The sequence below is a fragment of the Phyllobates terribilis genome, unplaced genomic scaffold (assembly GCF_046119375.1).
Source record: "Phyllobates terribilis strain yellow unplaced genomic scaffold, ASM4611937v1 Scaffold_7__3_contigs__length_470593459, whole genome shotgun sequence".
Lineage (NCBI taxonomy): Eukaryota > Metazoa > Chordata > Amphibia > Anura > Dendrobatidae > Phyllobates > Phyllobates terribilis.
Genome location: NW_027362767.1, coordinates 152,098,465 through 152,170,553, shown reverse-complemented (window position 1 = coordinate 152,170,553; position 72,089 = coordinate 152,098,465).

Genomic DNA, 72,089 nt, shown 5'->3' with positions numbered 1-72,089 from the left:
TGACAGGGACAGTCTCTGGGTGGAAGGGCAGGTAGTCACGGCAAGTGACAGGGACAGTCTCTGGGTAGAAGGGCAGGTAGTCACGGCAAGTGACAGGGACAGTCTCTGAGTAGAAGGACGGGTACTCACGGCAAGTGACAGGGACAGTCTCTGGGTAGAAGGACAGCAGGCAGGTGGCTGGTGAGTGCTCCCAGGTGAGCGGGCAAGAGTCTCTGGATGGGCAGGTGGTCACGGCAAGTGACGGCAGAGCCTCCGGGTAGGCTAGCAGGCAGGTAGCAGGTGAGCGCTCCCAGGTGAGCGGGCAAGAGTCTCTGGACAGGCAGGTGGTCACGGCAAGTGACGGCAGAGCCTCCAGGTAGGCTAGCAGGCAGGTAGCAGGTGAGTGCTCCCAGGTGAGCGGGCAAGAGTCTCTGGACAGGCAGGTGGTCACGGCAAGTGACGGCAGAGCCTCCAGGTAGGCTAGCAGGCAGGTAGCAGGTGAGCGCTCCCAGGTGAGCGGGCAAGAGTCTCTGGACAGGCGGGTGGTCACGGCAAGTGACGGCAGAGCCTCCAGGTAGGCTAGCAGGCAGGTAGCAGGTGAGCGCTCCCAGGTGAGCGGGCAGGCTGGTCCATAGACAGACTGACAGGTGTAGGAAGGCAGACCGTCGGACCGCAGGCTTGCAAGCAGGTAAGCGGATATCAAGCAGGTATCAGGCAGGAATCTGGCAGGAGACTGACAGGTAACAGGCAGGATTCTGGCAGGTGACTGGCAGGTAACAAGCAGGAATCTGGCAGGTGACTGGCAGTTAACTGGTAACGGGACCTGAGAGCTGAAGCAGAGTGAAGGCTTTGCAACAACATTGCTCGGGCACCTCCATTTTGGAGGAGGTGCCTTATATATGGTGAAGTCCTCCGGCCATTGGCCGGGGACTCCTTAGGACGGCGCGCGCGGCCCCTTTGAGAGAGGGGGAGCATGCGCGCGCGCACCCTAAGCACCGTGGCCGGGAAGCAGCGCGCGCTGCCAGCATAGCGGGAGGAAGACGCCGGGCACGGAGCGGAAAGGTGAGGGGAACAGCGTCCCTGCCTAGCAGGAGGCAGGGACGCCGACGCTACACAGATCCTCTCCAGTTCCGTCAGGTTGGGTGGTGAACGTTGGTGGACAGCCATTTCCAGGTCTCTCCAGAGATACTCAATTGGATTGAGGTCAGGGCTCTGGCTGGGCCAGTCAAGAATGGTCACAGAGTTGTTCTGAAGCCACTCCTTTGTTATTTTAGCTGTGTGCTTAGGGTCATTGTCTTGTTGGAAGGTGAACCTTCGGCCAAGTCTGAGGTCCAGAGCACTCTGGAGGAGGTTTTCATACAGGATATCTCGGTACTTGGCCGCATTCATGTTTCCTTCAATTGTCCCTGCATCTGAACAACTCCCCCATAGCATGATGCTGCCACCACCATGTTTCACTGTTGGGATTGTATTGGGCAGGTGATGAGCAGTGCCTGGTTTTCTCCACACATACCTCTTAGAATTATCACCAAAAAGTTCTATCTTCGTCTCATCAGACCAGAGATCTTATTTCTCATAGTCTGGGAGTCCTTCATGTGTTTTTGAGCAAACTCTATGCGGGCTTTCATATGTCTTGCACTGAGGAGAGGCTTCCGTCGAGCCACTCTGCCATAAAGGCCCGACTGGTGGAGGGCTGCAGTGATAGTTGACTTTGTGGAACTTTCTCCCTTCTCCCTACTGCATCTCTGGAGCTCAGCCACAGTGATCTCAGGGTTCTTCTTTACCTCTCTCACCGAGGCTCTTCTCCCACGATTGCTCAGTTTGGCTGGACAGCCAGGTCTAGGAAGACTTCTGGTGATCCTAAACATCTTCCATTTAAGGATTATGTAGGCCACTGTGCTCTTAGGAACCTTGAGTAATGCAGAAATTGTCTTGTAACCTTGGTCAGATCTGTGCTTTGCCACAATTCTGTCTCTGAGCTCCTTGGGCAGTTTCTTTGAGCTCATGATTCTCATTTGGTCTGACATGCACTGTGAGCTGTGAGGTCTTATATAGACAGGTGTGTGCCTTTCCAAATCAAGTCCTATCAGTTTAATTAAACACAGCTGGACTCCAATGAAGGAGTAGAACCATCTCAAGGAGGATCACAAGGAAATGGACAGCATGTGACTTAAATATGAGCGTCTGAGCAAATGGTCTGAATACTTATGACCATGTGATATTTCAGTTTTTCTTTTTTAATAAATTTGCAAAAATGTCTACTTTTTTGTTTTTTTTTCAGTCAAGATGAGATGGGGTGCAGAGTGTACTTTAATGAGAAAAAAAATTATCTTTTAGAATTTACTAAATGGCTGCAATGAAACAAAGAGTGAAAATTTAAAGGGGTCTGAATACTTTCCGTACCCACTGTATGGGAGTTTGGCAAATTAGGACTGGGCAAAGTCACCAGGACCTACGATGATATCTGCTACTATTAGCTATGATGTCTACCTCAACTATTCGAGGGTATGTGCCTTTCAGTTTTCAGGTGACACGTAAGCAGACAGGAAGCAAAAATCAGTATACACCCCGAGAGGACAAGTCGCCCTATGTTCTCCCAGGTATAGTCCTCTCGGATTCTTCTGTGAGTTCTTTCTGCAATGAAAATTGCTGATATTACACATAATAAGTTAAGAAAATATGGATGTTATGAATTTGAACCTGGTATTATTACCTTTGTTACAGTAAGTCCAGGGGGTGACAGATTTAGAGGTGTTAGTGCCGGGGTTCCCTGCAGTACAGGTGTAGATGGTTTTTGCTGTGGGGTTCTGCACAGACACAAGGTTGCCGCTTACAATAATGTCCATGTCGGAGCGGTTCCAGGTAACCGTCAAATCTGATCTGTCTATTGTGCAGGTTAAATTCACAGTACAGTTCTCATGCATGGACACTGTGTGAACAATCCGCAATTCATCCTCGGTTACTTTATCTGTTGGAAATAAATTAATATCAAAATGTAAAACTTGGGCACAAAACAAAAAACAAAACAGTCACTATGCCGCTCATCTGTCTCTGTGCCACAGCCCACCGTCCTGTCCTCCTTTTATCAACATTTTATCAACATTGGCTCTTCCATCATCTTCCTTTGGGACAGGGACTAAGTTGACCTGACATGCGTGATCTAAGACCTTGTCATCTCCTTGGGTGATACACAATGTGACGTCTGAGGCCTTCTTGATGCCGAGTGAAAATAACAGAAGAGAATGCATGGTGCACTGGACAGTGTGCTGCGGGTGAATATTTTTTTTCCTACCTGTCAGGGATTCCACAGCGAGAAGAAACCGAGGAGATCACACAATATCTCACCGTTGCTGTCACTCTGTCAGGATTTTGTCAGGGATCCGCGAGCACATGGTCCCCACTACTCACTAGGTAGGTATAGGCAAAAGAACCAGTGAGCATATGGTCGTCACACCTCCGGATTTCAATGCATGGAATATATGTATACGCCCCCGTATGGTCACTGTCAGCTTCACGATAGCCCAATTATTAATATTCTCTGCCACCACCATCCAGATTTGAAATATAATACAGGCCTGGGTGGACGCCTGCGTTCTGGTAGCATATGGTTTCGGTGAAGGGAACGATTAGAGGATAAAAGAAACAGAACTATTAAATTGTATATTTAATCCAAAAGGGAGGCAGCCTTATGAAAAATATACAAGATTTTACAAAGGAGACATTACAATACATAGGCAGTTACACAAAATAATAATTAAAGAAGAAACTTACGCTATACACAGGGACGAATCAGCATATGTGGAGGAGGGACTTCCTGATTTGAGCGTTATCGAATGCAATCCGTTGCTTATAGTATCTATACCCTCCTGGCAAAGAATATGGATCAATCTCCAGCTGGCTCTTTTATGCCTAAGGGGAGATCTGCCCACACGCCCCCCGTGCTGACATCACGGGGCTGGTCTCCAGCCTGCACATTTTATTTCAGATACCTGGTTTTTGGGATAACTTATCGCTGGTTGATCCCAGAAGCCCAAAAGTGATACCATATTTTCTATTATGATTTTATTATCATTTAGAGACCACACATGGCGCAGTTGTGATCTGCTATTATGTTACCAGAGGGGCTTACGGTTACAGGAAAATATCACTATCGTTCCCTAGCTGACCCTGTCACTAAAGATATAGGTCAAATTATTATTGGGTTATGGAACTTCCAATATTCCATATTTCGTTTCGGCTCTAGACATCCTGGAGTTTGTGTTAGATCCCTTTTGACTAACTTCTGGTATCTTCCCCGCTGCCTTTAAACATGCCTCAATCACGCCCATCCACAAAAAGCCATCGACCTAACCGCCTTGTCCAGCTATTGCCCCATTTTGCTGCTCCCATTTGCCTCCAAACTCCTTGAGCAACACGTTCATGCTGAACTTTCCTCCCACTTCTCATCTAACTCTCTCTTTGACAGCCGACAATCCGGCTTCCGCCCCCACCATTCCAAGATCACACATGACTTGCTTACAGCCAAAGCTAACAGACAATTCTCTGTACTCCTTCTTCTTGACCTGTCCATTGCTTTCGATACAGTTGACCACTGCCTCCTACTACAGATCCTCTCTTCCTTTGGCGTCAAAGACCTTGCCCTATCTTGGATCTCCTCATACATTTCTAACCGCACATTTAGTGTCTCCCACTCCCACACTACCTCCTCACCCCGCCCCCTCTCTGTTGGAGTACCTTAAGGCTCTGTCCTAGGACCCCTACTCTTCTCAATCTATACCCTTGGCCTGGGACAGCTCATAAAATCCCATGGCTTCCAGTACCATCTGTACGCTGATGACACCCAGATCTACCTCTCTGGCCCAGACATCACCTCTCTGCTGTCCAGGATCCCAGCGTGTCTATCAGCCATATCCTCCTTCTTCTCCTCTCGCTTCCTCAAGCTCAATGTGGACAAAACTGAACTCATAATCTTTCCCCCATCTCGTATATCTTCGCCACCTGATCTTTCTATAACAATAAATGACCTCACTCTTTCCCCTGTACCCAATATCCGCTGCCTCGGAGTAACCCTTGACTCTGCCCTGTCCTTCAAACCCCACATCCAAGCTCTCGCCACCTCCTGTCGCCTCCAGCTCAAAAATATTTCCAGAATCCGTCCTTTCCTCAACCCTCAATCTACTAAACTGCTTGTACATGCCCTCATTATCTCCCACCTCGACTACTGCAACATCCTCCTCTGTGGCCTCCCTGCTAACACTCTCGCACCCCTCCAGTCCATCCTTAACTCTGCTGCGCGACTGGTCCATCTCTCGCCTCGCTACTCCTCTGCTTCTCCCCTCTGCAAATCCCTTCACTGGCTCCCAATTGCCCAGCGTATCCAATTCAAATTACTAACACTGACCTACAAAGCATCCATAACCTTTCTCCTCCATACATCTCTGAACTAACCTCCCGATATATTCCCTTATGTAATCTCCGGTCCTCCCAAGACCTCCTTCTCTCCTCCACACTTATTCGTTCCTCACGCAATCGCCTCCAAGATTTCTCCCGAATATCTCCCATCCTATGGAATTCTGTGCCTCAACAAGTCCGATTATCCCCCACACTCGGATCCTTCAGACGGAACCTGAAAACCCATCTCTTCAAACAAGCTTACAGCCTGCCATGACCCCGCTGCCTCCTCAACAACACTGGAGCTACTGCAACCCCCCAACCTACTGTCTCCTCCCCCATTCCTGTAGAATGTAAGCCTGCAAGGGCAGCGTCCTCCTCCCTCTGTACCCGTCTATCATTGTTTGTGATCTCTGTATTTGGTATGTAACCCTTCTTATGTACAGCGCCATGGAAACAATGACGCTATATAATTAAATAATAATAATAATAATAAACGAGCCATTTCCTCTTTCCTCCCATCTCTGCCCCTCTGCTGGAGGTGTCAATCTATCCCCGGTCTGTGCTAAGATGAGATGCTCTCGTATGTTTAGTAGAATAGGCTATTGAGCTTCTTGTACTGTGATTTGCATGCAGATAGCTGCGTGGAGTGTCAGCTCTTGTGTTGTGACAAATGGGGAATGAGGGAGTTGTGAGAGGGGTTTCAGGGACAGCGAGAAGTTGTTAATACTTTCTTGATACTTCCCTGACACTACCCTATACAATTCAACAAACAGTTCAGGTTTTGGGTTTTTGTACCATTTGATAGGACATAAAATGCCCTGTGAATTGGTGCGAGTCCAGGTCTTAAGAAAGTCCAAGAGCCCATACACCCCTCTCATTCATGCAGGAGCAGAGAGCTCGTGATAAGTGTGTTGAATGATCAGTAGGGTCTTAGGACTTTGACCACCACTAATTTTGTTCCCTATCACAAGTTAGAAAACCAAAGAAATTATAGATAAACCTTTAAGTTTCATATGAAACCAAACGTGAATACTATTAGTCAGTTACTTACTGTATACTTGGAGGACAAATTCCACGCACTGATGATTCTCTCGCACTCTCTGATTAGCTTTATACAGCCCCTGGTCAGATCTTGTCAGGTTCGTTATCCGTAAGGAGCCATCACTCTCGCCAAAAAGCTTCCCTTTATACTTATCACTAGAGATGAGCGGTGTTCGACAAGAACTGTTCGCCAATCAACACCCAGAATAAAGTCCTTTAATTGAAATAAAGACACAATTCTTTATTGTTCTAAATTAAACCATACTTACCGTCACGCCCATTCCAGCTGAAGCCAATGTCTTCTGCAATAAAAGTAAAATAATAAAGCAACCTCATCCTTACCTTTCCATGGTTCCCACGACAGCTCCAGCTCTGCTACATCGAGATGACAGGCTGGACCGCAGCAGAACGCTGCCATCCAGCCTGTCATCCCGCGGACACTGAGAAGCGCAGGCATGCTTGCGCTCCTCAGTGTCTCGCTGTGACGGCATAAAGATGAGCCGAGTTCATGTCCAATGAACTCAGCGCACCTCATGCACGTCACTGACAGCGTGGGAGAATTCTCCTGCACTCAGCGCTTCAGCGTGAGAATTCTCCCACGTTGTCAGTAACGTGCATGAGGTGAGCTCATTCATGTCCAATGAACTCAGCTGACCTCATGTACGTCACTGACAGCGTGGGAGAATTCTCACGCTGAAGTGCTGAGTGCAGGAGAATTCTCCCACGCTGTCAGTGACGTGCATGAGGTGAGCCGAGTTCATTGGACATGACCTCGGCTCATCTTTATGCCGTCACAGCGAGACACTGAGGAGCGCAAGCATTCCTGCACTTCTCAGTGTCCGCGGGATGACAGGCTGGATGGCAGCGTTCTGCTGCGGTCCAGCCTGTCATCTCCATGTAGCAGAGCTGAAGCTGTCGTGGGAACCATGGAAAGGTAAGGATGATATTGCTTTATTATTTTTCTTTTATTGCAGAAGACATTGGCTTCAGCTGGAATGGGCGTGATGGTAAGTATGGTTTAATTTAGAACAATAAAGAATTGTGTGTTTATTTCAATTAAAGGACTTTATTCTGGGTGTTTGTGGTTTTTTTTTTAACTTTGACTATGGGGTTAGTAATGGGGGTGTCTTATAGACGCCTCTCCATTACTAACCTGGGCTTGATGTCAGCTGGCATTATAAGCTGACATCAACCCCAACCCTATTACCCCACTGCCACCGCTACAGGGCAGTGGGAAGAGCGAGGCTAAGTGCCAGAATTGACGCATCCTATGGATGCGCCATTTCTGGGACAGCTGACGGCTGGTGTTTCTAGCCTGGGAGGGGGCCAATATTCATGGCACCCTTCCTGGGCTATTAATATCAGCCCCCAGCTGTCTGCCTAGCCTTTGCTAGCTATTAAAATAGGGGGGACCCCACGTCATTTTTTTTGGGGGGGGGTCCCCTATTTTAATAGCTAGTAAAGGCTAGGTATTCAGCTGGGGGCTGATATTAGTAGCCTGGGAAGCTCCGTGGGTATTACCCTCTTCCCAGGCTTCAAACATCAGCCCCAGCCGTCTGCTTAACCTCCGCTAGAGACTAAAATTACGGGGACCCCCACGCCAATTTTTTTTAATAAATCCTTTATTTTAACACTAAATGACAAGTACAGTAATCAACACTATCACTGTACTTATTATATATGTGACTGACATGTTTCTATCTATCTAATCTATGTGTGATGCTCTATTCTTTCTGTTATAAATTGTCGGGTACCGCTGCTGAATTGCCGGCCGGCTTTTTTAAAGAAAGCATCTTCTGAGCAGTTTGTCAGCTTTTGGACACCTTTGAAGGTGTTTTCTATGTGTTTCTATGTGTTTTTGTTTGCCTGTCATTGGTTTTAACGGTGTTCGACGGTGTTCTAAGGTGTTCGACGAACCGAACCGAACCCGAACACTACGGGGGTGGCTCAACACTACTTATCACCTCGTATATGAATCTTCCCACCCGGGGACGTCCTAGCAATGTTATAATTATCAGGACGGATGACCCAGGACACTTCTGTTACTGCCATTTGTTCCACCCTCAGAATGACTTCTCCTCCCTCTATTGAAGATAAATGTATCTTCCTGCAGAGTTCATCGGAAAGGACATCTAAAAGTAATAGAAATAAGAGCAGCCCACATCACTATGTACATCAGCTGTACATATAGAATTATACACAAAAGATGCCCAGGTTATACCAGCTGTATATATATATAATTATATACAAAAGATGCCCAGGTTATACCAGCTGTACATATAGAATTATACACAAAAGATGCCCAGGTTATACCAGCTGTATATATATATAATTAGATACAAAAGATGCCCAGGTTATACCAGCTGTACATATAGAATTATACACAAAAGATGTCCAGGTTATACCAGCTGTATATATATATAATTATATACAAAAGATGCCCAGGTTATACCAGCTGTACATATAGAATTATACACAAAAGATGCCCAGGTTATACCAGCTGTACATATAGAATTATATAGAGGAGATGTCCAGGTTACACCAGCTGTACATATATAATTATATAGAGGAGATGTCCAGGTTATACCAGCTGTACATATATAATTATATACAGGAGATGTCCAGGTTATACCAGCTGTACATATATAATTATATACAGGAGATGCCCGGGTTATATCAGCTGTACATATATAATTATATACAGGAGATGCCCAGGTTATACCAGCTGTACATATATAATTATATACAGGAGATGCCCAGGTTATACCAGCTGTACATATATAATTATATACAGGAGATGCCCGGGTTATATCAGCTGTACATATATAATTATATACAGGAGATGCCCGGGTTATACCAGCTGTACATATATAATTATATAGAGGAGATGTCCAGGTTATAGCAGCTGTACATATATAATTATATAGAGGAGATGTCCAGGTTATACCAGCTGTAAATACATAATTATATACAGGAGATGCCCAGGTTATACCAGCTGTACATATATAATTATATACAGGAGATGCCCGGGTTATACCAGCTGTACATATATAATTATATACAGGAGATGTCCAGGTTATAGCAGCTGTACATATATAATTATATAGAGGAGATGTCCAGGTTATACCAGCTGTACATATATAATTATATACAGGAGATGTCCAGGTTATACCAGCTGTACATATATAATTATATACAGGAGATGTCCAGGTTATACCAGTTGTACATATATAATTATATACAGGAGATGCCCAGGTTATACCAGCTGTACATATAGAATTATACACAAAAGATGCCCAGGTTATACCAGCTGTATATATATAATTATATACAGGAGATGTCCAGGTTATACCAGCTGTACATATATAATTATATACAGGAGATGTACAGGTTATACCAGCTGTACATATATAATTATATACAGAAGATGTCCAGGTTATACCAGCTATACATATATAATTATATACAGAAGATGCCCAGGTTATACCAGCTGTACATATATAATTATATACAGGAGATGCCCAGGTTATACCAGTTGTACATATAGAATTATATACAGGAGATGTCCAGGTTATACCAGTTGTACATATATAATTATATACAGGAGATGCCCAGGTTATACCAGCTGTACATATATAATTATACACAGGAGATGTCCAGGTTATACCAGCTGTACATATATAATTATATACAGGAGATGCCAGGTTATATCAGCTGTACATATATAATTATATACAGGAAATGCCAGGTTATATCAGCTGTACATATATAATTATATACAGGAGATGTCCAGGTTATACCAGCTGTACATATATAATTATATACAGGAGATGCCCAGGTTATACTAGCTGTACATACATATTATATATAGCAGATGCCCAGGTTATACCAGCTGTACATATATAATTATATACAGGAGATGCCCAGGGTATACCAGCTGTACATATATAATTATATACAGAAGATGCCCAAGTTATACCAGCTGTACATGTATAATTATATACAGGAGATGTTCAGGTTATACCAACTGTACATATATAATTATATACAGGAGATGTCCAGGTTATACCAGCTGTACATATATAATTATATACAGGAGATACCCAGGTTATACCAGCTGTACACATATGATTATATACATAACATGCCCAGGTTATACCAGCTATACATATATAATTATATACAGAAGATGCCCAGGTTATACCAGATGTACATATACAACTATATACAGGAGATGCCCAGGTTATACCAGCTGTACATATATAATTATATACAGGAGATGTCCAGGTTATACCAGTTGTACATATTTAATTATATACAGGAGATGTCCAGGTTATACCAGCTGTACATATATAATTATATACAGGAGATGCCCAGGTTATACCAGCTGTACATATATAATTATATACAGGAGATGCCCAGGTTATACCAGCTGTACATATATAATTATATACAGGAGATGCCCAGGTTATACCAGCTGTACATATATAATTATACACAAAAGATGCCCAGGTTATCCCAGCTGTACATATATAATTATATACAGGAGATGTCCAGGTTATACCCAGGTTATACCAGCTGTACATATATCATTATATACAGGAGATGCCCAGGTTATACCAGCTGTATATATATAATTATATACAGAAGATACCCAGGTTATACCAGCTGTACATACATAATTATATACAGGAGATGCCCAGGTTATACCAGCTGTACATATATAAATATATAGAGGAGATGCCCAGGTTATACCAGCTGTACATATATAATTATATACAGGAGATACCCAGGTTATACCAGCTGTACATATATATTATATACAGGAGATGCCCAGGTTATACTAGCTGTATATATATAATTATATACAGAAGATACCCAGGTTATACCAGCTGTACATATATAATTATGTACAGGAGATGCACAGGTTACACCAGCTGTATATATATAATTATATACAGAAGATACCCAGGTTATACCAGCTGTACATATATAATTATATACAGGAGATGTCCAGGTTGTATCCGCTGTACATATATAATTATATACATGAGATGTCCAGGTTATACCAGCTGTACATATATCATTATATACAGGAGATTGTAACGGGTCTGGGAGGCGGAACCTCTGAGCTACTATACAAGGGGGCGGTCCTTGTAAGGGAGCGGGTGGCGACCAGGGTAGACGGGCAGGCAGTCACAGCAGGTGAGCGGGACAGTCTCTGAATGAACGGGCAGGAGGTCACGGCAAGTGACCGGGGCAGTCTCTGGATGAACGGGCAGGAGGTCACGGCAAGTGACCGGGGCAGTCTCTGGGTAAAGGATTGGTACGACCTGTGGCGGCAGATGATAGACTTGAGCTCCCAGGTGAGCAGGCGAGAGTCTCTGGATGAACGGGTGGTCACAGCATGTGAAGGCGGAGCCTCCAGGAGAACCAACAGACAGGTAGCAGACGAGCGCTCCCAGGTGAGCGGGCAGGAGTCTCTGGACAGGCGGGTGGTCACAGCACGTGACGGCGGAGCCTCCAGGTAGGCTAGCAGGCAGATAGCAGATGTGCGCTCCCAGGTGAGCGGGCAAGCTGGTCCTTAGACAGACTGACAGGAGCTGGAAGGCAGACCGTCGGACCTCAGGCAAGCAGGCAGGTAGAAGATGTGCGCTCCCAGGTGAGCGGGCAAGCTGGTCCTTAGACAGACTGACAGGAGTTGGAAGGCAGACCGTCGGACCTCAGGCTAGCAGGCAGGTAGCAGGATATCAGGCAGGAATTAGACAGCAGACTGGCAGGTATCTGGCAGGTAACTGGCAACGGGACCTGAGGGCTGAAGCAGAGTAGTGAACAGTGCTACTGTGGCACCCCAGGGGTCTGGTTTTCCACAGTAATGTAATGTTATGTCTGAGAGCAGGTGGGAGGTCCTTTGGTCAGGGATCCTGTGCATGCCACACCTCCTGCCCAGTCTTGGGAGGGGAAGAACTTCCCCTGTATAAACCCTGGGCTGAGGCAGGGTTAGTCAGTCAAGGAGAGTAGAGACAGAGAAGCAGCATAGGAAGAAACAGCAGAAGCTCAGTGGGAGCAATGTTACTACGAGTCAGGGGCTGGCAGCTGCAGAGCTCGCCCTGACTGAGAAGCTTTCTTACCGGACCCGGCGTCCGAGGCTGTGGGGACTAACTCTTACCCAGCAGCAGAAGCCGACCGGCAGGGGATTTCAGGTCCTCAGGCCCAGAAACCCGAAGGCACGGTCACACGCGTGGGACCAGCACCGCCATCGTGGAGCGGAAGCCATTAGAAGGCCCCGAGTCACCGGCCATACGGGTGAGCACCACACGGTACACTCAGGGACGTGGGCTACTTATATCCGCTTCTAGCAAGGTAGCCAGAAGAGTACAGTCAGTTTGGGAGGCCTACAACTCCGCCTGGCCAGGGGAGATCCCATCTGCTCAAGGACTGACCAGGCCCTGTTCACTAGCAAGTACTCCGGGAGGGTCTATCGTTGTTACCAGTAAAGACCCTGAATTACACCACACCGTCTCTGAGTGGTTCCTGCTACCCCCATCATCCACATCTGCTGCCCTGAGGCCATACCCCTCCCGTTGGGGGTTATACCATCTACGCTGCACCATCCATCCACCGGCCTCAGCGGACTGTCCTGCAGCGGCAGCTCCATAGCTGTATTCAACGGGTGGCGTAGTCGTCCTACATCTACCGCTGTTACATCGCCGCTCAGTTTGACTCCCTGGGCACGGACCGGGTCACCGCCACGAGACTACAACCCTCAAGAGATCCGGCTCCGGGTAAGCTCCCGCGTGCGCAACGCAGCGCGACACAGGCCCAGGGGCGCGTCAACTTTGGCGTAGTCGGCAGGATTTCGTGCCCGCAACCACCGGGTACTGCGTGCCTGAAAAAGAGACTTTTCAAACTTACCTGTGGTGAAGATTCCCGCCATCCGGCGCCATCTTCAGCCTTCTTCCCGCCATCGGTGAAGTTTCCCGCCATCCGGCGCCATCTTCTGCCTTCTTCCCGCCATCCGTGGAGTTTTCCCGCCATTGGACGCCATCTTGAGGACGCCGCGCGGGAAGAAGAGGGGCGTGGACTCCGAAAGCGCGCGAGAACTGAAGCCCCGCCTCACGTCCGGACGTTGCGTAAGGTCCTGGAAGGAGCCCAGCAGACGCCGACGTCACAGGAGCGCGACGGAAGGTCCTCAACCCTGACGATCCACTGCGGAGCCGCGGCCTACGGAACAGGATCATCGCAAGGTAGGCCACGGTCCACTAGGGGGGAGGAAGATGTCGGATACGGAGGAGAGCTTCACTGCCTCAACCCCCGCCAACGCTACCGCTGCTGCAGTTATGCCCTTCACCATGCCCTATATCCCGGGAGCAGCTTGGCTACCCCAGTACTCAGGGGAGTCACATACCCTGCATGACTTTAGAGAAAAGCTGGATAGCCTCTTCCAGGTGTACCCCCTCACAGAAGAGCAAAAAGTGAGCATCCTGGTGGCCCAACTAACCGGGGCAGCCAAAAGGGAAGTAAAATCCTGGCCACATGGGAGGAAGACTGTCGCAGGGATACTAACCCGGCTGAAGGACACCTTTGATACCCGCACCTCAGCCGAGATTAAGCTTAGATTCTACGGGTGCAAGCAGCGAGCGCATGAGAGTATAAGGGACTATGCACTAAACCTACAAGAGGCCCTGAGAGCCATTAAGCAGACCGACCCTGACGGCGTGGGAAACGAGGACAGGCTGTTGACCGAACAGTTTATAGAGGGACTGTATTGTAATACCCACCGAACCCAGTTGCGGGCAATGGCCTTACAGGATCCCCATCTGGGCTTTGCACAGTTCAAGGACAGAGCCATCCGGGTGCTCCGAGAACCGGCACCGGGTGGCGTTGTGACCCACAAGCGCCCTGCTATCACTTACCATCAGGAGGCGGCGCCGTTGTCGGCAGGGCCTGTGGGAGCTGATGCGCAGGCTTTGGACAATGACCCGGCTCCAGACCTACACCATCAGGTCCAAGAGCTAGCTAAGAGCGTTGCTGCGCTAACCCGAACTGTGCAGTCTTTATAGGCTTCCACCCCAGGGAAGATCCAGCTGGCATCCGGACCGGAGGACATCCCGTGGCGTCGACCAAGGAGGACCCCACCGGCCAGAGGAAGACCCAGTGACCGATACAGCGAGGACGGACGACCCATCTGCCGCCGCTGCAATCAACCTGGACATATGGCAAGGTACTGTTCTTTAAACGGGCACAACCTGGGGTAGAGGGCCAACCCCCAGGAAAAAGATCACCAGGCCCATCGAACTGGCGCGACAGATATGTGGGAGGACGTCCAGTCTTGCCTGTGGTACTGGATGGCATTCCCATGAGTGCCCTACTGGACACCGGGTCACAGGTCACCACCATCCCGTACGTGCTCTTTAAGCAGTACTGGAATGACTCGGATATTACCCGCTACCCTGACGACGACTTGAGTATCATCGCCAGCAATGGCCAGCCCGTGCCACAGATCGGATTTAAAGAGGTGACCATCAAAATCGGTAGAGTCGAACTGGCAGCACAGGGACTGATCATTGTTGATATTGACAAACATGAGAGTCACCCAAAAATAACTCTAGGAACTAATGTAATTGAAAATTGTCTTGCAGAGGTGATTTTCCTTTTACAGCAGGTTGCCAAGAACGCCAGCTCCGGCGAGCAGCGGGTGCTCCAGAAAGAGATCCGGGCACTGATGCGACGGCAACAGGTGGAACTCTCCGGCGGTGAGATTGGTAGCGTAAGAATGTGTGACCCTTTTCCTATTGCCATGCCCCCAAAAAGTGAAATGATGATTTGGTGCCGGGCAGCTATTGGTCTGAGAGGTAGAGATTACCAGGCAATGGTAGAACCAGTTTACTCGGACAGTAGGCCCACCATTTTGACAGCACGGGGGGTGGTTGATGTACGCCATGGGAGGGTGCCCGTTCGCATAATAAATATCGGGGAGAGGGAAGTGTACCTGCCCCGGTATGCCACGCTAGCCAAATTATATACCATTAACCAAAATTCTATACAATCTGTGGAACCCTTGCCTCCATCTCACCTGGAGGAAGGTAACGGCTCTAAGAAAAACATGGAGGACTGGTGTCAGCAACTACATCTGGGTACTGACTCCACTCCCGCACACCAGAAACAAGGAGTCTATCGGGTGGTTCAGGAGTACGAGAGAGTGTTCAGTAAACACCCGTTAGACTTCGGGCGAGTCAAGGGGGTAGAACACCACATCCCCACGGGAGACCATCCTCCTATAAAAGAGAGGTATCGACCCGTACCCCCTGCCCACTACCAACACGCCAAGGGGATGCTTAGAGACATGAAGGAGGCTGGGGTGATCAGGGATAGCTGTAGCCCCTGGGCAGCTCCACTAGTCTTAGTCCGAAAGAAAGACAACACCATGAGGATGTGTGTAGATTACCGGAAAATCAATCGTATCACACACAAGGATGCGTACCCCTTACCAAGGATAGAGGAGTCATTGGCTGCTTTAAGATCTGCTAACTTCTTCTCTACCTTGGATCTCACTAGCGGGTACTGGCAGGTTCCTGTAGCAGAGGCGGACCGGGAGAAGACCGCATTCACCACCCCGATGGGACTTAGCGAGTTCACCTGCATGCCGTTCGGACTCTGCAACGCACCGGGAACCTTCCAACGACTAATGGAGTGTTGTCTGGGCCACAGAAACTTCGAGACGGTCCTGTTGTACCTGGACGATGTCATCGTATATTCCAAGACGTATGAGGACCACCTGAAACACCTGGCGGAAGTGTTCGAAGCTCTGGCAAGTTACGGCCTAAAGGTGAAACCCTCCAAGTGTCACCTCCTGAAACCAAAGGTGCAGTACCTGGGACATGTGGTGAGCGCTGACGGAGTGGCTCCCGACCCTGATAAGATCACCGCAATTAAGGAATGGCCAAGCCCCTCCAGCGTAAAAGAAGTGCGGCAGTTCCTCGGGTTGGTAGGCTACTACCGAAGGTTTATTCCCGGTTTCACCAAAAAGGCAGCACCTATGCAGGACCTCCTGATAGGCCAGTCCCGGAAGGCCAAGAACCAGAAGCCGCCCTTCAAATGGGAGGAGCTGGAAGAAGAGTCCTTCCGCCAGCTGAAGATGGCCCTCACGGGGGACGAAATCTTGGCGTACCCGGATTATAGCCAGCCCTTTATCCTCTACACCGACGCCAGTAACATCGGGCTAGGAGCCGTACTGTCCCAGATCCAGCAGGGGAAGGAACGAGTAATCGCCTACGCCAGCCGAAAACTGCGACCCACCGAAAGGAACCCCGAGAATTACAGCTCATTTAAGTTAGAGTTCCTGGCCGTAGTATGGGCAGTCACCGAGCGCTTTAAGCATTACCTCGCTTCTTCCCGGTTCACCGTGTACACGGATAACAACCCGTTGACACACCTGGACACGGCAAGACTCGGTGCCCTGGAGCAGAGGTGGATGGCCCGTCTGTCCAACTACGAGTTCACAATCAAATACCGGGCAGGACGCTCCAATACCAACGCGGACGCCCTGTCCAGGATGCCCAACCTGCCGGACGGAGGAGAAGATCCGGAGGGACTGGAAGAAGTTGAACTCCCTGCGTTCCACCGTCATGGGACTATCCAGTATTCCCACCGGGTAAGGAGTAAGCAAGCTGCTACGTTGAACCCCTTACCCCACTACAACTGGGCGGAAACGCAAGACAGCGACCCTGCCGTCCGACTGGTGAAGGAGATGCTGACTCGGCCGGAGGCTCGCCTTGAACCAGACGCTCCGGAGGAAGCCAAACAACTATGGGCAGAGAAGAGTCGACTGTTCCTTTACAAAGGGAAGTTGTGCCGCAGAATGGTTAACTCCCGGACGCATGAATTACTCTGGCAAGTAGTGGTGCCACGAAGAGACGCAGCCATGGTGATGGAGGCATACCACGACGGAGCTGGACACTTCGGGTGGAAGAAGCTGGAGTTCCTGCTGCGCGAGCGGTTCCACTGGGTAGGCATGAGGGGAACCATCGAGAAGTGGTGCAGAGACTGTGGCCCGTGCAACCTGAGAAGGAAGGACCGTGCCAGCCAGAAGACTCCCCTGCAGTCCATCGTCACCCGGCAACCGTTGGAACTGGTAGCCTTGGATCATGTAAAACTGACCCCAAGCAGAAGTGGCTACGTCTACGCGTTAACCATCGTGGATCATTACTCCCGGTTTCTGGTTGTCGTCCCTAGGGGGGAATGTGGCACCCCAGGGGTCTGGTTTTCCACAGTAATGTAATGTTATGTCTGAGAGCAGGTGGGAGGTCCTTTGGTCAGGGATCCTGTGCATGCCACACCTCCTGCCCAGTCTTGGGAGGGGAAGAACTTCCCCTGTATAAACCCTGGGCTGAGGCAGGGTTAGTCAGTCAAGGAGAGTAGAGACAGAGAAGCAGCATAGGAAGAAACAGCAGAAGCTCAGTGGGAGCAATATTACTATGAGTCAGGGGCTGGCAGCTGCAGAGCTCGCCCTGACTGAGAAGCTTTCTTACCGAACCCGGCGTCCGAGGCTGTGGGGACTAACTCTTACCCAGCAGCAGAAGCCGACCGGCAGGGGATTTCAGGTCCTCAGGCCCAGAAACCCGAAGGCACGGTCACACGCGTGGGACCAGCACCGCCATCGTGGAGCGGAAGCCATTAGAAGGCCCCGAGTCACCGGCCATACGGGTGAGCACCACACGGTACACTCAGGGACATGGGCTACTTATATCCGCTTCTAGCAAGGTAGCCAGAAGAGTACAGTCAGTTTGGGAGGCCTACAACTCCGCCTGGCCAGGGGAGATCCCATCTGCTCAAGGACTGACCAGGCCCCGTTCACTAGCAAGTACTCCGGGAGGGTCTATCGTTGTTACCAGTAAAGACCCTGAATTACACCACACCGTCTCTGAGTGGTTCCTGCTACCCCCATCATCCACATCTGCTGCCCTGAGGCCATACCCCTCCCGTTGGGGGTTATACCATCTACGCTGCACCATCCATCCACCGGCCTCAGCGGACTGTCCTGCAGCGGCAGCTCCATAGCTGCATTCAACGGGTGGCGTAGTCGTCCTACATCTACCGCTGTTACATCGCCGCTCAGTTTGACTCCCTGGGCACGGACCGGGTCACCGCCACGAGACTACAACCCTCAAGAGATCCGGCTCCGGGTAAGCTCCCGCGTGCGCAACGCAGCGCGACACAGGCCCAGGGGCGCGTCACTACAACATTGCTCGGGCACCTCCATTTTGGAGGAGGTGCCTTTTATATGGGAGGTCCTCCGGCAATTGGCCGGGGACTCCTTAGGACGGCGCGCGCGGTTCCTTTAAGAGAGGGGGAGCGCGCGCGCGCCCTAAGCACACTGCCGGGGAAGGAGCGCGTGCCGGAAGCAGCGGGGAGAGCAGCGCTGGAGGACGCCGCGCCAGGAGCGGGGAGGTGAGAGGGACGGCGTCTCTGCCTAGAACGGGGCAGAGACGCCGATGCTACAGTACCCCCCCCTTTAGGCCCCCTCTTTTTTTGGCCAGAAAGAAATTTCTCAAGGAGAAGCGGGGCGTTGATGTTCTCCCTGGGTTCCCAAGTTCTCTCCTCAGGACCAAACCCCTTCCAATCTACCAGAAAAAAGGTTTTTCCTCTTACCCTCTTGGAGGCCAGAATACTCTCTACCTCAAAGATGTCATCAGCGGAAACCGGAGCAGGAGGGGCACCTGGATTTTTGGAAAAAAAGTTAAAGACAACGGGTTTGAGGAGAGATACGTGGAAGGAGTTGGGAATCCGCAGGGTGGCCGGGAGTTTTAATTTGTAGGCCACAGGGTTAATTTGCCTGAGGACTTCGAAGGGGCCGATGAATCGAGGACCCAATTTGTAAGAGGGTACTTTGAGCCTCACATGTTTGGACGAGAGCCAAACCTTGTCTCCCGGACGGAATTGGGGCGGATCCAGACGTCTCTTATCAGCATATCTCTTCATCCGCTCAGAGGAGAGAAGAAGAGCGGACCTGGTGCTCTCCCAAATAGTAGAAAATTCGCTGACAAGAGACTCCGCAGCAGGGTTGTCCACAGAAACGGAGACAGGAAGTGGAATCCGGGGATGTTGGCCACCGACTATAAAGAACGGGGATTTGGAAGAGGACTCGCTCTCATGGTTGTTATAAGAGAACTCGGCCCATGGTAGGAGATCCACCCAGTCCGAGTGGTGAGCATCAATGAAGTGCCGGAGGTAGCTGGTCAAGATCTGATTGATCCGCTCCACTTGACCATTGGACTGAGGGTGGTAAGCGGAGGAGAAATCCAGAGTAATGTCCAGCAGCTTACATGTGGCTCTCCAGAAGCGTGAGGTGAACTGAACCCCACGATCCGACACGATGTGGAGGGGCAGACCATGGAGACGGAAGATGTGGCGGATAAAGTCTTTAGCCAGCTCGGGTGCAGACGGAAGACCAGGCAGGGGAATGAAGTGGGCCATCTTAGAAAAACGGTCAGCGACAACCCAAATGACAGTACAACCGGCAGAAACTGGAAGGTGGGTGATAAAGTCCATAGCGATGTGTTGCCAAGGAGCAGCAGGTACGGGAAGGGGCAGGTGATGGCCGGCGGGTAGATGTCGGGGAACTTTGTTACGGGCACAGGAAGAACAGGCCGCGACGAAGTCTACCACGTCCTTACGCAGGGTAGGCCACCAGTAATGCCGGGTAATAAGTTGGAAGGTCTTTTTTTGGCCAGCATGGCCAGCTAGTTTAGAAGAATGTCCCCAGCGAAGAACCCTCTCCCGATCTGGCACAGCTACGAACGTCTTACCGGGTGGAAGACGAGTCAGATCCAAGGGGGCCACATTCATCACCTTGGAGGAGTCGATGATGTGTGTAGGTTCCTCCTCTTGATCGGAGGACAGGAAGGACCGGGACAAGGCATCAGCTTTGACGTTCTTGTCCGCCGGACGGAAATGAAGAATGAAGTCGAAGCGGGCAAAAAACAACGACCACCGGGCCTGGCGAGGATTGAGTCTCTGGGCATTTTGGAGATATGCCAGGTTTTTGTGATCCGTGTAGATAATTACCGGGTAGAGAGCCCCTTCAAGCAGATAGCGCCACTCTCCCAGTGCCAATTTGATGGCTAGCAATTCCCGGTCTCCAATGGAGTAGTTGCGCTCCGACGAGGAGAAGATTTTGGAGAAGAAGCCGCACGTTACCATTCTCCCGGTAGAAGACTTCTGGGTGAGCACCGCTCCGGCTCCGGAGGAGGAGGCATCAACCTCCAGGTAGAATTGTTTATTACAGTCCGGACGGTGCAGGACGGGAGCAGAGGCGAAGGCTTTCTTTAGGGAAAGGAAGGCCTCCTCGGCTTCAGGCGACCATGTCCTGGGGTTAGCCCCCTTACGGGTAAGTGCAGATATGGGAGCAGTCCGAGACGAGAAGTGTGGGATGAAAAGACGATAATAATTAGCGAAGCCCAGGAATCGCTGTATCGCCTTCAAACCTTCAGGACGAGGCCATTTTAGAACGGAAGAGAGCTTCTCGGGATCCATTTGCAGACCTGTTTGGGAGATGACGTAGCCCAAGAATGGAAGGGAGGTCTGATCGAAGAGGCACTTCTCATATTTGGCGTAAAGGTGGTTCTGCCGAAGCCTAAGCAGGACCTGACGAACATCCCTCCGGTGTGTGGGGAGATCCGGAGAGAAGACCAAGATATCGTCCAGGTATACCACTACGCAGGAGTACAGGAGGTCACGGAAGATGTCGTTGACTAGTTCCTGAAAGACCGCGGGAGCATTACAGAGACCGAAGGGCATCACAAGGTACTCGTAGTGACCGTCCCGGGTATTGAATGCCGTCTTCCACTCGTCTCCTTGACGGATACGGACCAGATTATACGCTCCTCGTAGATCCAGCTTGGAGAAGATCCTGGCGCCCTTGAGACGGTCAAACAATTCGGAGATGAGTGGCAGGGGATATTTGTTTTTTACCTTGATGAGATTGAGTCCTCTGTAGTCAATACAGGGACGTAGCGAGCCGTCTTTCTTTTTGACAAAGAAGAATCCGGCTCCAGCCGGGGAGGTAGATTTTCGGATGAATCCCCTAGCCAGATTCTCCTCAATGTACTCAGACATGGCTCGGGTCTCGGCTGCAGACAACGGGTAGATACGCCCACGGGGAGGAGTGGTGCCAGGTACCAGGTCGATCGGGCAATCGTATGGCCTATGGGGTGGCAACGTCTCAGCTTCCTTCTTACCGAAGACGTCCGCATAGGGCCAGTAGGGAGCCGGGAGGCCAGTTAAGTTAGCTGGAGTAGGCTGAGGGCGAAGTGGACGGACCGGGACCAGGCAGGTCCTATGGCAGTCAGGGCCCCATCGGAGTACTTCACCGGACCGCCAGTTCAATACGGGTTCATGTGTCTGGAGCCAAGGTAGACCTAGCAACAGGGAGTGAGAAAGTCCGGACAGCACATGGAATGAGATCTCCTCAGAGTGCAGCATTCCCACCTGCAGGGTTATGGGTTCGGTGACGAGCAGGATGGTCTCCGAGAGAAGTCTTCCATCCACGGAGGCGACTGACAATGGTTCAGCCAGGGACTTGGTGGGAATATGGTATCTCTCTACCAGAGACTGGGAGATGAGGTTTCCAGCAGCTCCAGAATCCAGATGGGCGAGTTCAAAGAGACGGTTTTCTCCCCAAGCAATAGAGACCGGTAAGGTCGGAGACGGAGAGGGCTTACTTTTGTCTAGGACGACCTCTCCGAGTGGTCCTAGACACTGGCGTTTCCCGGCTTTTCCGGGCAGGAACGGATGAAGTGCTTCATACTGCCACAATAGAAACAGCTTCCCTCGGCTCGGCGAGATTCTTGGCGAGAACCGACCATCTTGGTCTGGTCGACCTGCATAGGATCAGGAGAGTGTAGCTGAGGAGAGACGGAGGGAGTGACGGGTTTCTGAAAAGTAGGAGCTAGACGTGGAAACCTCCTCTCACGGGTGACCTCTTTGGCACGCTCCTGGAACCGTAGGTCAATTCGGGTGGCAAGAGTAATTAGGTCATCGAGAGTGGTAGGAATGTCCCGACCGGCAAGTTCATCTTTAATACGGCCGGACAGACCCTCCCAGAAGACGGAAACCAGAGTGTCATTATCCCAGGCCAGCTCCGAGGCAAGGGTACGGAACCGTATGGCATATTGGCCCACGGTGAGACTTCCCTGACGGAGGCGTAGCAGAGATGATGCGGATGAGGTCTTCCGTCCGGGTTCGTCGAAGACTTTCCGGAAAGCCGTGAGAAAGGCAGGCAAGTCGGACACCAGGGGGTCTCCTCTCTCCCATAGAGGATTTAGCCAGGCCAGGGCCTCTCCGGTGAGATGGGACATGATGAAGGCAATTTTGGCCCGGTCGGAGTTAAACTGGTGAGACAGGAGTTCAAAGTGCAGGGTGCACTGATTTATGAAGCCCCGAGCCTGGGCGGAGTCGCCTCCGAAACGAGGAGGTGCAGAAAGCCGGGGTCCGGGGTAGGATACCATGTTATTAGTGGGCAGTGGAGCTGCCGGATTGCGAGTCATGGCACTGGCGGTGGTTGCAGGCAGAGCAGTCAGAGTGTCCAGACGAGAATTGACATTCCGCAGGTGACCCAGGATGGACTCCTGTTGGGACCTCTGACGGGACAGTTCATGACACAGGTCCGAGAGCGAGGGAGCTTGGGTGCCACCGGGTTCCATGGCCCGAGCAAACTGTAACGGGTCTGGGAGGCGGAACCTCTGAGCTACTATACAAGGGGGCGGTCCTTGTAAGGGAGCGGGTGGCGACCAGGGTAGACGGGCAGGCAGTCACAGCAGGTGAGCGGGACAGTCTCTAAATGAACGGGCAGGAGGTCACGGCAAGTGACCGGGGCAGTCTCTGGATGAACGGGCAGGAGGTCACGGCAAGTGACCGGGGCAGTCTCTGGATGAACGGGCAGGAGGTCACGGCAAGTGACCGGGGCAGTCTCTGGGTAAAGGATTGGTACGACCTGTGGCGGCAGATGATAGACTTGAGCTCCCAGGTGAGCAGGCGAGAGTCTCTGGATGAACGGGTGGTCACAGCATGTGACGGCGGAGCCTCCAGGAGAACCAACAGACAGGTAGCAGACGAGCGCTCCCAGGTGAGCGGGCAGGAGTCTCTGGACAGGCGGGTGGTCACAGCACGTGACGGCGGAGCCTCCAGGTAGGCTAGCAGGAGATAGCAGATGTGCGCTCCCAGGTGAGCGGGCAAGCTGGTCCTTAGACAGACTGACAGGAGCTGGAAGGCAGACCGTCGGACCTCAGGCAAGCAGGCAGGTAGAAGATGTGCGCTCCCAGGTGAGCGGGCAAGCTGGTCCTTAGACAGACTGACAGGAGTTGGAAGGCAGACCGTCGGACCTCAGGCTAGCAGGCAGGTAGCAGGATATCAGGCAGGAATTAGACAGCAGACTGGCAGGTATCTGGCAGGTAACTGGCAACGGGACCTGAGGGCTGAAGCAGAGTAGTGAACAGTGCTACAACATTGCTCGGGCACCTCCATTTTGGAGGAGGTGCCTTTTATATGGGAGGTCCTCCGGCAATTGGCCGGGGACTCCTTAGGACGGCGCGCGCGGTTCCTTTAAGAGAGGGGGAGCGCGCGCGCGCCCTAAGCACACTGCCGGGGAAGGAGCACGTGCCGGAAGCAGCGGGGAGAGCAGCGCTGGAGGACGCCGCGCCAGGAGCAGGGAGGTGAGAGGGACGGCGTCTCTGCCTAGAACGGGGCAGAGACGCCGATGCTACAGAGATGTCCAGGTTATACCAGCTGTACATATATAATTATATACAGGAGATGCCCAGGTTATACCAGCTGTACATATATAATTATACACAGGGGATGTCCAGGTTATACCAGCTGTACATATATAATTATATACAGGAGATGCCAGGTTATATCAGCTGTACATATATAATTATATACAGGAGATGCCAGGTTATATCAGCAGTACATATATAATTATATACAGGAGATGTCCAGGTTATACCAGCTGTACATATATAATTATATACAGGAGATGCCCAGGTTATACCAGCTGTACATATATATTATATATAGCAGATGCCCAGGTTATACCAGCTGTACATATATAATTATATACAGGAGATGCCCAGGTTATACTAGCTGTACATATATAATTATATACATGAGATGTCCAGGTTATACCAGCTGTACATATATCATTATATACAGGAGATGTCCAGGTTATACCAGCTGTACATATATAATTATATACAGGAGATGCCCAGGTTATACCAGCTGTACATATATAATTATATACAGGAGATGTCCAGGTTATACCAGCTGTACATATATAATTATATACAGGAGATGCCTGGTTATATCAGCTGTACATATATAATTATATACAGGAGATGCCAGGTTATATCAGCAGTACATATATAATTATATACAGGAGATGTCCAGGTTATACCAGCTGTACATATATAATTATATACAGGAGATGCCCAGGTTATACCAGCTGTACATATATATTATATATAGCAGATGCCCAGGTTATACCAGCTGTACATATATAATTATATACAGGAGATGCCCAGGTTATACCAGCTGTACATATATAATTATATACAGAAGATGCCCAAGTTATACCAGCTGTACATGTATAATTATATACAGGAGATGTCCAGGTTATACCAACTGTACATATATAATTATATACAGGAGATGTCCAGGTTATACCAGCTGTACATATATAATTATATAAAGGAGATACCCAGGTTATACCAGCTGTACACATATGATTATATACACAACATGCCCAGGTTATACCAGCTGTACATATATAATTATATACAGGAGATGCCCAGGTTATACCAGCTGTACATATATAATTATATACATGAGATGTCCAAGTTATACCAGCTGTACATATATCATTGTATACAGGAGATGTCCAGGTTATACCAGCTGTACATATATCATTATATACAGGAGATGCCCAGGTTATACCAGCTGTACATATATAATTATACACAGGAGATGTCCAGGTTATACCAGCTGTACATATATAATTATATACAGGAGATGCCAGGTTATATCAGCTGTACATATATAATTATATACAGGAGATGCCAGGTTATATCAGCAGTACATATATAATTATATACAGGAGATGTCCAGGTTATACCAGCTGTACATATATAATTATATACAGGAGATGCCCAGGTTATACCAGCTGTACATATATATTATATATAGCAGATGCCCAGGTTATACCAGCTGTACATATATAATTATATACAGGAGATGCCCAGGTTATACCAGCTGTACATATATAATTATATACAGAAGATGCCCAAGTTATACCAGCTGTACATGTATAATTATATACAGGAGATGTCCAGGTTATACCAACTGTACATATATAATTATATACAGGAGATGTCCAGGTTATACCAGCTGTACATATATAATTATATAAAGGAGATACCCAGGTTATACCAGCTGTACACATATGATTATATACACAACATGCCCAGGTTATACCAGCTGTACATATATAATTATATACAGAAGATGCCCAGGTTATACCAGATGTACATATATAATTATATGCAGCAGATGCCCAGGTTATACCAGCTGTACATATATAATTATATACAGGAGATGTCCAGGTTATACCAGCTGTACATATAGAATTATACACAAAAGATGCCCAGGTTATACCAGCTGTACATATATAATTATATACAGGAAATGCCCAGGTTATACCAGCTGTACATATATAATTATATACAGAAGATGCCCAGGTTATACCAGCTGTACATAAAGAATTATACACAAAAGATGTCCAGGTTATACCAGCTGTACATATATAATTATATAGAGGAGATGTCCAGGATATACCAGCTGTACATACATAATTATATACTGGAGATGCCCGGGTTATACCAACTGTACATATATAATTATATACAGGAGATTTCCAGGTTATAGCAGCTGTACATACATAATTATATACTGGAGATGCCCAGGTTATACCAGCTGTACATATATAATTATAAACAGAGGATGCCCAGGTTATACCAGCTGTACATACATAATTATATACAGGAGATGCGCAGGTTATACCAGCTGTATATATATAATTAAACACAGAAGATGCCCAAGTTATGCCAGCTGTACATATATATTATATATAGCAGATGCCCAGGTTATACCAGCTGTACATATATATTATATATAGCAGATTCCCAGGTTATACCAGCTGTACATATATAATTATATACAGGAGATGCCCAGGTTATACCAGCTGTACATATATAATTATATACAGGAGATGTCCAGGTTACACCAGCTGTACATATATAATTATATACAATAGATGCCCAGGTTATACCAGCTGTACATATATAATTATATACAAGAGATGCCCGGGTTATACCAGCTGTACATATATAATTATATACAGGAGATGCCCAGGTTATACCAGCTGTACATATATAATTATATACAGGAGATGCCCAGGTTACACCAGCTGTACATATAGAACTATATACAGGAGATGCCCAGGTTACACCAGCTGTACATATATAATTATATACAGGAGATGCCCAGGTTATACCAGCTGTACATATATAATTATATACAGGAGATGTCCAGGTTACACCAGCTGTACATATATAATTATATACAGGAGATGCCCAGGCTATACCAGCTGTACATATATAATTATATACAGGAGATGTCCAGTTATACCAGCTGTACATATATAATTATATATAGGAGATGTCCAGGTTATACCAGCTGTACATATATAATTATATACAGGAGATGCCCAGGTTATACCAGCTGTACATATATAATTATATACAGGAGATGCCCAGGTTATACCAGCTGTACATATATAATTATATACAGGAGATGTCCAGGTTATACCAGCTGTATATATATAATTATAGACAGAAGATGCCCAGGTTATACCAGCTGTACATATATAATTATATACATAAGATGCCCAGGTTATACCAGCTATACATATATAATTATATACAGGAGATGCCCAGGTTATACCAGCTGTACATATATAATTATATACATAAGATGCCCAGGTTATACCAGCTATACATATATAATTATATACAGGAGATGTCCAGGTTATACCAGCTGTACATATATAATTATATACATAAGATGCCCAGGTTATACCTGCTATACATATATAATTATATACAGGAGATGCCCAGGTTACACCAGCTGTACATATATAATTATATACAGGAGATGCCCAGGTTATACCAGCTGTACATATATAATTATATACAGGAGATGTCCAGGTTACACCAGCTGTACATATACAATTATATACAGGAGATGTTCAGATTATACCACCTGTACACATATAATTATATACAGAAGATGCCCAGGTTATACCAGCTGTACATATATAATTATATACAGGAGATGTCCACCTTACACCAGCTGTACATATATAATTATATACAGGAGATGCCCAGGTTATACCAGCTGTACATATATAATTATATACAGGAGATGCCCAGGTTATACCAGCTGTACATATATAATTATATACAGAATATACCCAGGTTATACCAGCTGTACATATATAATTATATACAGGAGATGTCCAGGTTACACCAGCTGTACATATATAATTATATACAGGAGATGTCCAGGTTATACCAGCTGTACATATATAATTATATACAGGAGATGTCCAGGTTATACCAGCTGTACATGTATAATTATATACAGAAGATGCCCAGGTTATACCAGTTGTACATATATAATTATATACAGGAGATGCCCAGGTTATACCAGCTGTACATATATAATTATATACAGGAGATGCCCAGGTTATACCAGCTATACATATATAATTATATACATGCCTAGGTTATATCAGCATGCTGTATATGGTTACATACAAGAAGATGCATAATTTGTATCATTATTTATTATAAACTTACGATTCAGTAGACTGAGGACTGTTATTACGCTACACTAGTGAAGGCATTTCATTTTCAGTAACGGGCCTAATTTGACCACTATATAATGTAAGATGTACATCCTGTTGCTTGGTTTTGTGCAGGAAAATAATGACCAGATCACAAAAAGCCGCAGTGAGTGCAGTGACAGCAGGCAGGGTTGTGGCTTCTGCTGCTTGTGCTGCTCTTGACATTGAATAGTACTGCCCTGTATGTTTGGCATTTTTTAGTGACGGCCCTTTTTAATGTCTTCACAGGTTTTATTAATACAAAGAAAGGTTAAATGATAGGCACACCTTGGCACAGAATTTTTTCATCATTAATTTGTCTCCTCAATATTAAGCAACTTCATTAAAAATGTTATACCGTATTGCTGCCACAGGGGCCTGTTAGTCCTTTATTTAGCTGAGCGTTTTGCGATAAGTTCTAAATCCATCCCATCTCCTACATCTAGTTCTGACAGCTTTTTCTCCTTTGCCTCTCCCTTATCTCCGAAAAATAGAGAGGGGAGAAAGCAAGTAGAGCTTCAGGGAGAGCAGAGAAAAAAGGCTACATATAAGGAGGAAAGCTCATGAATAGGAAATAAGTGGAGCACAGAAGCTGTGCAGAAATCTGAAAGTTTAAAGCCTCAGTTTGGGGATTCGATCCGGTGACATATTGCTGTGTGGTCGGTTCCTCTGTCCACTAAGCTATTGCCCTTTCTTCCCTGTCCAAATGCTGATGGTTTCTATTGTCTTTGTTTTCCTTTCTTGGTTTGCTTCTCTCCAGGTGTTTCTCACTTTCCCCTTTTGGTTTGCCCTTTCACATTCTGGGTGGGGTTTTATATGTTTGTTCACCCTTCACTGCACTTTCTTGCTGGCTATACCTCTTGGTGGATGTGTGTTCAGGAGTTCCAGCTGTCAGCTAAGGGGTTTACCTTGTTTTGTAAACTCCAGTTGTATTCCTGCAGTGAGTCTATTTGCTTCCCTTCCCAGCACATTTTCCTTTTACCACTGTTAAGTTTCTGGGATGTTACGAGTTCTTTTTATTTTGGTTCTCCATAGTTTTCCCTCACTTCCCAATATGAACGTGTTTAAGTTTCTCACACTGGGTTTTCGTATTTTCCTTCACACATTCCTCTTCCTGTGTTTGCAGGGTGCTGCAGCCTCCCCTTTGGTTCCTCAGGAGGTATGAGAAACCCCTCATTGGTCTTTTAGGGAGTAAGGTCCGAGGTGGTGTTTTTAATTGTGCGGCTAGGGGCCTTTCTAGTCTGTACAGGGACCAGTTGGGTGTAGGTGCATGTCACCTTATGGTTGAACTTCCTTTATTCTGTTACTCATCTGTGAGTGTGTTAATGTTCATAACAGAAAGCTAATAAAGACAGCAGCACCCTGAATACATATAAACCTCTCACATGGCCTATATTTCTGGAGACGAAGAGGAGAGGAAGAGGAAATAAGTGCAGGATAGAAGCAGGCGAAGAGAGCACGCTGGATACACACAGATCTGAAAAATCTGAAACTTGAATCAGTTTGTAAATTGCATATTGGGGTATCTGAAAATGAATAAAGGAATAAAGATTTCAGGCTGAAAGAATTTTTGGGCTGTACACAGTACAATATAGAGAGAAGAAAAAGCACCTACAGTCTCGGAGTTGGCAAATAAAACAGGCTACAGATAAGGATGAAAGTACATTTAGGCTATGTACGCACGCTCAGGATTTGAATGCAGAAAATTCCTTAAGATTTCTACCTGTCTTGGCAGGAAAAATGCTGCAGAAAAAATGTGCATTTTGCTGCGATTTTGATGTGTTTTTGATGTGTTTTCTGGTGCATTTTTAATGCAGTTCTGATGTGTTTTTTTATGCGTTTTTGTACATCAATGAATGCTTTTTGGAGCTAAATAAAGATATTTGAAAAAAGAAATGTGGAGCATCACTTTAACCTTAGATTACCGTCAGACCTGGGGTGAGTATATTGGTTAATTTAAATAATTAAATAATGTTTCTGTTGTATTTCAAATAAAGTGTTTTATTCTGTGTGTGTGTTTTTATTTAACAGTTTACTTTTGTTTACTTAGGGTTAGTAATGAAAAGATCTGATTGACACCTTTTCAGCACCAAATCACCAATGTCATTAGCATTCCCATTCATGTCATACCTGGGGTAGCTGAGAGCTGCTATTTTTAGCCTAGGAAGGTGCCATTAGGCAAACATTTTCCCTGGCTATTAATAACAGCTCAATGCTGTTTTGTTAGCCACTATGTCCCCACAATCACCAACCAACAGTGCTTTGGACGCAGCGTATTTTAGCTGCATCCAAAACGTTGTGTTCTAATGCCGCACTTTTGCTGTCAGTAAATGCGGATCAACGTATATAATGACATTTCAATCGGTCAAAATCTGCAGCGGAGACTGGTGTCTCCGCTACAGAAATTGACATGCTGCGGGTGAGTTTGGGTGCGTACCCATGATCAGGAGCCGCTGCGAGTTTGAAGCTGCGTATTTATGCAGCATCAAACCTGCATCGGCCAGATGTTACAGCATAGTGGATGGTATTTCTAGAAATCCCATGTGCACTATGTGTGTAGCTGAGGCTGAGGATCACCCGCAGATACTGACATGCGGTGCGTCTTTCAGGACTGCAGCACGTCAAATTCTCTTGCAGAGTCGCTAGTTTCTGCAACAGAAATTTGACCACTAGAATGTATGGTAAATAAGCATGGTTCAGTGAACACATGTGGATTTACCTGCGTTCAATAGAATGCAGCATTTTGGATGCAGCAAAAATATGCTGTGTCCAAAGCGCTGATACGTCTGAATTGTGGGCACATAGCCTAAAATACAAAAAAATGGCGTGGGCTCCTGTGTCATTTTCATAACCAATAGAGAGAAAGCCATCTGCTGGGAGCTGATATTAGTAGCTGGGAAGGGGGCAACAGACAAATATGTTCCCTGGCTATTAATAACAGCCCACAGCTGTTTGTTTAGCCTTTAATGGTTAGATTACAGGGGAACCCCAGAAAAAAATTGACGTTGGGTCCCCCTATAAAATCTAAACCAGAATAGGCTAAACAGGCAGTTGCTGGCTGATCTTACTAGCCAGGGAAGGGGCCATGGATACTGGCCCCCTCCGCGGCTAATAATATCAGCTCTCAACAGCACCAGAAATGGCACATCCATAAGATGCGCCAAATGTGGCGATTAGCCTCCACTCTTCCCACTGCCCTGTAGCGGTGGCAAGTGGGGTAATGGTGTTGGGGTTCACATCAGCCTTGTATTGGCGGCTGACATGAAGCCCAGGTTAGTAATGGAGGGTGTCTATATGACGCCCACATTACTAACCGCGTAGTAAAGGTTTTCAACAGTTTTTCAATAAAGACACGGCCAGAATAAAGTATTTTATTTAAATACGCACCTAACACCTAATCCCCGAATCCATCGTCTCCTGTAAAAAAACAAAAATAAAAAAACATGTCCCTCACCTATCCACCATCATGACATAATCTCAGTGTCCCACGGCGATCTGGGTCACTTCTACAGCAGTCACACCAGCAATCACTGATGTCACTGCTGTAGAAGACAGCACTATACACTGACAGGAGTGTACATCGCTGTACTGCTGTCTGAGTTCACCTGAGTTCATCAGCTGAAAATCAGCTGATAAGTCCCGGTGACCTCATTTAGGAAAATTCCCACAGAAAACCGGTGCCGTAAATGAGTTCCCGGAGCTCTTCAGCTGATCTCCAGCTGATGAACTCAGGTGAACTCAGTCCCAACAGCGCAGCGATGTACACTGCCAGGAGCGATCGCGCTCCTGTCAGTGTATTTCCGGCTGCCGGGTGATCGGGTCGCCATGGGACATCGGGAGGACACCAGACAGGTGAGAATAAAACGTGTTTTTTATTTTAATATAGGTTTTTACTTTTTTTTAACTCTGCACACTGATGCCAGCTGAGGAGACTACTTCTCCCCTCAGCCACACCTGCTCTGCTGTATAATGATGGGAAGGGTAGTCTTCTTCCCCCGCTCGGGTACAATTCTTTGTGCGTTTTTTCAGCATGTTTGACTCATTGACTTGAATTGAGTCAGTCAAATACGCAGCAAACAGGCAAATATTTTTATACTTGCATTTTTGCTGCAGATTCAATCTATGGGTGTAAAACGCTGCAGAAACACACAAAGAATTTACATGCTGCAGATTAAAACACAATGACAATCCTGACAGGCAAATTCCTGATCACGCGCACAGCACTTCAGGATTGTCATTGCATTACCTGGCACACGAATTACCTAGTGTTTTTGGTGCATTTATGCGCAGAAAAAATGCAGTGAAAATTCATCAAAAATGCACAGTGTGCACATAGCCTTTGAGGAAAGAAGTGCAGGATAGAAGCTGTGCTGATTAGTGATGAGCGAATACATTCAGCACTATTCGTTACTCGCACGAATAGTACGGCATTCGGGTTATTCGCTACTCGGCGAGTAATTAGCTATTCGCCTCGGTATATTTGAGTGACCCGCCCAGCATGTTTGGCGCTTTATTTGCAACCAATGAACATGCTGGGCTTGCTTGCCAATCACAGTAATGCCGGCGCCATCTTTGGTGTGGCATTACTGTGATTGGGTGGTCTTACAGCGTCATAGAGGATATTTAATCCCTGCCGGTGCCAACTTGCGCACATTACAGCCGGAAACACCGTAATTTGAGCGTAGAGAGAGTGAAAGCAGCTTATAGGGAGAGTTTCTGAGGCCAGAAAGCTCTTTTAAGAGCTGCTGAGGGTGAAGATTAGTTCTCTGTTAGGTGGAGAGAGCGTAGGGAGAGATTTAAACCGAGGGAGAGTGAAAGTCAGGCACCTGGGTGTTTGCAAGTACATGCTGCAGATCTCTGCTACTTCGCATTGTGTTGTATAGTGTAGGAACAGACTGTGGGATTAGGGAGACAGGCAGGGTTTCATCCACTAGCATAATATATAAAGCAGAGGCAAATTATATTACTTAGTAGTACCAGCATATACTAAACCATTTTTTTTGAGCTAGGTAATATTCCTGCATACCAGCATATAAAAAAAAGTTTTCTTTTACAGCTAAATATTAATCGTCAGTGCCAGCATATAGTAAACATCTTTTTTAAAAGCTAATCCCTGAATAATATTCCTGGCTTTTGCTAAAATAGCTTCTCTTTATCTAGCAGTTGTGCAACTGGTGCAAAACCTGCAGATACACAAATGTCACTAGGTACCAGTAATTTCCCTGAGTCTGCTGTTGGCATGTGTCATAAAAGCGTTATAAAAAAAAAAGTTATATTGGTTAAATAAATAGCTTCTCTTTATCTAGCAGTTGTGTGACTGGCGCAAAACCTGCAGAGATATGCAAACGTCTGCTGTTGGCGTGTGTAATAAAGCTGATATCTGAAAAAAAAAAATACCCACATATTGCTAGATACAGGGAATTTGTACATAACACCTCTGTGAGAGAAAAAAAATTTCCTGACTATTTTTCACAACACATTCAATACGGGAAAGGATGACATTAAGCAACGTGTACGTGGATGTGGTGGTGCCCGCCAAGGCTGTGTGACAGATCAGAAGGTGACTGTATCTCGTTCTAGCTTCCTGTCAAAATTCGGTCAGCATGCTACACCACTGTCGAACCCAGACAAGTGCGAGGAGGTTGTGGGTTGCATGACAGACAAAGACTCCAGTGTGTTGACAAGCAGCACGACCAAGTCTTCCACACGGTCCAGTCTCAGTAGCCAAGAGGCTGGGCTTCACAATCTTCAACCTAGTCCTCCTTCCTTCCCCCATGAAGAGTCCCAGGAGACATATGACCCCAAAGCTGGCCACTCTGAGGAACTGTTTACATTCCCTTGTAATTATTCAGGCCTCGCAATGTGCACCATTAAAGAGGGTCATGAGGAGGTGGAGTGCAGTGATGCACAAAAATTTGAGCACCCACGGCCAGGAGAAAGCCACTTTGGGTAAGGTCAATTCATGTCTGAAGAGGGGGGAGGATAATCATAATGCACAGTTGCCATCAGGTCAGCCTAAAATCGCAACTAAGAAGGAGGAAAGGAGGATCAGATTGATGAATTGGAAGAAGACGTGGTCGATGATGAGGTCGATGATGAGGCCACTGATCCAACCTGGCATGGTGGCACACCTAGCGAGCACAGCAGTGCAGAGAGAGATGTATCCGTAGCATGAAAACAGGCAAGAAGAGGTAGTAGTTTGACCAGAGGGAGAACTTGGTCAGCTGTTCCATAGAGGACCCCCACTCGACTAGATAACAGGCCAAGGGTGCACTGTTTCTCTGTATGGCAATTTTTTTCTGAAAGCTCTTCAGACAAAACAACTGTAATTTGCAACATCTGCCAGACCAAGCAGAGAAGAGGCAAGAATACTGCCAACCTGAGCACCAGCAGCATGCAGAAGGACATGGCAGCCAAGCACCCCAGTAGGTGGGTGGATCGCCTGGGTACAAAATCTGTGTCTGAGGGTGAAACCACTGTCCCTTCCCCTGTGTTACGGCCTTCCCAATCTGCTGTCCAGGAAGCAGGCACTGATGCCTCCGGCCCACAACCTGTGGTTGCACAGACACAACAGTCAGCAACCACATCCAGTTCGTTGTCCCTGCCCCAGATGTTTCACAAGAAGCAGAAATATCCACCCACCCACAGGCCCAAAAACTAAACACCCACATTGCCAAATTGCTAGCCCTGGAAATGTTGCCGCTTCGGCTGGTGGGAATTGAGTCTTTCGGCAACCTCTTGGCGGTGGCATTCCCACGGTACTCGATTCCCAGCCGCCACTATTTTTCCCAGTGTGCCGTTCCCGCGTTACATAAGCACGTGTTACACAATATCAGTCGTGCTCTGGCCAACGCAGTCACAGGGAAGATCCACCTAACCACAGACACGTGGACAAGTTCTTGTGGACAGGGACGCTACTTTTCCCTGACGGCACAATGGGTGAACCTGGTGCAGTCTGGGACAGAGTCAGAGGCTGGGACATCACACATCTTACCCACACCAAGAATAGCGGGCCCAACTTCCATCAGGGTTTCAGTCTCCTCGTATGCCAGTTCCTGTCTCTCCTCCTCCTCAGCTTAACTAGCCCCCCCCCATCACTCCCCAGCTAGGAGCTCTTCAGCACTGCCTTGGCGAAGTGGCAGCACGCTCTGCTGAAGCTCATCTGTTTAGGTGATAAAGCGCACAATGCAGGAGTGTTAGCAGAGGATTAATCCGCGTGACATCCAGAGTTTAGAACACAGAATGTAGGTTTATTCATATCCAGCAAAGGCACAGCATGGAGTCTGGTGTTACTGTAGCATGAGGAAATCAAATACATATATAACAACAACACAGGAAGAGAAGGAGGGGCATCCTGCCTGTGGGAGTTGTTTTTTTTTTTTTTTTTTTTTTAAACTTTGTTAACAACCTCACAATATGCACAACATATGAAACAGCACAGTAATTGTTGCAATACACATACAGATTAATATGTATTATTCCAACAAGGAGAGCTGTTGAAAGGGATATAAAACCAGACCGACCAGTGGCTCTTCCTGCTAAACCTCCAACCAGGTCTGGTTGTGTGGGATAATGGGCGTAATTTGGTGGCGGCTTTAAAGCTCGGCAAGCTGGTACACATTCCATGCATGGCCCACGTGCTGAACTTGGTTGTACAGCGGTTTTTAAAAGCATACCCTGATTTCCCGGATCTACTTGCCAAGGTATGACGTGTCAGCGCCCATTTCCGAAAGACATCTCAGGCTTTTGTTGGTTTGGCTTTGCTGCAGCACAAACTGATTTGTGACCTGTCCACACATTGGAATTCAACCTTTCATATGTTGGCAAGGGTTACTGAGCAGCAGAGGGCAGTGGCTAAATTCCAGCTTCTCAATGCCCATCAGAGTAACACTCAGCCCCCACACATAACAACTGCCGAGTGGGTGTGGATCGTTGATATATGTGAGGTTCTTCAAAACTTTGAGTACTGCACCAAGATGGTGAGTGCTGATGACACTATTATCAGCATAACCATCCCACTGCTCTGTCTATTAAAACAATTGCTGCAGAATCTCAAAGAGGAAGCTTTGAATCCCGAGCAGGTGACTATAGAGCAAGATTTTACAGTGGCTGATACCACACAGCCCAGCCTCACACAATATTCTCAGGCCACATTGGGTGATGACAAGGAACAGGAGGAGGAGGAGGAGGAGCATGAGGAGGAACAGGAGTTTTTGGCCTGCACTACAGAGAGGACTCCCAATCCCAGCTTCATGACTGTCCAGCATGGATGACCTGAAGAGGAGGAGGAGGAGGCAATGCGTCGTCAGGAGGAGAGGATGGTTAGTGTTCGTCCTGGTGGGAACACTGAACGTTTGACTCTGTGTAGTCTGCCACACATGGCACAATTCATGTCCAGTTGTCTTTCCCAAGACCCTCGCTTGAAAGACATTTTGTCCACCATGAAATACTGGCTGTGCACCTTTCTTGACCCACGGTACAAGGAGAAATTTCCTTCTCTCATGTCGGAGGCAGACGTGCCATTTTCAGTGCATGCATGTCAGAGGGCCGTTGTGGAAAACTTGCTGAAAAGATTACCCTCAGACAACTCTGCTGGCAGAGGTACCGGCTCTTTTCACCCGCAAGGATTACAGGGAAGGGACATGCACACAAGGGGCAACTCAGAGGGGGGGGGGGTGTCCACCAACTGGGCCATTTTCATGAAACAGTCACATCAGCAAGGGCTATCTGTAGGTGTAACTATGACAAGGAGGGAGAAGTTGACCAAGATGGTGAAGGAGTACTTAAGTGACCATACCAGCGTCCTTCCTGATTCTTCAGTGCCCTTTAACTATTCATTGTCCAAGCTGCATGCAGCATCGGCTTCTCTGCCTCCTGCCGGGCACAGACGCCATTCCCCTCACCGCCATGCCCCTGGTCTGGCGTCTTCTGGCTCCCGTTCTGCAGCTACTGTGGCGCGCACTGCGCACAGCTTTCCGGGGACTGTGCTTAGGGCGCGCGCACATTGCCTCCCTCTTAAAGGGGCCGAGCGCGCAGTCCTAAAAAGTCCCCGGCCAATGGCTGGAGGACTTACCCTATTTAAAGCACCTCCTCCAATATGGAGGTGCCTGTGCAAGGTTGTTTTTCTGTGTGCTAACATTTGCTTCAGCCCTCAGGTTCCTCTGCCTGTCAGTCCTGCCCGCCAGTCTGCCTGTCAGTCTTGCTCGCCAGTCTGCCTGCCAGTTACCTGCCGTGCTCACCAGCCTGCCAGAGTCAGAGTACCCCAAGTATCAGGGCCTGGGCGCAGGGAGGGTCTGAGAAAACTGTCTCAGACCTTTGACAGTGTTCTCCTGCCTCTGCCGCATCTAGTTTGTGTCTCCCTCGCCTGTACTCCTTGGTTGTCCAGTGAACTGTCTGTGACCTCTGCCGCCAGCGTTGTCAGGTGGGAATTTTTTTTTTTATAATTCTTCAACAAGGGCATGAACTGAAAATCTCCAAAAATGAACTCCTTCTGTTTCCTCCCTCCACTAACTTACCTATGGAAAAACAGGCCAGAAACATCACAGAGCACAACACGGCGTGATCGGCCTAGAAAAGTGCCGGTAACCGCGTATGAGGACCAACTCCAAAAGTCAATAATCAAAAGGAGAACAAGGAGTTTGAATGGCATAAAAATATTATTTTTATTAGAAGTATAAGACATAAAAAGGTATCAGGTGTAGAATACAGAAGTAAATAAGTGACCACATAAGATACCACAAATGGAGTGAACCCTAAAGGGAATAAAGCACCCTCTAATTGCTGTCAAATAAAGTGAAGTGCATGTAGGTTTGAATCACAAAAGGAGTCCCGACAGTAGAAAGTAGGATTGCTGGGACTGAATAGTACACAAGGCTAATCAATTAAGTGAGCCCCCCCCAAAAAAAAACCTTACCTAAAGTCAGACACCACAAGATGCAGCAAAGAGGGTGAAGATGATGGTCAAAAGCCACCTCAACGCGCTTTTTGCCACACGGGTTTGTAGCTTTCTCAAAAGGCTGACTTTTACTAACCAACCTATATCTGACTTTGCAATTTTCTTTAGGTGGTACCACCATAACTCCCATTCGGCACGTCTGCTGTCTTGGGGTTATATTTGACACACAACTTTCCTTTATTCCCCATGGAAAATCACTCACTCGCTCATGTCAGCTGCACCTTAAAAACATCTTCAAAATCCGACCTTTTCTCAACTTTGATACTGCAAAAACTCTTACTGTTGCTCTTATTCACTACTGCAACTCTCTTCTAATCAGTCTCCCTGTAAACAATCTCTCTCCTCTCCAATCCATTCTGAACGCAGCATCCAGGGTCATATTTCAAGCTGCTTCATTAACGCCTCTACCCTGTGCCAGTCATTGCACTGGTTAGGTTACCCATTCACTACAGAATACAATACAAACTCATCTCTCTCACCCACCAAGCTCTCCACAGTTCGGCACCGCTCTATATCTCATCCCTCATTTATGTCTATCACCCCTCCCGTGCCCTCCATTCTGCAACTGATCTCAGACTAACATCCTTCTTAATCCGAACATCACACCTCCATCTCCAAGACTTCTCTCGTGCCGCGCCAGTTTTCTGTAATGCCCAAAATGTGTACAACGTGAGGGTCACGGTAAAGGCAGCAGAACATAAAGTCAGCCATGTGTGCCAGACTGTCAACAGCCAAGACTTCCATGTCCTCAGCAAGAGGATGACTGTCCATGTTCTCTTCCTCCTCCTCATTATCACTCAATCCATGTTGAGATGAGATGAGGTTGGGCTGAGTAGCATCACCCTGTATAGTTCCTTGCTCCGCCTACAATGCCTCTTCTTTCATTGTGAACAACGAGCGTTTCAGTAGACAGAGAAGTGGGATGGTGACGCTAATTATGGTGTCAGTGCCACTCACCACCTTGGTGGAGTCCTCAAAGTTTTGGAGGACAGCACAGATGTCAGACATCCATGCCCACTCATCAGCTCTTATGTGCGGAGGCGGACCTGAATGCCGATGGGCGTGTTAAAACTGGTACTCAACAACTGCCCTCTGCTGCTCACAAATCATTCCAAACATATGCAACGTTGATTTTCAACGCATAGTCACATCGCACACCTGTCAGTGAGCTGGAAGCTGCAAACGCTGCTGAAGCACTGCCAGGGCAGCAGAAGCTTTAGCTGACTTTCTGAAATGGGCGCACATGCAGCGTACTTTCACAAGCCGCTCTGGCACATCAGGGTAAGTTTTAAGAAACCGCTGAACCACTAAGTTGAGCACATGGGCCAGGCATGGTACGTGTGCGAGCTTGCCTAGCTTCAGGGCCGCCACCAGGTTCCGGCCATTGTCACACATGACCATGCCTGGCTGTAGGTTCAGCGGTGAGAGCCACAGATCTGCCTTATTTGCTACAGCTTTCAACAACTCTGCAACGGTGTGTGGTTTGTCACCTAAGCATACAGTCCTGCTCATTGTTATTGGCACCTGTGATGAAATCTGGCAGGTGGGTGCAGCTCTCTGGCGCCCCCTTTCCTCTCAGGTGAGTCAAGGTACTGCACCTAGAGTAAGTGGTGCCAGGAAGCTGCTACCAGCGGGGGAAAACACGGTGGTGTGTTGTCCCTTTCATGTCACCAATCTGTGACGCCACGATACAGGCACAACTCTCCGGTGCCCCCTTGCCTCTCAGGTCAGTCAAGGTACAGCACCTAGAGTGAGTGGTCGCCGGAGAGGCCGTCCTGTAGCCCTCTGGGTATTTGAGGCCCTCTGCAGTGAGGGCGGTATATATATTTCCCTGGCTGCGCCAGTAATATATATCTACACCTCCGACCGTCACTGCCAGCCTTCCTCAAATCCCCCAGATGGTATGCTGCCACCAGTTCTCGTTTGATACAAGCCCGGTCCGTTAATAGACTTGTATCGGGTCAGGAACCAACCCAGTAGCGTTTCAGCCAAGCGTTTCCAGACCAATGGATTCGTATATGCAGAGTAAAGGATACAGCCCACGATTAATTTATGATTTAATCGATTATAAGAATACACTAGATTGCAAGGCTATACAATTAACTATACAACGGTATTTGGCCAGAATAAGAGATATAACAATTAGACATACAAAACACAGGGATAGCAACGATAAATCAGTTACCGTGCTTGTGGTGCAAGGGAGGATTTGCTATCCCACAGGTTCAAGCTTAGTTGCAGTCGTCCAGGCCTCAGTAGCACATGGCAAAGGTGCTCCTCCCACTCAGAGACCGGGACCCGACGTCAGGAGTTGTTCACAGCATCTCCTGGGTCAAACTGAAGGGGGTTTCTGGCTGTCGGCTATACTAAAGTCCTGTCACGCCCACTCTTGGTGATGTCAGTTTACTAAGCCCCGCCCCCCTACCAATGCCAGTTTTGGCTCCATTTGAGAAAAGTACCCATAACTTTCCCTGGGGTGATCTCATCGTATCACCAGAGGTCTCGTCGTGATCCTACTCTTCTCGGGAAGCCATTGACTCTAAACATGCCTCCCCTGGGACCTTGTATATGGTTCTTCTAAATATCTAGCTTTCCAGGCCACTCGTGGATTTATAAGTCCCATGATTGTGTCTGCGGGCACCTTCCCCACATGATACATTTTATCCGGGTTCCTTAACTTGTATTTTGTGGTTATGAATGGATAGTATATCTGTAGCTGTTGGCAGCCATTTTCCACAAGGAAAGCACATGGTTTCTTCAGACAATGGAAAGGTTTTCAGGTTTGCACAACTGGTTTGCTTCTGGTTTCAAGTGACAGCCAGGTGTTAATTACCCCCCTGGGGCCTAGCTGACTCTGTCCTGCTACAAAGCTGGCCCATCTATTTACCATATCAAAGAAGTTCCTGGAGACTGATCTCCAGAGGTGGGGGCGAATTGCTCTGTTTACCAGGGGCTGGAGAAATGTGACATGGTATGAGGGATATTTAGAAATGACAATAGGGAATATCTTCAGGTATGACGTATCATTCCTAAGATGGCGGCTGACTTTCATGACACCTCCCCCTATGTTCTCCCATGCGTCCTTCTGCACCCTCCCCTTGCCGGGATAACCCGTCAGCGTTACCATGGTCACGGCCTCTTCTGTGGCGAATGGAGAAGTGATACTGCTGGAGAGCGAGGCTCCAGCGTAGCAACCTTCCATTTGACCCAGAGACCGTGTGTAACCAGCTGAGGGGGTTGTGGTCCATCTCCACAGTGAAATGGCTCGCGTACAAGTAGAGATGCAGACGCTGCAGGGCCCATACAATTGCCAGACATTCCTTTTTCACCGTGGAGTAGGCCACCTCCCATGGCAGTATCTTGCTCAGGTACAAGACAGGATGTTCCTGGCCTGTCAGGTTGACCTGACTTAGCACAGCACCGAGGCCAAAGTCACTGGCGTCGGTTTGTACCACAAACGGCCGGTCGAAGTCGGCACCTTGAAGAACAGGGGAGCTACTTAGGGCGGTCTTGAGTGCCCCGAAGGCTGTCTTGCAGGCAACAGTCCAGTCGACTGCGACAGGCAGCTTCTTCTTGGTGAGGTCCATCAGGGGCTTGGCCAAGGTGCTATAGTATGGAACAAACCTCCGGTAGTACCCGGCAGTCCCCAAGAAGGACAGCACCTGATTTTTGGTCCTGGGGGTGGGCCAGGACGCGATGGCATCCACTTTTCCAGGTTCTGGCTTCAGAACACTCCCGCCTACCCGGTGACCCAGGTAGAGGACTTCACTCATGCCCAGCTGGCACTTTTCCGGCTTGATGGTCAAGCCTGCCCGGTGGATCCAACCGAGCACCTGCCGCAGGTGCTCTAGGTGATCCTCCCAGGTGGGACTGAAGACTGCAATATCGTCCAAGTACGCAGCCGCGTACCCTCCAAGTCCCTCAAGCAGCGTATTGACCATCCGCTGAAAAGTGGCAGGGGCATTCCTCATGCCGAATGGCACCACCGTGGTCTCGTATAGTCCAAAAGGGGTGATAAAGGCAGAGCATTCCCTTGCCGTGGGGGTCAGGGGAATCTGCCAGTATCCCCGGCTCAGATCCATGATGGTCAGGTACTTGGCCCCGGCCATATAATCGAGCAGGTCATCGATGCGTGGCATGGGAAATGCATCGGGGACCGTCACCGCGTTGAGCCCCCCCTAGTCCATGCAGAACCGCGTAGTTCGGTCCTTCTTTGGAACGAGGACTACAGGTCAGGCCCACGCGCTGTTGGATGCCTGGATCACCCTCAGCCTCAGCATCTCGTCTATCTCTTGGGGCAGGTTTTCCTGCACCTCGAAAGAGACCCGATATGCTGAATGCCGGATCGGGGGGTGATCGCCGTTGAACACGTCGTGGACAGCCATCTCAGTCCTTCCGGGCAGGCTGCTGAACAGCCCCCAGAAGGAGTGCAGGGTGGCCTCCAGCTGGGAATGTTGGTCCCCCGTGAGCTGGTGGCCAACCCTCACATCCTCGATGGATCCACCCGCCTTGGCTTGGGCGAGCAGATCCAGGAGGGTTTCTACCTCTCCCTCCTCGGGAAGGTTGCACACTGGGTGGGCATACGCTTCCCGCTCATGATGAGCCTTCATCATGCTCACGTGGAAGACCTTCCTCCTTCCACGGGCGTGGTCCAGGGTGACCAGATAGGTGACGGCGTTGAGTTTCTGGTGCACGAGGTATGGACCTTCCCAGGCTGCCTGAAGCTTGTTCTGTGGTAAGGGTGTAGAGGACATATTGATACTCATGCTAGAGCAACTCCATTTTGTCTACTCGCTTTAAAATCATTCCATTATCTTCCTTGCTGCATTTAACATCTTGTACTGTAATCTTACACAATGACAGTACTCTTTTTCCTCTACATGTATAACAAACTGCATAACACAAAAAGAGAAAGTGGGAGTTTTTTTTATGAAGATAAAAATTGTATAAATTTTATTAGCAGGAAGTTTAAGGCAAGACAAAATACATCATAAAAGAAAGGACATGTGCAAGAGGGCTGGAATGAATAGCAGCAAGGCACAGGCAATACTGGGGGAGGGTTACAGGGAGTTATATGTTATAATTACAGTCATACATAGAATAGTACAAATAACACCCATGAATCCCATAATCATATTGCTGTAGCAGATTAGCTCCGCTGAGTTAAACTCTGCAGGTTAAGTATTAAGTATGGCAATGTTATAATTATTCAGTAACTGACAGATGTATCAGCCATAATAAATTAAGTAATATACTAAAAAACCGTTGGAGCATTCAGTAGCCACAGCAAAAGGTGGATGAAGGTTAACAACGATTACCCCAGGCCAATGTGCCAAAAGATAGAAGATGTGAGCCGCTTCCCAACGCGCGTTTCGCGTATAATCTAATCGGCTTTCTCAAGGGAAGGTAGATTAGTGTGGCAAAAGGACCTTAAAATACATCAGGTGGGCGGTCACGTGGTTCACCATGTGACCGTCAAACCACCAATAGCATCCGTAGTACGGCGCATGCGCAATGGAACAGGCAGGTCCCGCAGCAGCTACACGGCGGTCACTTCCGGGAGCACGCAGCGAGGGGCTGCGTGGTCACAGAGGGGAAGACGCCGGGCGCTGCAGTTCGGGGCATGGCCGCGCCAAGCGCACGCGCACAGGATGAAGATAGCAAGGTATACACACAGTGTTTTAAAGCGACAGGGCACCATATCGCTCCATAGGTAAATTGCATGCATGTAATTGAAACATATCAACACGTTTATAAATATCCATACATGGCAATAATGCATACAAAGAATGAACAAATAATGATAGATTCTGAAGTAAGACAGGTGCATAACCGCATATCTTGAGATGATGGAGAACACCTGGACAGACAATAATAAACAAAGAGATACAGAAATTAGAAAACACCATAAGCACCACACGAAAAGAGATAATAAAAAAATATAGAAGTAAAAGCTGCTAACTAGTGTTGAGCATTCCGATACTGAAATATCGGGTATCGGCTGATATTCGCGGTATCGGAATTCCGATACTTAATTCCGATACTTTTACAATATCGAATACCGGAATCAGAAGTTCCCATAATGCCTGCGCTCTGCAGGGTCTCTGAAGGATGACAAGCTGGATGGCAGCGCTCAGCTGCGATCCAGCCTGTCATCAGAATGTCATCCCAGTGTGAGAAAATTCTCCTGATTGTTTAAAAGCCGGCGGGCGGTAAGAAGCCGCCGGCTTTTAAACAATCACACAGCCCCATACTGCTTCCCCACAGCCTCCCACCCCGATCCTCCGCTCCCCTCGCCACCTCACATCCCGATCGTAAGTTAGGACCGGGCGGGGAGCGCAGCACCAAGGAGCGGGGAGCAAAGGACCCGGGCGGGGAAGCCGGCAGTGAAAAGACTTCACCGCCGGCTTTCCCGTTCTGTGCTGCGCTTTCCCGCCGGTTATTTCAAATGAACAGCTGAGGTATCAGGTGATGCCGATCAGCTGTTCATTTGAAGTAGCCGCGGTGCCCTCGGAGGGTTCATGTGAGTTCATGCTTGACTGCATTGCATGAACTCACATGAACTTTCCCATGGCCGCACAGGTCAGCCTCACCTCCCAGACCATCAGCCTGTCATGATTGGTGTGTGCGGGTGTCTGTGCGATGTGTGCGGGTGTGTGCGGTGTCTGTGCGATGTCTGCGAGTGTGTGCGATGTCTGTGCGATGTGTGCGGGTGTGCACGGTGTCTGGGGGTGTGTGCGGGTGTGCGCGGTGTCTGTGCGATGTCTGCGGGTGTGTGCGTGCAGGCAGACATAGGCCGATGTGACACTACTACTCCCATCGGCCTATGTCTGTCCCCCGTCCACTCGTGCCAGCAGGATCAGCTCGATGGGAGCAGTAGTTCCCATCAGCCTGATCCTGCTATTTAAACTGCTCCATGTGCTATTTTTGCCCCTATACATGTTTTTTTTGGTCCCCAATAAATTTTAAATACATGTCATTGGTGGCCAGTGGTTACCTACAATAAATTAGTTCATACATTACCTGTCCCCGCCGATCGCCACCTAAAATAAAGTAAAAAATAAAAAACTACACCTATACTCACCTAGACACCTAATTCCCCGAAGCCATCGATCTCCTGTAATAAAATATAAAATAATAAATCACAACCTTATCCTTACCCCTCCGTAGTAGTCCACGAGTGTCCCACGATGATCTCCAGTTTAGAGCAGCCACATAGAATGTGACCGCTCTGAACCGCTGCCGCCGCTAGAATGATGGGGCCGTAAAGCAGCCCCGTCATTGCATAAGCGAGTTCGCCGGAGTTCAGGCAGCGCTGCTCCGGTTAGCTGCTTTACGGCCCTGCTGTATCGTGAGAAATTCCCACGGTACAGCAGTGCCGTAAAGGAGGTCTCCGGAGCTGCGCTGACTGAATGCACTCCGGTGACCTCAGTCAGTGGCTCCCGCTGCCGGGAGCGGACGTGTTCCCGGCAGCGTGAGCTTACAGCAGCCATGCACAGCTGTCACCATCTCCAGATGTGACAGCTGTGCATGGGAGATCAGCGCAGGAACGTGGAGAGGTAACTATTTTTTTTAGTAAACTAAGAATTAAATAAAATTGTGTGTTTTATTTCAAATAAATTATTTTTTTCTGGGTGTAGTGTGTGTTTTTTCTTTTTAACACTTTGTAGGTTAGTAATGGGGGTGTCTTATAGACGCCCATCATTACTAACCTGGGCTTCATGGCAGCTGGCGCTGACATGAACCCCACCACTATTACCCCCTGCTACCGCACCAGGGCAGCATGGAAGAGCGAGGCTAAGTGCCAGAATTGGCGCATCCTATGGATGCGCCATTTCTGGGGCGGCTGACGGCTGGTGTTTCTAGCCTGGGAGGGGGCCATTATTCATGGCACCCTTCCTGGGCTATTAATATCAGCCCCCAGCTGTCTGCCTAGCCTTTGCTAGCTATTAAAATAGGGGGGTACCCCACGTCATTTTTTTGGGGGGGTCTCCCAGTTTAATAGCTAGTAAAGGCTAGGTATTCCGCTGGGGGCTGATATTAGTAGCCTGGGAAGCTCCGTGGGTATTACCCCCTTCCCAGGCTTCAAACATCTGCCCCAGCCGTCTGCTTAACCTCCGCTAGAGACTAAAATTATGGGGGATCCCACGCCAATTTTTTTTTAAATAAATCCTTTATTTTAACACTAAATGACATTTGAGGAGTTAATAAAGATGCAGTCCCTAAATTATTATTTATTTTTTAATTAATTTTTCCCCAAAATTTTTTCGTGGGCTTTGACATATTTTTGTATGCCAGCCAGGTACAGCATCCAGCCTCTATGAACGCGCCATTTTCCGGGGTGGCTGCGGACTGCAATTTGCAGCGGCAGGGGGGGCAGAAAGCTTGGGCCTCCCTGCGCTGCAGATTCCATCCCCCAGCTGCCTAGTTGTACCTGGCTGGACACAAAAATAGGGAGAAGCCCCACGTCAATTTTTTTTTAAATTATTTCAGGAAATTCATGAAATAATTAAAAAAAAATTGATGTGGGGCTTCGCCCTATATTTGTGTCCAGCCAGGTACAGCAGGCAGGAACGGGCTGCGCCCAACCACCAGCTGCCTATTTGTACCTGGCCGGACACAACAATATAGGGAAGCCCTTTTTTAAAAAAATTATTTCATGAAATAATTAAAAAAAAATTGACGTGGGGCTTCGCACTATATTTGTGTCCAGCCAGGTACAGCAGGCAGGAACGGGCTGCCCCCAACCACCAGCTGCCTATTTGTACCTGGCCGGACACAACAATATAGGGAAGCCCTTTTTTTCTTAATTATTTCATGAATTTCATGTAATAATTAAAAAAAAAAATACGTAGAGCTTCGCCCTATTTTTGTGTCCAGCCAGGTACATCTAGGCAGCTGGGGGCTGGAATCTGCAGCGCAGGGAGGCCCAAGCTTTCTGGGCCCCACCAGCTGCAAATTGCAGTCCGCAGCCACCCCGGAAAATGGCGCGTTCATAGAAGCGCCATCTTCTGGCGCTGTACCCAACTCATCTAGGGCCCTGGTGCGGTGGCTCACTGGGTAATAAAGGGGTTAAGGCCAGCTTGGCATTATCAGCTGGCCCTAAGCCCGAAATTCATGGGGTCACGCCAATATTAGACATGACCACCATGAATTTCTAGTAAAGTATTTAAAAAAAACACAAACACCCAGAAAAAAAGTCCTTTAATTGAAATAAACACACAATTCTTTATTGCTCTAAATTAAACCATACTTACCGTCACGCCCATTCCAGCTGAAGCCAACGATCTCCTGCAATAAAAGAAAAATAATAAACCAACCTCATCCTTACCTTTCCATGGTTCCCACGACAGCTTCAGCTCTGCTACATGGAGATGACAGGCTGGACCGCAGCAGAACGCTGCCATCCAGCCTGTCATCCCGCAGACACTGAGAAGCGCAGGCATGCTTGCGCTCCTCAGTGTCTCTCTGTGACGGCATCCAGATGAGCCGAGTTCATGTCCAATGAACTCGGCTCACCTCATGCACGTCACTGACAGCGTGGGAAAATTCTCCTGCACTCAGCGCTTCAGCGTGAGAATTCTCTCACGCTGTCAGTGACGTACATGAGGTCAGCTGAAATCATTGGACATGAACTCACCTCATGTACGTCACTGACAGCGTGGGAAAATTCTCACGCTGAAGCGCTGAGTGCAGGAGAATTTTCCCACGCTGTCAGTGACGTTCATGAGGTGAGCCGAGTTCATTGGACATGACCTCGGCTCATCTTTATGCCGTCACAGCGAGACACTGAGGAGCGCAAGCATGCCTGCGCTTCTCAGTGTCTGCGGGATGACAGGCTGGATGGCAGCTTTCTGCTGCGGTCCAGCCTGTCATCTCGATGTAGCAGAGCTGAAGCTGTTGTGGGAACCATGGAAAGGTAAGGATGATGTTGCTTTATTATTTTTCTTTTATTGCAGGAGATCGTTGGCTTCAGCTGGAATGGGCGTGATGGTAAGTATGGTTTAATTTAGAACAATAAAGAATTGTGTGTTTATTTCAATTAAAGGACTTTATTCTGGGTGTTTGTGTTTTTCTTTAACTTTGACTATGGGGTTAGTAATGGGGGTGTCTTATAGACGCCTCTCCATTACTAACCTGGGCTTGATGTCAGCTGGCATTATAAGCTGACATCAACCCCAACCCTATTACCCCACTGCCACCGCTACAGGGCAGTGGGAAGAGCGAGGCTAAGTGCCAGAATTGGCGCATCCTATGGATGCGCCATTTCTGGGGCGGCTAACGGCTGGTGTTTCTAGCCTGGGAGGGGGCCAATATTCATGGCACCCTTTCTGGGCTATTAATATCAGCCCCCAGCTGTCTGCCTAGCCTTTGCTAGCTATTAAATTAGGGGGGACCCCACGTCATTTTTTTGGGGAGGTCCCCCATTTTAATAGCTAGTAAAGGCTAAGTATTCAGCTGGGGGCTGATATTAGTAGCCTGGGAAGCTCCGTGGGTATTACCCCGCTCCCAGGCTTCAAACATCTGCCCCAGCCGTCTGCTTAACCTCCGCTAGAGACTAAAATTAAGGGGAACCCCACGCCAATTTTTTTTTAAATAAATCCTTTATTTTAACACTAAATGACATGTACAGTAATCAACACTGTCACTGTACTTCTTATATATGTGACTGACATGTTTCTATCTATCTAATCTATGTGTGATTGTCTATTCCTTCTATTCTAAATTGTCGGGTACAGATGCTGAATTGCCGGCCGGCTTTTTTAAAGAGACTGTGCATGAAAACACTATTATTTTTTTAAATAAATCCTTTACACTAAATGACAAGTACAGTAATCAACACTGTCACTGTACTTCATATATATGTGACTGACATGTTTCTATCTATCTAATCTATGTGTGAAGCTCTATTCTGTCTGTTATAAATTGTCGGGTACCGGTGTATGCCGCTGATGAATTGCCGGCTTTTCGCGTAATACATTCTACATTATTCTTAGTCGTTTTCCTTCATGTAGAATTAACCTACAAGGAAAGAAAGGGTTTATTTTCATTCCGATATTTGTGTCCCATTGACTTGCATTGGTTTCCGGTATCGGAATCGGCGATATCCGATACTTTTTGGGTATCGGTCCGATCCAATCCGATACGATATTTCCTGATATCGGAAGGTATCGCTCAACACTACTGCTAACATATCACTCAACGGATAATCGGTACAGACCATAAACAAAGTTTCATCAGGAGAAGGAACGCACGTGGTAATTCATAAAAATGAAGCAAAACTAAGGGTCTCGTTTAAACCCTTTGGGGACAATGTATCCAGTGTGACTATCCACTTAGTTTCTCTCTGTGCCAAGAGGCGCTTCACTTTACCCCCTCTTGCCCCAAGATGAACTACATCTATGCCCCGGATAGAAAGTGATGATGGATCACAGTTATGAAAGAGGCGAAAGTGTCGGTGAAGAGTTTTTAACTCAGAAGGGTCAGTCACTGACCTGGCAGCAGCTATGTCCCTAACGTGTTCCCGGATTCTGACTCTGAGTTCCCTAGATGTAAGGCCAACATAGATAAGTGGGCAGCCGCAAGTGGCGTAATAAATGACATTAGTGGAACTGCAGGAGATACGATGTTTAATAACGTATTGTTTATCACCTGCTGCCGAGTCAAAAGTCTGGGTACGTAGGACATTGCTGCACGCCAGGCAGTGGCCGCATGGGAAGCACCCCAGAGTGGGTTGAAATGCTGAGAAAACGTCTTGTTAGGAGGAACATAATGGCTCTTGACTATCATATCACTGAGATTTTTGGCTCTCCTAGAAGTCATGGATGGAGAGTCTCCAAGAGTATCCGCTAAGGCGGGTTCTGTCAACAGAATCGGCCAGTGTCTCTTAAGGATGATACTCATCTCATTCCACTTGGTATTATATGTAGAGATAAAGCGGGTCTGATTATCAACTGATTTAATATTTCTCTGACCGTATAATAATTGGGAGCGAGATGTTGCCTTGGCTCTATTATATCCTCTTTTAATCGACCGCTTACTATAACCGCGTTGGAGGAATCTTGACTTTAGGGATCTGGCCTGATCTTCAAATGCCTCCAAAGAGGAGCAGATCCGTCTCGCCCTCAGATACTGTCCAACCGGGACGGCCCCAATTGTTGCGGGGTTATGTGCAGAAGAGGCATGAATGAGTGAGTTTACGGCTGTTGACTTCCTGTATACGTCAGTCCTGATGGAGAAATCATCGTCCACCTCCAGGCTGACGTCAAGGAAGTCAACTTTAGCTGCATTTGCTTTATATGTTAAGCGGATATTTAAATTGTTGTTATTAATCTCACTCATAAACCTCTTGAGCTGCTGCGGTGTACCCCTCCACAAAAAAAGGATATGGTCTATGTATCAATACCAGCATAGAATATGGGTGGCGGCAAGATGGCCACCACCAAAGGGACATGTGGTCAGAGGCTGGAGGTGATGCAATGGGTGTAGCAACATGGCCGCTGCAGGAAGGGTTGGAACTTTGGGCGGACATAGGTATAACAGATGAGGATGGGGCACTAGGAGTGCCTTGGGTAGTGGCAAGGGGTGGGTCTCCTGGACAGGGCACGTGACATGCAACACAATAATCTGCTGACAATGGATTCTGCTGACCACAATTAGAACATTTCCAACAATTCATTACTCCGCCATTATCGGAGAGCAGTATCTTTGTAATACACATAACATTGCGTCTTTCCCTTATTGTCTGTATTTTCTTCCTCCATTCACCTTTTTTCCCTCTCTGCTCTGTACCAAGCCAAGGCCATTTTGCTATGCTAGCAGCTGGCTGGGTTGATGGTGGTGCACCGGTGTAATTTCACATTGGCAACATCAACGAACATTGCAGCCGTAGACAGATGTTTAGGTTGCTGTGTGGCGTGAACCGCACGTAGACAGCTGGGGAAGGCTCTGTAAGACGTGCTATAATTGTGGAGCACGTAAACCCAGTGTTGTAGCACCAACCTGCCCATTACTTAACGCTGACGGGGGGTATTATAAACCATCACCCGCACCTGCCCCTGTTATGGTCCATACTCCATTCAGAGAGACCCAGGGTCCTCTGAGCTCTTCCCTATTCACCCTCTCCCAAACTGGGGAAATAGAACATGGACACGAGTATTAGGAAGTGGCGTCTGTTTTACTGAATAGTCTTTCAAATTTCTCCACTATACTGAGAATAGGCATGGGGAGTATACCACAACAGCAGGTTGGGATCATTGTAAACGCAGCAAATGCGAAACTGCAGCATGGGTGGGGGCTAGCTGCAGAGATATGTCGTATTGGGGGACCTACAATACTAGCTGCATCTAATGATTACATCCGTGACCATGGTCCGTTAAGGGAAGGAGAGGTGATAGCTACAAGAGCAGGACAGCTATCATGTCAGTTTGTTATACATGTAGAGGAAAAAGAGTAATGTCATTGTGTAAGATTACAATACAAGATGCTAAATGCAGCAAGGAAGATAATGGAATGTTGAAATGTTGAAAAGTGAATGCATGTGAGGGAAAAGTTGCGCTGAAGGTTGCGCTGAGTTTGTTGACCGAAGGAAAAAGTATGTAGATATGTGGAGGAACTTAAATGGTTAACTGAAATATGCGCGCTGCCAGATAAGCGCCCAGTTACAGCTGCTAGCATAGCAAAACGGCCTTGGCTTGGTACAGAGCAGAGAGGGAAAAAAGGTGAATGGAGGAAGAAAATACAGACAATAAGGGAAAGACGCTATGTTATGTGTATTACAAAGATACTGCTCTCCGATAATGGCGGAGTAATGAATTGTTGGAAATGTTCTAATTGTGGTCAGCAGAATCCATTGTCAGCAGATTATTGTGTTGCATGTCACGTGCCCTGTCCAGGAGACCCACCCCTTGCCACTACCCAAGCCACTCCTAGTGCCCCATCCTCATCTGTTATACCTATGTCCGCCCAAAGTTCCAACCCTTTCTGCAGCGGCCATGTTGCTACACCCATTGCATCACCTCCAGCCTCTGACCACATGTCCCTTTGGTGGTGGCCATCTTGGTGCACCCTTCCTGTAGTATGCTTCCTTCTGGTGGTAGCCATCTTAGAACACCCGGAATACAGGCCGCAATACACACTACACCCAGAATCCCAGAATGTGTATGAGGAAGATCATCATGATCAGTGTATGACAGAGCATTATATGTGTTTATGTAAATTAATTTTCTAGATGGTCATATATCCTTAAGCTTCTAATAGATGCACATACACGTTGTCTGGTTTACAGTAATTGATTTAGCAAACGTTTTTGTTTTTGTTTTTTAGCATTCCACTACACAAAGACTGTCAGTTTCTGTTTGCATTTACATATCAGGGCAGGCAAATTACTTGGACGGTGCGGTCATGCCGCAGAATGCGCAGAATAGCCCTAATCAGTTTGCAAAGAACATGTCTAGCTGTCTGCTGCCGTGGCAGCTGGACAACTCTGTGATAGTACTTTTACAATACGTGGATGACCTTCTTTTGTGTGCCCCCACGGAGCAAGTGTCCATCAGGGCCAGTGTTAGCCTCCTCAAGCATCTAGCAAAACTGAATTGTCGAGTCTCAGGCTCGAAATTTCAGTCCTGCCTCGGTCAAGTGGTCTTCTTAGGCCACTGCCTTACTCAGGGTGCCAGACATCTCACAGAAGAAAGGAAGATGGCCATCTATGCACTACCATTCCCAAAAGACCCCATAGAGCTGCAACGGTTCCTCGGACTATGTACATATTGCAGACAATGGATCCCAGACGCCTCATGTCTGATGCAGATGCAGCCCTTATATGACGCATTAAAATAAGACACTCTGGCTGATGTAAACAACAAGGAGCACCAAGAACTGTTGCAACAAGCCTTTGAGCAATTAAAGTCAAGGATAATGACAGCCCCTACCCTTGGAATCTCTTTCCATTTGTATGTCTCTGAGACAGGAGGACATGCAGCCCGGGGTACTCACACAGAGACACTGTACAGAGCAGCGCCCAGTCGGGTATTACTCAGCGCATCTGGACCCGGTAGCCAGGGCCTTCCCCAGCTGTCTACGCGCGGTTCACGTCACACAGCAACCTAAACATCTGTCTACGGCTGCAGTGTTCGTTGATGTTGCCAATGTGAAATTACACTGGTGCACCACCATCAACCCAGCCACCCTGCTACCAGCACCTGAAGGAGAGGGGAAAGAGGCTCCACCGCATGATTGTCCAGAACAAATTACTGCGGAGTCAACTCCACTTGTTCTAGTGGGGGAAGTACCCTTGGATGACCCAGAACTTACGTTATATACGGATGGATCCAGATATGCTGACACCTCTGGCAGGTTTCATACTGGATATGCTGTCACAACTGAAGATACATTGGTAGAGGCTGCAATCTTACCTCCCAGTATGTCAGCACAGGAAGCAGAGCTCAAAGCTCTGACTGCAGGTTCTCCTGTGAAAAATGCTGAAAGCGTCAGACAATTGATGGAAGCGGTGCAACTACCAAGACAGTTGGCTGTCGCTTCACACGCTCTACGCTCTAAAGAAGAACGCGAGTTCCACAAGAACTGCTCCGTGATGAATAGTTCCTGGACCTCCTGGCGGGTAGTAAGCGCTAGACCCGAGGTCCAGTGCTCTGCGGCTCTCAACAGCGCCCGCATATGATCGGTCCAGGTGTCCTTGGGGCCACGCAGCAGGCTCCGGAACTTCTGGCGGTAAGACTCCGGAGTGAGGTTGTACTACAGGATCAGGGCCCGCTTGATGCTGTCGTAGTCCTGTACCTCCCTGGCAGGTAAGTCCCCCAAGGCATCCAGGGACTTACCCCTCAAACGGGGGGTCAGGTATCTTGCCCACTGATCCCGGGCCAGATGGTGCTGAAGGCAGGTCCTTTTGAATGCCACCAGAAAGGAGTCCAGGTCTCCATCTTTCTCAAGCAGGGGGAAGTTCTCGGCTCAGACTTTACAGGTATTCGCCTCCTGCTGTGCTGGAGGTGCTGGAAGGAATCCATGCTGAGCCAGGTCCAGTTGATGCTTGCACTCCACAGCTTGTTCTGCACGCTCCGCAGCTCGTTCTGCATGCTCCGCCTCTTCTATTCGCCGGCGTTCATCCATGAGGAGCCGAAAAGTGGCGGTGTCCCCAGACCGCTGACTGGCCAGGGCCGATTGCAGGAGGGCATCCATGCTGTGGTGGGCAGTCCACTGCGGGACCGAGTACTGGGGTCTGGCTCCTTGAGGTGCCCGAGCTAAGCTCCTCCCCGCCATGAGTAACATTGTCCTCCCCTGCCTGCTCACTGACCAAAGCATTGGTCTTCTCCTTCAACTTGTTCCTGGTGCCTTCCGCCATCTTGGTAACCTTGGGTCACTGACACCGCTGCAACCCTGAGTTTGCACACACCTTGTTATAACTTTACTCTGACAGTCTAGTGTTGGGCTGACCTTAAGACTCCAGCAGTGGAAATTACCACTGGCAGTCTTTAGTGTCTGTGAGTAGGGATGCATGTACACTATACTCGGAAATCCCACTGCTCTGCCACCAATGTGATGAAATCCGGCCGGTGGGTGCAGCTCTCTGGCGCCCCCTTACCTCTCAGGTGAGTCAAGGTACTGCACCTAGAGTAAGTGGTGCCAGGAAGCTGCTACCAGCGGGGGAAAACACGGTGGTGTGTTGTCCCTTTCACGTCACCAATCCGTGACGCCACGATACAGGCACAACTCTCCGGCGCCCCTTACCTCTCAGGTCAGTCAAGCCTGGTCCGTTAATAGACTTGTATGGTCAGGAACCAACCCAGTAGCGTTTCAGCCAAGCGTTTCCGGACCAATGGATTCGTATATGCAGAGTAAAGGATACATTTTATCCGGGTTCCCTAACTTGTATCGTGTGGTTATGAATGGATAGTATATCTGTAGCTGTTGGCAGCCATTTTACACAAGGAAAGCACATGGTTTCTTCAGACAATGGAAAGGTTTCAGATTTTAATTACCCCCCTGGGGCCTAGCTGACTCTGTCATGATACAAAGCTGGCCCATCTATTTACCATATGAAAGAAGTTCCTGGAGACTGATCTCCAGAGGTGGGGGAGAATTGCTCTGTTTACCAAGGGCTGGAGAAATGTGACATGGTATGAGGGATTTTTAGAAATGACAATAGGGAATATCTTCAGGTATGACATATCATTCCTAAGATGGCGACTGACTTTCATGACAGCACCCATGAAGTTTAATGACATAATCTGGAATATCTCCTGAAAAAAATGAATCAAGTGATGGAGATGGAGGCTGAAGTGGAGGAGGTGCAGGAGCTGTAGAATGTGAGGGCAACCCTGATTGACCCAGGACCCACAATCTTCTGTGTCGGAAGGACATGTCCTGTCCCAGGGTGGGTCCGACAGGGTCTGGGTCGCGGCTTTCACAATATTAACCAAGTGATGCATCAGTGAGATGTACCGTCCCTGGCCACAAGTACTTGTCCACTTGTTTGTGGTTAGGCGGTCCTTCCCAATAACTGTGTTGGTGAGGGCACGGGAAATGTTCTGGGACATGTGCTTGTGTAAGGTGGGGACACCACACCGGGAGAAATAGTGGCGGCTGGGGACCGAGGGCCAGTTGCCGCCATGAGGTTGCAGAAGGCTTCCGCCTCCATGAGCCTAAAAGGCTAAATTTCTAGTGCAAGCAGTCGAGAAATGTGGCAGTTTAGTATTGTGGCCTGTGGGTGGGTGGGTGGATGGCTGGCTGCATATTTGCGCTTGCATTCCAAGGACTGGGGTAGGGACAACTGAACGCTGCGTTGGGACAAGGATGTGGATGGTGACAGTTGCAAGTGTGCAATGACAGGTGCAGGGTGGGAGGCATCTTCTCCAACGCCATGGACAGGGGATTGGCGTGCATGCGCAAGAGCGGAACAGGCAGTGGTGTCACCCGCAGACACTGTTTCTGGACCCTGGTGTTCGGCCAAAGTAGTCGGGTGCTTTGCGGTCATGTGCCTGAGCATGCTGGTGGTGGTCAGGCTGGTAGTTTTGCTGCCCCTGCTGATGCTGGCATGGCAGATGTTGGAAATAGCCTTTTTGGGGTTAACTGGACAGTCTTTAAAAAAGAGCCAGACTCTGGAAGACCTAACAGTTGTACTGGCAACTTCCCTGGTATTGGTGTTTTGGGGAACAATTGCCCGCCTTGTGTCTGTGGCCTCCCCACTATTTCTTCCTGCCTGTTGTGGTGCTACCCTCCCTCCCCCTATGTGCTGCTGTCCTCGCTCCGCATGTCACCTTGCCAGGTTGGGTCAGTGACTTCATCGTCCACCACCTTGTCTTACACTTCTGCACCCTGGTCCTCCTCTTGACTTTCTGTCCATTGTGTCTCATAATCATCCACCTTTTGCGACAGTAATTGAACTTTCCCAGCGTCACCTGCATGTGACCATGGCTGCTGAAACATTTGGGCATCGCTACATGCGATCTCCTGTTGCCCTGGTTGAAGCGGACTGAGCGAGAGGCCAGAATCTATAAATGGAAAGATGAACATAACAGCTCTTCGGAGTGTCCAAGTGTGAGATCAGTTGTCTGAGGGCACTCGGAATGGTGGGAGGAAGGAGGATCAGGGTGAGGAATATGCCAACTCCAAGTAAAAAAAATCTTCCGGATCCACACATTCTTTAAACAAGAATCTGCAAATACACTAGTGCACGCCCTCATCATCTTCCTCCTCGATTACTGTAACCTCCTGCTCTGTGGCCTCCCCTCTAACACTCTCGCACCCCTCTAATCTATCCTAAACTTTGCTGCCCGACTAATCCACCTGTCCCCCCGCTATTCCCCGGCCTTTCCTCTCTGTCAATCCCTTCACTGGCTTCCCATTGCCCAAAGACTCCAGTTCAAAACCCTAACCATGGTATACAAAGCCATCCACAACCTGTCTCATCCATACATCTGTGACCTAGTCTCCCGGTACATACCTGCACGCAACCTCCGATCCTCATAAGATCTCCTTCTCTACTCCCCTCTTATCTCCTCTTCCCAGAATTGCATACAAGATTTCTCCCGTGCATCACCCCTACTCTGGAACTCTGTACCCCAACACATCAGACTCTCGCCTACTGTTGAAACCTTTAAAAGGAACCTGAAGACCTACCTCTTCCGACAAGTGTACAACCCCTCGCTCCTTTATACCGCTGCATGACCAGCTCTACCCTCACGTACTGTATCCTCATCCATCGCTTATAGACTGTAAGCCCTCGCTGGCAGGGTCCTCTCCTGTACCAGCCACTGTCACATTTTTGTTCAAGATTATTGTAATTGTTTTTGCTATGTATACCCCTTTTTCACATGTAAAGCGCCATGGAATAAATGGCGCTATAGTAATAATAATAATATTGTCCAGACTCACAGATACTGAGACTGGACCGTGTGGAAGACAGGGTGGTGGTGGCAAACTGACTGGAAGCATTATCTGCTATCCAACCTACAATCTTTTCACACTGCTCTGGGTTCAATAATGGTGTTCCGCCGCCCCCTAGTAATTGGGACAGGAAGGTAGTTTGACATGACGTGGGTGTTTGCTGTGCTCCCTCAGCAGGCACAGTTTCATCTTGCCCACGGCCTCTGCGTGCACTATCACCATCACCATTACGCCATTCCCATTCCCCGTCCCTTGTCAGAAACCTTGCCCATTTTAAATGAAGTTCAATATTTAATTTAATATTTTGTGGTGGGGCCTAGCTACATGGTATTTATATAGTATTTATTCCTCCCTATGTGTTTATTTGGTTACCTTTAATGCATTTAATTTAGCACTCTAATTTATATACATGCACTGTAAATTAATTTATTTATATTTTTGAGTTTCTGCTATATGTATTTATTGCACTATGCACTTTAACACATAGTCTGGATTTGCCATTTATATTCTTCTTTTTATTGATCTATGCCCCACAGCAAATTAATTATTGGGTATTTATTATAATAATCATGTTTTTTGATTTATATATGTATGTATTTTTAATATACATTTATTAAATGAATAATTTTAAAATGATTGTGTGGTTGTTCATTGTTTATCTGAGTGGGTCTTGTATTTAAAATTAATGAATAACCCATTATAAATATACTATACTACTTCTAAATAGTCGTGTTGAAGTTTAATATTTGTCACGTTGCTGTGGCGCCCCTGAGGGTTCGGTCGCCACAGAGGTACTGCACCTCACCCAGAGGTGTGATATCTCACTCTCAGGTAAGGAAGGAGTACGGCTCAGGACCCTAGCACTGCATCCACTACACCACATTTCCGGGGGACAGGGCGACAATGCTCCTGTGGGGAAGCACAACTGTCCCTGATCCCTGGCTGGAGTGGGGGGAGGGAACCACCTAGTTAGGGGAAACCAAGTGGTGGATGGGTGGAGGAAGTAGTTAAGGGGAGCACATAGCGGGAAATATAAAGAGAGTAGCCATCTTAGGGATTGGAGTTCAGTCAGGGAGCAGAGGCTCTGTATGAGCTCTGCTCCGCAGGCAGGCCGAGTCGAGAGGCCTGGGCCTGAAGGAGAGGAGAAGGAGCAGGAAGGCTCTGAGGAACACAGAAGGGACCCTAGGGGTATGGGCAGTGCAGAACGCCACCCGTGCGCCCTCCGCTACCAGGAGGTAGGGGGGTCAGGCCAAGACAGGGAACCGGATCCCTTAACTAGTGGAGGCAGAAACCACGCTCAGCTAGTCACCGGAGGCTGTGGCATTGCATGTGCCACCGGCCACTCACATCCCACGTAAGGAAGGCAGCCACATAGGGCCCAGGGGACGGAACACACATCGCCCGCCAAGGCCCGCGGAAGCCGTACACAAGCGTTGTAAGGTGTGAGGCACGAGAAGGCCAGAGAAAGGACACATAAAGGGGGTCCTGATAAGTACTCCAAAGCTACCTGGGGGTTGACCGGGCCCCTCACCTGGTGAACGCAGCGCAGCGCAGGAAGTTATGATCAGCTGAAGTAACGTGGATTAACAACTGTGAGTAAAGACCCTGGGACTGCAACACCTTGTCTCCGTGTTTCTTACCGCGCCAGCACTAACTGCACTGGGACGCCCTTATACAACCACCACCATCATTCACTTGCGCTGCCCTGAAGCTACACTCTTCCTGTGGGGAGTCATACTAGACTTGCTGCACGCACCATCAGCTTAAGCGGTCTGCCCCGCAGCTGCGGTTCCTCATAACCGCAATCCACAGGTGGCGTAGTCGGACATTTAACCTTATAAACAACATCACACAAATAGACTGCCCCTGGTTTGACCACCCTGGGCACGGACCGGGTCACCGCCACGGTGACTACAACCCCCAACGTCTACAGAAGGCCCGGCTCCGGGTATCCCCCACGGCCCAGGGGGCGCGTCATTGCCAAAAATGTCTGTATTATTATCGCACTAGGATCACGTCTGATGACCACACTTTTAGGCAGTGACCTGGGAGTCAGAGATGCTTCCAGAGGACTTCCCCATGCTGTTCCCATGTCTTTTCAGCACTGTATGCATGAGTCTGATGATGTGTCACACACCACATGGCCAGATGAGGTTGTAAAATGTTAAAATTACATTTACTGGTGAATGTATTTTTCACCATTGAAAGCAATGCAAAAGTGCAAAAACGTGTCAAAAAGGCTACGTGTGAACATAGCCCAAGTTGTGGAGGAGCATTTTTGTTTTTGGTTAATTATTTTGCTTTATATACAAGTCATTACCCTGGAAAGGATGTTCCTTAACATATTTCCCAGGAAAATCCATTTTGGTTTCGTTTTTGTATGTTTTATTGTGAGTCCATAAAAGTGGCGTAATACTCTGACCACGTTGCTGAAAGCAGTGATCTGGGAGTCAGAGATGCTTCCAGGGGTCTTCCCCATGCTGTTCCCATGTCATTTTAACACTGATCCCATCGATTTGGGCAATTTTAAGCCCCCTGCAGACCGTAAGAGGGAAGAGGGAACCAGTGAAAAATGCTCGACTTTCCCATAGACTTACATTGAGAGCACCCGAGTATTCCAATGTGCTCTACCCGGGCATCGAGTACCCGAGCATTTTAGTGCTCGCTCATCACTATTGATGACCAATCTGTACAAAAGATAATAAATACAGGATTGTTGGAGGGCTACCCTCACCGATCAGCTGTTATCTGTTCCAGAGACTTCAGCACCTTAGACAAAGCTGTTCTGTAGCACTCAGCAGCTGCAGCTACATATTCAATAGCGCTGCACTTTGCAAATTAATAGTTGATTGGTGGGGGTGCTGGGTGAAAGACCCTTACCAATGCCATATTGATGACTTATCCTGTGGATAGGTCATCAGTTTATAGTGTCTCGACAACCCCTTTAAGAATTTGTTTTCCACCGCTTACTATGTTTACTGGTAATATTTACCAATTCTAGTTTTACCCACAAAATATATGAAAGGAGAAGAGTGACCACATCCTTTATGCACTCTGTAACTAATGTTTAGCAGGACCTAGACTTAGCAAAACATGTTTCTTTATTTCATATCCTATTGTACGTAGTAGCACCTTTAATAAAATTGAGATCTTTTATCCAAATATTTCACTAGTTTTGATCAGTTTGGAGCGCCAATACTTTCATCTTCTAACGTGCGTTAGCTGTAGGTGCAAAAATTTGGGTGACTCAAAGGTCCAATCCATGTAGATAAATGGTAATTTGGCAAAAGAGTCATCCTTGGACTGTGAACCAGACCAGAAAGGGCAGCGCGTAGCAAAACCACAGCAAAGAAGGTGTTACGGGGGCTTTCCAAGGTGGACCTGGTGGTGGGGATGAAATGTCTAGAGTTTTGTATTGTATATTGTATTGTATAGGCATCAAAACTATGAATTAACACATGTGGAATTATATACTTAACAAAAAAGTGTGAAACAACTGAAATATGTCTTATATTCTAGGTTCTTCAAAGTAGCCACCTTTTGCTTTGATGACTGCTCTGCACACTCTTGGCATTCTCTTGATGAGCTTCAAGAGGTAGTCACCGGAAATGGTTTTCACTTCACAGGTGTGCCCTGTCAGGTTTAACAAGTGGGATTTCTTGCCTTATAAATGGGGTTGGGACCATCAGTTGTCTTGTGCAGAAGTCTGGTGGATACACAGCTGATAGTTCTACTGAATAGACTGTTAGAATTTGTATTATGGCAAGAAAAAAGCAGCTAAGTAAAGAAAAACGAGTGGCCATCATTACTTTAAGAAATGAAGGTCAGTCAGTGCGAAAAATTGGGAAAACTTTGAAAGTGTCCCCAAGTGCAGTTGCAAAAACCATCAAGCGCTACAAAGAAACTGGCTCACATGAGGACCGCCCCAGGAAAGGAAGACCAAGAGTCACCTCTGCTTCTGAGGATAAGTTTATCCGAGTCACCAGCCTCAGAAATGGCAGGTTAACAGCAGTTCAGATTAGAGACCAGGTCAATCCCACACAGAGTTCTAGCAGCAGACACATCTCTTCAACAACTGTTAAGAGGAGACTTTGTGCAGCAGGCCTTCATGGTAAAATAGCTGCTAGGAAACCACTGCTAAGGACAGGCAACAAGCAGAAGAGACTTGTTTGGGCTGAAGAACACAAGCAATGGACATTAGACCAGTGGAAATCTGTGCTTTGGTCTGATGAGTCCAAATTTGAGATCTTTGGTTCCAACCACCGTGTCTTTGTGCGACGCAGAAAAAGTGAACGGATAGACTCTACATGCCTGGTTCCCACCGTGAAGCATGGAGGAGGAGGTGTGATGGTGTGGGGGGGCTTTGCTGGTGACACTGTTGGGGATTTATTCAAAATTGAAGGCATACTGAACCAGCATGGCTACCACAGCATCTTGCAGCGGCATGCTATTCCATCCGGTTTGCGTTTAGTTGGACCATCATTTATTTTTCAACAGGACAATGACCCCAAACACACCTCCAGGCTGTGTAAGGGCTATTTGACCAAGAAGGAGAGTGATGGGGTGCTACGCCAGATGACCTGGCCTCCACAGTCACCAGACCTGAACCCAGTCGAGATGGTTTGGAGTGAGCTGGACCGCAGAGTGAAGGCAAAAGGGCCAACAAGTGCTAAGCATCTCTGGGAACTCCTTCAAGATTGTTGGAAGACCATTTCCGGTGACTACCTCTTGAAGCTCATCAAGAGAATGCTAAGAGTGTGCAAAGCAGTCATCAAAGCAAAAGGTAGCTACTTTGAAGAACCTAGAATATAAGACATATTTTCAGTTGTTTCACACTTTTTTGTTAAGTATATAATTCCACATGTGTTAATTCATAGTTTTGATGCCTTCAGTGTGAATGCACAATTTTCATAGTCAAGAAAATACAGAAAAATCTTTAAATGAGAAGGTGTGTCCAAACTTTTGGTCTGTACTGTATATGTATAAAACATGTATATAAAATATATATAAATTACAATAAAACAATATATAACCATGTCATTATCACTGGTTTATGACCTGGAGCGACTGGCTGATCTCTTGGCCAGAGTACAAAATACGTGACCCGGAACGTGTTCAAGGCTCCAACACGATGTGGGAACTGATTCCTCTGCAGCTCTTTATGCTGCACCTGTGTCTATGAATTAAAAAAAAATTCTTACGGGGTTCCAAAAATATTAGGTTCCTATCATTGTTATTCCTTCATTTCTGTTCTTGCATAACAATTAGGGAGTTGGAGATATTCTTTAGTGCACGGATGTGTCTTCAGTCCTGCATACAAAGATAGGGAATGATGAGCTTGTAATAATAAAACTGTCATTATACCATAACCAAGTGTCAGTGTCATTATACCATAACCAAGTGTCAGTGTCATTATCCTGTACCCCGAGTGTCAGTGTCATTATACCATAACCAAGTGTCAGTGTCATTATCCTGTACCCCGAGTGTCAGTGTCATCATCCTGTACCCTGAGTGTCAATGTCATTATCCTGTACCCCAAGTGCCAGTGTCATCATCCTGTACCCCGAGTGTCCGTGTCATCATCCTGTACCCCGAGTGTCAGTGTCATCATCCTGTACCCTGAGTGTCAGTGTCATCATCCTGTACCCCGAGTGTCCGTGTCATCATCCTGTACCCTGAGTGTCAGTGTCATCATCCTGTACCCCGAGTGTCTGTGTCATTGTCCTGTACCCCAAGTGTCGGCATCATTGTCCTATACCCCGAGTGTCGGCGTCATTGTCTTGTACCCGAGTGTCGGCGTCATTGCCTTGCACCCCGAGTGTCGGCGTCATTGTCCTGTACCCCGACTGTCGGCGTCATTATCCTGTACCCCGAGTGTCAGTGTCATTATCCTGTACCCCGAGTGTCGGCGTCATTGTCCTGTACCCAAGTGTCGGAGTCATTGTCCTGTACCCCGAGTGTCGGTGTCATTGTCCTGTACCCCGAGTGTCTTTGTCATTGTTTTCAGCATAAATGAAGAACATGTTTGCTAATATAGTGGATAACCGACCTGTATGTGACAGTATCAATGTTGTAAATGTCATTGAGTTTCCAAAAAAATCCTTGAAAATGAAGGAAAACAATTTTTTTTCTTACTTTTTCTTACATAACCTGACTGCCCATAAAGAAGCACAGAGATGAGCAGTAGGAAGAGGGAGCAGTGGTGTACCGCCAATGGTGGCAGGCCACCCCACTGCTATGGGGCCCATGAGCCGGGGTGGGCCTGTGAGCCGGGGGGCCCCAAAGCAGCGGGGGAACAAGGAGGATAGGTGAGTATTGTATTTACCGGGGGAGGTTGCGGCGGTGGAGTGGGACACACGCAGTAGCCACTGCAGCAGCTACCACGTGTGCCGGCTTCTAAAGGGAAATGAATATTCCCTCTTCTCCACTCCCATGGGCGTGGAGAAGAATGAATATTCATTCTCTTTAATAGCACGGAGAAGCTCTGAGCCGCAGCTCCTGCTGATAGTGCCAGCTGCTAAAGAGAATGCATATTCACTCTTCTCCACACCCATAATCCTGGCGTGGAGAGGAGTGAATATGCTGACAGCAGCAACTCACCTCGGCGTCTGAGAGCGCGCGCTGCTCAGATGCCGACATGCGCTGCTGGCAGACAGGACACAGCGCTGGAGCAGAGGGCAGGAAGGAAGGTGAGTATAAGTGGGTTTTTTTTGTGTGTGCAGTGATGGTCCCATATGTCAGGATTTAGGGATGAGGGGACCACACATACCAGGATTGGGGGATGAGGGGGCCACACATGCCAGGATTGGGGGATGAGGGGGCCAAGCAATACCAGGATTGGGGGATGAGGGGGCCATGCATACCAGTACTGGTGGATGAGGGGGCCACGCATACCAGGATTGGGGGATGAGGTGGCCACACATATCAGGATTGGGGGATGAGGGGGCCACACATACCAGGATTGGGGGATGAGGGGGCCACACATACCAGGATTGGGCTATGAGGAGTCCATACATACCAGTATTGGAGGATGAGGAGTCTATGCATACCAGGATTGGGGGTGAGGGAGCCATACATACCAGGATTGGGGGAAGAGGGCCCATACATACCAGGATTGGGGGTGAGGGGTGCCATGCATACCAGCATTGGGGATGAGGGGGTCATACATACCAGGATTGGGGATGAGGGGGCCATACATACCAGGATTGGAGGATGAGGAGTCCATGCATACCAGGATTGGGAATAAGGGGTGCCATACATACCAGGACTGGGGGAAGAGGACCCATACATACCAGGATTGGGGGCTGAGGAGGCCATGCATACCAGGATTGGGAATGAGGTGGCCATGCATACTAGGATTGGGGGATGAGGGGGCCACACATACCAGGATTGAGGGATGAGGAGGCCATGCATACCAGGATTGGGGATGAGAGGTATCATGCTTATCAGGATTTGGGGTGAGGGGAAGAAGGAAGGTGAGTATAAGTGTTTTTTTCGTGTGTGCAGTGATGGGGCCATGCCTACCAGGAATGGGAATAAGGGGTGCCATACATACCAGGATTGGGGGAAGAGGACCCATACATACCAGGATTAGGGGCTGAGGAGGCTATGCATACCAGGATTGGGGAATGAGGAGGCCATGCATACCAGGATTGGGGATGAGGTGGCCATGTATAACAGGATTGTGGAATGAGAGGGCCATACATACCAGGATTGGGGATGAGGGGTACCATGCATACTAGGATTGGGGGTGAGGGGGGGAAACAAAGGTGAGTATAAGTGTTTTTTTGTGTGTGTGCAGTGATGGGGCCATGCCTACCAGGATTGGGGGATGAGGGGGCCACACATACCAGGATTGGGGAATGAGGAGGCCATTCATACCAGGATTGGGGATAAGCTGGCCATGCATACCAGGATTGGGGAATGAGGGGGCCATACATACCAGGATTTGGGGATGAGGAGGCCATGCATACCAGGATTGGGGATGAAGGGTACCATGCATACCAGGATTGGGGGTGAGGGGTGCCATGCATACCAGGATTGGGGGATGAGGGGGCCATGCTTGCCAGGATTGGGGGATGAGGGGGCCATGCATACCAGGAACGGGGATGAGGAGTGCCATACGTACCAGGATTGGGAGATAAGGGGTGCTATACGTACCAGGATTGGGGGATGAGGGGTGCCAAATGTACCAGGATTGGGGGATGAGGGGTGCCATACGTACCAGGATTGGGGGATGTGGGATGCCATACGTACCAGGATTGCGGGATGAGGGGGCCACACATACCAGGATTGGGGAATGAAGAGGCCATTCATACCAGGATTGGGGATAAGCTGGCCATGCATACCAGGATTGGGGAATGAGGGGGCCATACATACCAGGATTTGGGGATGAGGAGGCCATGCATACCAGGATTGGGGATGAAGGGTACCATGCATACCAGAATTGGGGGTGAGGGGTGCCATGCATACCAGGATTGGGGGATGAGGGGGCCATGCTTGCCAGGATTGGGGGATGAGGGGGCCATGCATACCAGGAACGGGGATGAGGAGTGCCATACGTACCAGGATTGGGAGATAAGGGGTGCCATACGTACCAGGATTGGGGGATGAGGGGTGCCAAATGTACCAGGATTGGGGGATGAGGGGTGCCATACGTACCAGGATTGGGGGATGTGGGATGCCATACGTTCCAGGATTGCGGGATGAGGGGTGCCATGATTATCAGGATTAGGGGATGAGGAGGCCATGCGTACCAGGATTGGGTGATGAGGGAGCAATGCGTACTAAGATAGGGAAATTTACGATATTTTAAAATCACTGAGTACGTGGTGACCATAATACTGCAGGACTGTGGGGTGTATTATACTATTTGGGGGCTGCATTTTACCCTTTGGGGTGTGTAACAGACTGTATGGAGGACTATGGGGAGTGCATTATATTCTATGGAGGACCATGGGAAGTTCATTATACTATATGGAGGATTATGGGGGGCGCATTATACTATGTTAGGCTATGTGGGGCCATTATAATATTTTGAGGCCTATGTGGAGGGCCATTATACTGTATGAAAGCAATTATATGGTGTGAAGGTTTGTGTGGGGTCCATCATACTGTTTGGAGGGCTGTGTGGGGCCATTATACTGTTTGGAGGGCTAGTGCAGGCCATTATACTATATGTAGGCCCATTATACGGTATGAAGGACTCTGTGGGAGTCACAGTTGGGGGATCGTACTGTGTTAGGGTCACCATACATTGCCTTGGGAGTTGAGGTGGGGTACAATAGGGTCATTATACTGTGCATGTGGAGGAATGCACCCTGGGGTATCATACTGTGTTTGGGGGGCACGTTTATTGGCATCATACTTTGTGGGTGCAATGGCAATGAAAGAGGAATCTAGGGCTTCAGCAGGAGGAGAATTGCTATGTAAAGGCTGGAAAGTTGTGAGATCTGCTCTTCAGTGACACAGACAAATATATATATTTTTTATTTTTGGGGCAGGGGGGCCCAATTAGAGCTTCTGCTATGGGGCCCCATGATTTCTATGTACACCCCTGAGAGGGAGACTAACCACTTACAGACAACCTAGGTTATGTTTATTCCTCCCAAGGAACGAAACTTTGGGTGTAACAAAAACTCAATGTTTGCTGTTGATGGACAGTCGGACTGCCCTCATCTACGCAGGACTGCCATCAGGACATTACTGCCCTCACTGGCGTATGTGGCCTGATGAACAGAGGGGACCTGAACCCTCTTTTTGCTTCTGCTCACCTGGTACTAAGCCGGGGCGCTGTAATGCCGGGTATCCGCGGAGCCATGCTCACTTGTTCTCTGCTCCTTCACTCTCTGCATAGTGAGGAGCAGAGCGCGGGCGGTGCACGCGGCCGTGCAGAGAATTGCCAGCTGCAGTGGAGGGACGCGCTGTGACAGCAATGCTCACCCTCCAGTCTGCAGTCAGACTGTAGAACATGGAGGGGTGGGGCTAAATGGTGGGGGTGGAGCCACATACAACCAGGGAGAAAGAAAGAAAAGAGCGGGAGAGAGAAAAGATGGAAGAATTGAGAAGAGAGAGAGACAGGAAACATGACAGAGAGAGGCAAAAGACATCAGAGAGATATAGGTGAGAAGGTTATATATAAGACACTGGCTGCAGTGGTGGGATTCAGGGGGCTCTCCCCGGTTTGATGGAACCGCTTGTTATAATAGCAGGCGGTTACCCGAATCGGCAAGAACCGGTGCTCCCATCCGGTTACCTGGCCCACAATTTTCAACTGAATATGCATCCAATAACTAACATTCAGTTGCAGTACAGAAAGCCATCGGCTCCCTGCACAGCAATAGTAAAAAGCCGCCAGCCAATCACAAGCCGGCAGCTGACGTCGGTGCACACGTCGCCGGCGTATGACATCACTGTCACGCGCCTGTGCATCCGCACCTCTAATGAATGAGGGAGAGGACGCTGCTGGACCACGGCCAGGTAAGGAGAAACTTTTTCTTGTACTGAAAGCCGCAATATGAGGGCAGGATGGGAGAACATATGGGGCAGGATAGGAGAACATATGGGGCCAGGAATGAGACACAAGGGGCCATAATGTAGGATATTATTACTGTATGGGATAATTATGGATATTACTATTGCTGTGATGTATTTTATTTTTGACTATACTGTTTTTAGTGGAGGGGGGTCCTGTTACTGTGCAGGGTGACACTATGTTGCTTTTATTTTCTTCATCTGGTGTAGTGTAGAAGTTGGGGAAAAATTGGGGAATGCGCTCAGGAAGCGGTGGTCTAGATAGCTGTGTTATTTTATGCAGAGACGAGTCCTGGCTGGAAGAAGTGATGGTGGTCTGTGCTGGATGAAAAAGAAAAGTGAAGATGAAAGACTTCACCTAGAGACGTCACCAATGAGTCAGTGTATTATCTGTACAGACTGACACTATACACTGTATACTATGTACAGAGCTCCTTTGTGTAATGTCACTGGTGATCCCTGTATTACCTGTACACTATACACTACATACAGAGCTCCTGTATATAATGTCACTGGTGATTCCTGTATTACCTGTACACTGACACTATATACAGAACTCATGTGTATAATGTCACTAGTGAGTCTCTGTATTATCTGTACACTATACACAGAGCTCCTGTGTATAATGTCACTGGTGATCCCCGTATTAACTGTACACTACAGTGCTACTCACCATTATTGGCACCCCTTCATTTTTTTTTCATAGAATGTACAATATCTTCAGAAATAAATGGAAATGTACCAAAGTTATATCCTCAGGATTTTTTAATTAATGGTCCAAAATAATATAACAATAAAACATTGTTTTTTCAATTTCCATGTTGCAATTTCAAAAAAGAAACAGAGTAAACAGCATGTGCAGCAATAAAGACCCCCCTAATTAATACTTGGCTGCACACCCTTTGGCATTGATGACGGCCTCCAAACTTTTTTTGTAGCCATCTATAAGCTTCTTGCACTCCTCAGCTGGAATTTTTCCCCGCTCTTCCTTTGCAGTTTGTTCAAGCTCTTGAATGTTTCCAGGGTTCTTTTTCCCAATGGCAGATTTCAGCTCACCCCAAAGATTTTCAGTGGGGTTGAGGTCAGGACTCATTGCTGGCCATTTTAAAACAGTCCATTTTTTTCTTTTTCAATCATTCCTGTATACTTTTGGATGTGTGCTTTGTGTCATTGTCTTGCTGGAAAACCCATGATCTTCGACTCAAACCAAGTTTTCTTACACTGGGTAGGACATTTCACTGTAATTCTCTGATTTCATGATTCCTGTAATACGGTCAAGGCCTCCAGTGCCGGATGCAGCAAAGCAACCCCACAGCATTATGGATCCTCCACTGTGCTTAACTGTTGGTAAGGTGTTCTTTTCCTTATAAGCTTCATTGTGCCGTCTGTAAACAAACTGTTGCTTTCCATTGCCAAAAAGCTCTATTTGTGGATTGTGGTTTGTCAAGGTACTCTTTGGCAAAGGTCAGTCATTCCTTTTTATGTCTTTTATTCAGCAATGGTTTCTTCCTTTGCGTTTGCCCATAAAGCTCTGCTTGGTTTAGTGTGCGGCGCATGTTACTATGACCCCAGATTGTTCCAGGTTGGCCTTCAGGTCTTTGGATGTTTGACATGGTGTTTTTTCCACCATTCGCACCAACCTTCAAAGACATCTCTTGTATATTTTCTTCTTTCCCCCACATCCAGGGAAGTTCTTGACGGTTCCATGCTTCTTAAACTTCTTAATACCATTGCACACTGTTGACACTGAGATACCAAGGTCTTTGGAGATGGCCTTATGCCCTTTGGAAGTCTTGTGTTTGCTAATAGTAATAATAGCAGATCTGATGTCCTCAGACAGCGCCTTTGTCTTCACCATTGTGATAAAGGAACAGGGCCTACCATGTGACTTTTTAAAACACCGAAGTCATCATTCATTGGCTAATTCATGTCACATGGGCACCGACAATTAATCACAGGTGAATCTCTTTTGTGATTTACCACAGGCGAGTCAAATGTGTTTCCATACTAAATTAATGTAAAGGCACCAATACCAGTGACACGGCAGCTTTAGGGTTTTCTATTTTCCCTCTCATTGTTTATTGTTACATACATTATCATCGCTGTCCCCACTGGGGCTCACAATCTAGATTCCCTATCAGTCTGTCTTTGGAGTGTGGGAGGAAACCGGAGAACCCGGAGAAAACCCATGCAAACACAGGGAGAACATACAAACTCCTTGCAGATGTTGTCCTTGGTGGGATTTTAACCCAGGACCCCAGTGCTGCAAGGCTGCAGTGTTATCCACTGAGCCACCGTGCTGCCCTAATATGTTATCTGGTCATGGTGTGGCGGTATTCATCCCCTGTACGTGATATTATTTGGTCACTATGTGGTAATTATATGTGGTCCGGTCATGGTGTGACGATATTTGTCCCTTGTATTTGGTATTATTAGGTCATTATGTGGTGGTAATATGTGATTTGGTCATGGTGTGGCGGTATTTGTCCCTTGTATGTGGTATTATTCGGTCGCTATGTGGTGGTAATATGTGATCTTGTCGTGGTGTGGCAGTATTTGTCTCTTGTATGTGGTATTATTGGTTGTTTTAAAAAAATGTATGTGACTCATTCCCTTAAAGAAAAATAAAGAAAAATATGCCTAAAAAGAGTATTACATTTGTTAAGAAATGTTTAATAGGTTAGAGTAGAGCAGGGCCTGGCCAGAAGAGACTCCTTGTCTTGGTGGCTGCTTAGAAAATCTTTTGGTCAAAACAAAAGCTGATGGCTATGTATGTGATCTGGTGTTGATTGGAGCTGTTAATATGTGATTGGTGAAGACGTGGTGAAGAAATTGAGTTTTTCCAAAAGTGAGCGGTGGGATTTGGGAAGGTTCGAGGGGTGGAGCCTGGGCGGAGTCTCAAGGGGACCTGAAAATTTTGCCAGTATGGGGCCCGGAAATTACTTGTGGCAGCCCAGCATCTACAGCTGGCTGCTACGGAAAGGCATGTCCCGCCACTATTGGCTCTTTGAGCCAAGCCCTTTTCTCATGCGTCAGCAAGGGGATTTGTGTCACCCCAGGCCTGGATGCCACAAATTTGTAAGGCTGTGTCTGAGAGCAGGAGGGAGGTTCTCTGGTCATGAACACTTGCATGCAGCACCTCCTGTCCCAGGCCAGTAGGGGGAACAGGCTGCCCCTATAAAAACTGGTACTGAGGGCAGGGTTAGGGAGACCAGGACCCACTTCTGAAGTATCCAGAAGGGTTCCCAGAAGAGAGGGACAGGTCAGCCGCAGCTGAGGAGTCCAGGAGGCAAAGGAGGAACAGAAAGCCAGGGACAGAGGCGACGAGAGCCGGTCCTGGCAGAGAGAGACTACACAACCGGACACTGGGGTCCGAGGCTGTCAGGGTTGCAAGCCCTGCAGCAGATAACCAACCCGCAAGGGATTTCAGGTCCCTTGGCCAAGAAGCCTGGAGGTTCCGCTACACAGAAGGACCGGTACAGCACGGAGAAGCAACAGGTACCTAAGGCCCGAGTCGCAAGCCATACAGGCGTAGTACACGGCAAGCTCAGGGACGTGGGCTATCATACCACTAAAGGGGGAGATAGTCAGCAAGGGCAGAGAGAGAACGGTAGGCCTAACCACTCACCCTGACCAGCGGAGCTCGCCTGAATGCCCTCAGACACCCAGGTCCATTCCTACCCTGTACTCCTGTTGGGTTTATGATAAGATCAGTAAAAGACCCTGGACTGCATTATTGGACTCTGTGTGGTTACTGCCGCGCCTGCACCATCACCCCCAGCATCCTAT